At 39.6% G+C, this 72,089-nt stretch overlaps 1 protein-coding gene across 1 annotated transcript; it reads left to right on the top strand.

The window, feature by feature from the left end:
- The first annotated feature begins 41,558 nt into the window (after positions 1-41,558).
- On the top strand, positions 41,559-55,949 carry LOC103231985 (acyl-CoA synthetase medium chain family member 6). Its single transcript, XM_007991735.3, is given in 8 exon segments — positions 41,559-41,842; positions 45,030-45,165; positions 45,772-45,780; positions 46,421-46,455; positions 46,457-46,574; positions 47,719-47,801; positions 49,967-50,090; positions 55,875-55,949. Coding segments are annotated over 8 exon segments (819 nt in total). The 5' UTR covers positions 41,559-41,603.
- Positions 55,950-72,089: the final 16,140 nt, after the last annotated feature.

Genomic DNA, 72,089 nt, shown 5'->3' with positions numbered 1-72,089 from the left:
GCAGAACTGGTCAAGCAGAAGAACAAATCAGTGAGCTTGAAGACAGGCTAAGTGAAAAATACACCGTCAGAGGAAAGAAGGAATTGAAAAGAAACAAATAATGCATATGAGATCAAGAGAATAGCCTCAAAAGAAACAATCTGAGAGTCATAGGCCTCTAAGGGAGAGTTGAGAAAGAGCAAGGGGTAGAAAGCTTATTCAAAGAGATATAACAGAAAACTTTTCAAACAGAGAGAAATGTCGACGAAAAGAGTTAAACTTTGTAAAAATATTTGAAGAGATTTATTCTGAGCCAAATATGAGTTACTTTGGCCGGTGACACAGCCCTCGGGAGGTCCTGAGAACATGTGCCCAAGTTGGTTGGAGTGCAGCTTGCTTTTATACGTTTTAGGAAGGCATGAGACAGCAATCAAATACATTTAAGAAATACCTCGATTTGGTCCGGGGAATGTCTGGGTTGTGATAAGAGGTTGCGGAGACCAAAGTTTTCCATGAAGATGAAGCTTTTAGCTAGCAGGCTTCAGAGGGAATAGGTTGTAAAATGTTTCTTATCAGACTTAAAGTCTGTGTTTATGGTAATGCGGGAGAGGTATAATGAGACATGTTTGACTCCCACGTCCCATCGTGGCCTGAAACAGTCTCTCAGGTTAAATTTTAAGAGCTATGGCTGAGGAGGAAGTCCAATCAGATGGTTGCGGGGCGGGGGGCTTAGAATTTTATTTTTGGTTTACAGAAATATATAAATATCCAGGTACAGGAAGGTTAAGTATCACCAAACAGATTCAGCCAAAGGAAGCCTACCCCAAGGCATATAAGAAGCAAAATCTCAAAGGTCAAGGACAAAGCGAGGATCCTAAAAGCAGCAAGAGAAAACAAGTAAATAACATAAGAATGAGCTTTGATTTATCTGACAGTGAATTTCTCAGCAGAAACCCTGCAGGCTAAGAGTGAGTAGAATTACATACTCAAAATGCTGAAGGAAAAACAACAACAACAACAACTAAAAATACTATACCCAGCAAAGCTACCTTTCAAACATGAAAGAGACAAAGACCTTCCAGGACCAACAAAAGCTGAGGGAATTCATCACCACCAGACCTGTCTTAAAATAAGTGCTAAAGGGAGTCTTCAATTAGCAAGAGAAAGATGCTAATGTGAAAAAAGAAATCATCTGAAACTATAAAACTCAATGATAAAAGTAAGTACACAGGCAAATTTAGAATACTCTAATACTGTAATTGTGATGTGCAAACCACATTATTTTAGTGTGAAGAGTAAAACACGAATCTTTCAAAACTGATGATACCTACTAAATCTATTGCTTAATAGATATAACATAAAAAGAATTGAGGCAACCACAAATATGTGGGTTGATAGAGTTAAAGTGTAGAATTGTTTAGTTGTTGCTGTGTTTTTTTCCTTGTGATCAAAGTTAAGTTATCATCAATTTGAAATAACTTGTAATAAATCTATAGAGATATTTTTGTGAGCCTCATGGTAACCACAAGCAAGAATCTATAACAGATATGCTTAAAAGTTTAAAAAAAAAAAAAAAAAGGAATTAAAACACACCACCAGTGAAAAACACCTAACCATACAGGAAGACAGTTTAAAAAAAAAGACAGAAAGGAAGAGAAGAGTTATAAAACGACCAGAAAACAAGTAATAAAATGGCAGTAGAATGTCCTTACCTATCAATAATTACATTGAATGTAATTGGACTGAGTTATCCGATTAAAAGACAGTGTGAATGAATAGGTAAAACCAGCACCTAATTATATGCTCAATGTTACTTCACCTATAAAGACATACATAGACTTGAAGTGAAGAAACAGAAAAAAAAATTCCATTAAAATAGAAACACAAAAAGAGCAGTAGTAACTATGCTGCTATCAGATAAAATACACATGAAGTCAAAAGCAGTAAAATGTGACAAAGAAGGTTCATTATGTAATGGTGAAGTGGTCAGTTCAGCAATAAGATACATTGATATATATGCACCCAATACCAGAGCACCCAAATATATAAAGTAAATATTGATAGATTGAAATACAATAATAGTAGTGGAATTCAACACCCCATTTTCAGCATTGGACAGATCATCCAGACAGAAAATTGACAAAAAGTTTAGAGTTTAGAGTGTTAAACTACACTCTAAACCAAATGGATCTAACTGACTTTTCCAGAATGTTTCATCTAACTGCTACAGAATTTACATTCTTCTCATGAGCACATGAAATACTCTGAAAGATGGACTATATGTTATTCCAAAAAGTAAGCCTTAATAAGTACAGAAACATTAAAATCATATCAAGTATTTTTTCTTACCACAACACTAGGAAACTAGAAATCAAAAACAGGAGGAATTTGGAAAATTCACAAATACATGAAAATTAAACAAGATGCTCTTAAACAACCAAAGGGTCAATGACAAAACTAAAAAGAACATTTTAAAAATTTCTTGAAACAAATAAAATTGGAAACACAACATACCAAAACCTATAGTAAGCAGCAGAGGCAGCACTAATAGGGATGTTTATAGCAATAAATGCTTGCATCGAAAAAGTAGAAAGACTTCAAATTGACAACCTAATTATGGACCTCAAGGAATTAGAAGGCAAGGACCTGCCAAATCCAAAATTAGTAGAAAGAAAAGAATAATAAAGATTAGAGCAAAAAATAGACAAAATTTGGACTAAAAAATACAAAATATCAATAAAGCAAAAAATTACCTTTTTTGAAAAGATAAACAAAATTGACAAAGTTTTAGATAAAGAAAAAAATTGAGAGTGGTGAAAGCAACATGGCCGAATAGAACCCTCCAGTGATTGTCTCCATGCAGGAACACCAATTACACAACTCTCCATTTAATGTAACACTTTATAAGAACCAAAAACATCAAGTTAGTAATCACAGCACCTGTTTTTAACATAATATCAAGGAATGAGGTTTTAAGAATTTAGGAAACATAGTTTTGCATTGAATATACCACCAGTCCTTAATGCCCCTGCAGTGTCATGCAGAGAGATAATCTGTGCTTTGGAGAAAGAGAGTGAAGTGATTATGGGACTTTGCTTTGGAATTCAGTGCTGTTCTGTCACAGTGGAACACAAAATAAGACATAATTCTGCTGGTGCCCACAGAGAAAGCAATTAGACCAGCCCCAGCCAGAGGCAAATTCTTTGCACTGGGCTCAAAGGCAGTGGACTTGGGGTGCACACCACCCAGTGAGACACCAGCTATGGTGACCACGGGAGTACCTGTGTCTCCCCTCCCCAAACTCCAGGCAGTGCAGCTTGAGACGAGATTGTTTTCTGCTTTGGGAAAGGAGAAAGAAGAGTCCAGAGGATGTTGTCTTGCAACTTGGGTACCAGCTCAGTCACTGTAATGTAAAGTACCAAGCAGCTTCCTGAAGCGCCTGATTCCAGGTTTTAGATCCTAGATGGCATTTCTAGTCCTACTCTGGGCCAGAAGGGAATCTGCTGCCTTGTTGGGACAGACCCAGTCCTGGTAGAATTCACCACCTGCTGACTAAAGAGCCCTTGGGCCTTGAATCAACATCAGTGGTAGCCAGGTAGTAGTTGCCACAGGTCTTGAGTGAGATCCAGTACTATACTGACTTCAGATGTGATTCAGCACAGTGCCAGCAGCGGTGGCCATGGGAGTGCTGTCATCACCCCACCCCCTACTCCAGGGAGCCCAGGATGGAGACAGACTCCTTTTGATGAGAAAAGGGAAGGAGGGAGAGACTTTGATAGCTCAGGGAATTCTCCCTGATCTTACCCAAACCCACCAAGAGGGTGCCTTTAGGAGTCCGGAAGAGTCATAGCGTTACTGGGCTTGAGGAGCCCCCTAGTGCTAACACGACTGCAGTGACTAGAGGCTTACATTACAACACTCAATTCCCTTTGAATACCTGGAAAGTCTTCTCACCAATAATGGGTACAAATAAGCCCAGACTGCTGAGAATGGAATGAATACCTAGATTCAATGCCCAGACATCAACGAATATCCACAAGCATCAAGAATATCTAGGAAAATATGACCTCACAAGACTAATTACATAAGGCTCCAGTGACCCATCCAAGAATGATGGACATATGTAAACTTTCAGACAGACAATTCAAAATTGGTGTCTTGAGGAAGTTCAGTGAATGTTAAAGACCACACAAAGAATGATTTCAGAATTCTAGCAAATAAAATTAGCAAAGAGATTGAAATAATTTGTAAAAATCAAGCAGAAATAAGGCAGCTGAAAATTCAATTGACAAACTGAAAAATGCATTAGACTCTCAACAGCAGAATTGATCAAGCAGAGGAAAGAATTAGTGAGCCTGAAGAAAGGTCATATAAAAACACACTCAGAGGAGAAAGTAATACAAAATAATAAAGCATGTCTCCAATATATAAAACAGTCACAAAACAGTGAATTTAAGAGTCATTGGCCTTAAAGAGGAGGTAGAGAGAGATTGGGGTAAAAAAGTTTATTCAAAGAAATAACAACAGACAAATTTCCTGACTCAGAGCAAGATATCAATATCCAGGTATGAGAAAATCATAGAACGTCAAGCAGATCCAACCCAAATAAGACTAGCTCAAGGTATTTAATAATCACACTCTCAAAAGTCAAAGATCAAGAAGGATTCTAAAAGCAGCAAGACAAAAGAAACAAACTATAAAAGAGCTCTGATGTCTGGCAGTAGACTTCTGAGCTGAAATATTACAGGCCAGCAGAGAGCAGGATGACACGCAAAGTGACGCAGAAAAACAAAAAACAAAAAAACAAAAAAAAAACCTTCCACCCTAGAGTATTATATCCAGCAAAATATCCTTCAAACGTAAAGGAGAAATAAAGACTTTTTCAGACAAACAAAAGCTGAGGGATTTTGTCAACACCAAGCCTATCCTACCAGAAATGCTGAAGGAAGTTCTTACGTCTGAAAGAAAAGGACATTAATGAACAACAAATCATCTGAAAGTATAAAACATACTGCTAATAGTAAGTACACAGACAAATCCAGAATACTCTAACACTGTAATTGCAATGTGGATACCACTTATATTTTGAATAGGAAGACTAAAAGACAAACCTAACAAAAATAATAGCTATGACAACATTTTGGGACTAGAGTCAAAAACTTTACAAGTCTACCTGGGATTCTATTGTATTGCAGCTGAGCTGGCACTCAAACCACAAGACAAAGTCCTTGCCACTCTTCACTACCCTTTTTAAAGGCAGAGTAGCCTCACCCCATAGCCACTGACACCCCTGGCCACGAGTACTACTACTTACTAGACTACCATTGATGTTCTCTTCAGGCCTAAGGTCTCTTAAATCAGCTTGTGTTGAATGCAGCCTGGCCTGGGACTCACCCTTCAGGACAGTGGGCTCCCCTCTAGCCCAGGGCATGTCCAGAAATGCCATACCAGGGTCAAGTCCTGGAATCAGGGACCCCAAGAACCCACTTGGTGCTCTACCCCGCTATGGCTGAGCTGGTACCTAAGGTGCAAGGCAAAGTTCCCTTTACTTTTCCCTCTGCTTGTTTCAAGAAGAAGGAGGTTTGCTCCATAGCCACCATAGCTGGTAATGTGCTGAGTCTCACCTGAAGCCAGCAAGTCTCAGAGGCTCACCTGCGGCCCTTGACGTAGTACTTGGGCGTCACTACTGGTTATTAAGGGCCCAAGGACTCTTCCGTTAGCAGTTGATGAATGCTGACAGGACTGGATCTTTTTATTCAAGGCAGCAATTCCCTTCTGGCCCAGGGTGTGTCTAGAAATGTCATCTGGGAGCTAGGGCCTGGAAGGGGGGCCTCTTGACTGACCAGTGCACTATACTGCTGTGGCTGAGCTGGTATCCAAGATGTATGACAAAGTCCTCCCCACCTTCCCTCTCCTCAAGCAGAAGGAGAGGGTCTCTTTTGGAGTCCCGAGCTGTGCAGCCTGAGTTTAGGGGAGAGGTGATTCCAGCACTTTCTTGGCTGCCCAACCTGTGCCATGCCCCCCGCCCCCAGTCCACTGTCTCTGGGCCTCGTTCAGCCCTAGGACCCACCTATGAGTCTCAGTTCTTATGGCCTGGACTGCCTTTCAACTTTACTTAGAGACTGAGAGCACTTTTGGCCCTCAGTGGTTAGGTCTGCAGGCAGACCGTGATTCCACTCTGGTTAGGACAGATTGAAATGCTCCCTCTGTGATGAGTAGGTGTCAGCTGAGCTTGGTCCAGTTTTTTTTTTTTTTTTTTCTGCTCTAACAGAACAACACTGAGTTCAATGCCTCACAGTTGCTAGTTCTCCCTCCCCCCACACCCAAAGATGCTGTCAACACCACGCTGCTGCTTTTGGGGGTTTAGGGAGGGGTTGCATCAGTGATTCAGGACTGTTTTTTCTATCTCTTCAGTGCCTCTTTCAGTGATATGAAGTTAAAGCCAACGATATGAAATTAAAATTGTGAGTGCTTAAGTGATTTTTGGTTCTTGTAAGGTGTTTTTACTTTGTAGATAGTTGTTAATTTGGTGTCTTCGTTGGGGGGACAATCAGTGGATCTTTCTATTCTGCCATATTGCTCCACCTCCTTCAGTCACAATGGAATATCATTAGCTGTATAAAAAGATGAAATCCTGTCATGTGTAGCAACATGGATGAGCCTGGAAGACAAACAGTATGTTAAGTGAAATAAAACATGCGCAGAAAGACAACTATCGCATGTTCTCACTCAAATGTAGGGGCTAACAAATTAATCTCATGGAAGTAGAGAGTAGAATGGTGATTATCAGAGTTTGGGCAAGGTAGGGGGAAGGGGAATGAAAAGAGGTTGTATTCAGGCACAAAAATGCAGTTAGAAAGAAGGAATAATCTCTAGTGATCAATAGCACATGAGGGTAACTACAGAGCAGTAATTTATTGTATATTTCAAAATAGCTAGAAGAGAAAGTTCCCAGCAGAAAGAAATGATAAATGTTTGAGGCGATGGATATTTCAATTACCCTGATGTGATTATTGCACGTTGCATATATCAAATTGTCACATGTATCCCACAAATATGTACATTATGTCTCAATAAAACATGTGCACAAAGAAGCATGTATAAGAATATTCACAGCAGCTTTGTTTGTAAAAAGCGGAAATTTCTAAACATCCTAGGTGTCTATCAATCAGAGAATAATATGTGGTTGTTTAAAGAATGTGCTATCTCTACACATTGTCTTGAATTATTCTCCAAGACACATTGTTCAGTGAAACAAAGCAAATTGTTCAATGATATGTTGTGTTGGCCTGTGTACTCTGAGAAGAGAATGACAAGATAAGATTAAAGGTCATTTATGCTCCCTGTAGGAGGTCTGTGACACACATTCTCCTGGCCACCACTGTCCACTACTTACACACACAGATCAACTTCTCTACTAAGGTTTGGGGAACATCCTCAGTTCAGGATGACTGTACATGTGCATTCATAGTTACAAGGGGGAAGAGAGTACTAGGAGGCACCAAAGTGAATCATCCGGGCTTCACACATATTTCTCCCTGCCCTCATTGTGTTGTGGTAACCTTATTCCCTCCTGATCAGGAGCCTGCCAGTATGGTGACTCCTCTTCGCACCTGCTAGCTGCTGAGTACCAGTCCCAAATGATGATAGGAGGTATAGGGAAGTTATAACATGTAGTTCAATGGGGGCATTTTCTGTGTTCCCCAAGAAGAGTGAACCAGAAAGTCTCTTTGGAGCCAAGACCTCCAACCGTGCAGAACACAGAGTTGTGAGTACAAAATCCACAATGGGTGATCAGAAGTGATGGTAAGTGGGGCCACTCTTGCCCCTACCGCTAGGTTCCTGGACCCATGCGTCCTCCTTACTGAGGTAAAGTCACCTTATAAGTTTTCTGATTTAATAAATACACTGGTTCCTGAAAGATGGCAGCCCATCCTCCCAGAGTGTTTCCTCTGAATTGTGCTTCAGTTGTGCATTGAGATTATTCCTGCATTCTCTGAGAATGTCTGTCTCTGGATTTTGTAGCATGTGATATGACCAGTGGATCCCATAGTCAATGCTGTACCTACTTTTTCATATAATGGGCCCCCTCATCAGATGCTATGCCATGAGAAATCCCATGCCTGTCTATTGGCGTATTTCATAAGCTCCTGAGTAGTTCTGCTGGGTGAAGTGCTGCAGGCATGGAAGGCAAATCTATAGTTGGGATAGGGATTAATCCCTGTGAACATGAACCACTGGCCCTTCCAGGATAGATGAGGCCCAATGTTTTCAAGTGTCCACAACAAGGAATAGTGTAACATTTGGGACTCAGAGTTGGTCCTAGTTGCTGGCAAGTTGAACACCCAGAGGCAGTAGACTATATATTGGTCTTGGTAAGTGGGGGTCCATACAATTGGACCTGTATGAAGCTTCCATTTCTGCCACCATGCACACTTTATTCATGTGCCCATTGCTGGTTTGGCAGTGGCTGACAAGGGCTAACTAATGTCAACTGGTTGAATCATTTTATTTATTTGGTTTTCAATTCCTTTCCCATGGTGTATACTTTGTGATGGATGTTAATGTATGGTCCAAAAATCTTCATACGTGGTTTCCATTCCAACATGGCAAACCACATGCTTCTATTTCAGACCTCGTTGTCTCTGATTTTTCAATCATTTTCTTTCTAGGCCCCAAGCTAGACAACTAGGGTATTATCCACTCCCCAGAAATCTGTATAAATCATTAATTTTAGATGTCAATTTGACGGGACTAAGAAACACCTAGAAGCATCATGAAAAATTCTTTTGGAGTGTGCCTATTGAAATGGAGGGCATTTCAATAGAAGATTAGAATGTGTGTCTGAGTGGCCTAGCTGGAGAAGACCCATCCTTAACGTGAGTAGGCATCATCCAGTTTGTCAGGGGCCCAGAGAGGGGGAAAAACAAACATGGAAAAGACCAATGTGTCATTCTATCTTCTGGAACTGGTATACACACTTCCTCTTCTGTCCTTGACAACTCCAGACTCTGGGGTCCTTAAATGCTAGGATTGACACCAGTGGAGCCCCAGGGTCTCAGACCTTTGGCCTCAGACTGAGACTAAGAGTTACACCATCAATTTCCCTGGTCCTGAGGCGTTGGCACCTGGAATGAGGCATGCTACCAGCATCCCAGGGTTTCCAGCTTCCCGACAGCCTGTCTCTGGACTTCTCAGCCTACATGATAATGTGATATAATCTTCCTAATAAATTTGCTCTTATATATTGATTGGTAGGGTTAATTCTAGGTGCCAATTATTTGGATTCCAACTATGAACTCAGGAATTGAGCAAATGGCCAGGAAATTAGTATTGGATAAATCTGGATTCACATTGGGTACATTGTGAGCTGACTTTAGCCAGGATTCCATTTATTACCTATTTCCCATGAACTCCTACTTTAAGAAATAGGCATTATATACACTTTGGGTTTCTGGGTATCAGTGTCAACTTTGACCCTGTGTCTAAAATTCCTGGAACTATTTGGTCATTCCATCCAGTGTCCTATACGGCCATAGATCCCTCTGTAAAAGAGAAGAATCATTATAGCATATACTTATCATGGTTTTCAGTGTCCTTACTCCTACAAAGCTAATCACCTCTTCAGTCAGTGGGTTTCAGATCAGAAAGTTGGCTCAGAACTGGAAACTGAGCAAGGAATTATAACTTTTTATTGGAGTGACTGCACTTCGCCCTCTGCTTCCCCATTTTTTCCTTTTTTCTATTATACATGCTAAACACCACCTGTTTATTTTGCCCCTAGGAATACCATTATCTATTAGTCATCTTTACAATTCCCTGCAGATTAAGCCATATTCACTGCCCTTCTTAACTTTTTCATCATTATAGTAATTGTGGTCTCTATATTTTGTGCCTATAGCAGCAAAGTGCCACAACATAGCTCTGTTACTCCAGGTATCCAAAAACACTATCAATACTGAGCTGTGCTCATTAATATGTGACCATTTCTCCCATCATCATCCCTGGCCTACAGGAAAGAGCTACCCTCAAATTTCCTAGTGATTTAAGTGCTCCTCCCACTAGTGCATTCCTCATGGCTTTGGTGAATCAGGTGTTCTCTAGGCCCACTGAAGAAACACAATCCTCTCAAGTGTCTTTTAGCTTTAAATAATGTATCCATTCCAGCATTCTCACCTCCTTCAGCTTCTTTATTCTTTCTTATATCTTCTTTCCAGGGGAACTCAGGCATTTCTATTTCACTGAGATTTGGCCATTTTCTTCAGGGTTTTTAGAACCATCCAGCTGTAAATTTTCACCATTTCCTGGGACTCTTGCTGGTGTATTTACTCCTATACCCTGAGGAAGCACCTCCAAGTCAAAGAATTCTTGCATATTCAGCCTTATATTTTAATCTGCTTAACTAACCCCTCACAAGACACACTTCCAAGGACACTCCTCTGCTTTCTGCCAGTATATGCCAGCTAATCTTTGTAATTTGTGAGGTCTATAGTCTCTTTCTTTCCATATTAGGTCCAGAATGTCACCATTTGCATTATGCTGAGATGCAACCTTAGTTTTCATTCTGGTATCCAAGGTCAGAGGTAAAGGTAGCTTATGAGTGGTCACCTGCTGCCTCATGCGGGTGAAAATCCTGCAGCATTTTCCACAGAGTGGAATTTCTAGTCCTTACAAGGAGAGGATGGGCCACTTCTGCATGCTCAGAGGGTCCAAGGTGGTTACAGAGGCAACTTCCTCCAGGGTGACCATCTTGATGACCTCTTCGGAGTTTTTAGGATCTCAATCTTGCCTTGGATTGGCATTCAAACATTTCTGGAGCTCTATAATCTCATAATTGCATCTTCCGCCTGCCCATTAACAGTGTCTTCTCTTCCAATATAGGTGATAAAGACCTCTTTATATCCTACAATGAGGCTCTCTGGTTCTCACATTTACTATTAACTGACGGTTACCAGCTCTCAGTCTTTCATTTTTCTTTTGCAAGCATCAATACAGCTGAGCAATTACCAGCCAATTACACTTTCTTCATAGACATATTCCTACCAATAGTTTCCAGATATCAGCATCACTGTATCTATCACAGTGTTCCCCCGAATAGGAATATGTGCCCGAGTCACCACAGTCGAAATCTTTAGAACCATTTGTGCTTTGAGGCATCATCTTGTGTTATGTGCCCCACCCATGAATAAAGATGGCATCCTCTTTGCCTGCAGAGAAGTAGATGAGCCAGTTCCAAATCCTATCTTTGCACCTGTTTTCCAAACCAGTCCTTGTACTATTTGAATCTTTCAAGAAGCAGACAAGAAGGCTGTATTAAACATGCAAGTATTTAAAAGGGGAGACGTTTGTATGAGGAAAATATGGAGGGGTTAATGTAAAGCTGAGGAAATCATCAATCATGAAGCAAATCTGAGCCTAAGAGGATAGAGAGAAATTTGAGTGGAAGTGTATTAGACTACCCTGTAGTCTACGAAACGTTTGGAAAAGTCCTCAGGAAGTCTTCAGTCATTAGTTGGTTCTAAGAACTAAGTTCTATGTCTCTCAAGAATAATTATTCCTCAAGAACAAGTTCCAGGATAGGTCCAAGATGGCTTACTAGAAATGTTGGACAACAGTTATCCTCAGAAAGAAGAACCAAAGTCACACGTGAATAATCATAACTTGAATAAACTATCAAGGGGAAAGTATTGTAGCCTAGTGGAAAACTAATGGGAATAAGCTGGGGCACAGAAAAAGAAGGTAGCAAGAGGCTGGCAGGGATTGTCTAGGCATCCCAAGCGACTTGACATTTCATCAAAGTGGTAGGTTGGAATGATCTGGGTCCTCTTGGCTCTGTGGCAGACCCCTGGTATCCAAACTGTAAGAGAGTTCCTTTGCCCATATAGACCCAAACACTAATGTTGGTGGTGATTTAGGGATTGCTTGAGGTCTTTATACCACACTACCAACTCCCTCCCCATTGCTCTCCCTCCCCAGGACCAGAACTGTGGCTGCGGGTGCCATACTACAGGCATAGTCCTCAGGGGAGCATTTTCTGCTCAGGGAACCTCAGCCTCTGTCTGTCCACATTACAGGAACCACCCCCTTCCACAGCCATTCCCCAGGGCCCACACGGATTGCCACAGTTGCACAGGGGTGGCCAGACCCAGGGGAGCTACAGAATTTTCAGTGGTCTAGCCTTTGGACTGGTGCTTATAAGGGAAGGGAGAGTGTAATGCAGCGAGGGAACAATTTTTGGGACAAAGGAAAGCAGCTCATGCATTTTCCAGTGCACCAGAGCTCCTTGCTTGTGAGCTCTCAGGGATGGTGTCACTTCCAGCAGAGACACAGGGGCTGTGCTACACTCTGCAAAGGAGGAGTGTAGTTTCATGGCAGCGGCCAAGTGGCCTCAGTGCTCAAGCCAAGGCAGGGAGAGGGGCACTTCTCCTCTCCTCCCCGCTACTGGTACAGACAGAACCATGGCTGCTTCCATGGGAAATTGACCTGGGCATGCTGGGGGACAGCATTTCTGGGGCTGCTAGGGGCAAATGCTAGGTCCTGCTCCTCCTATGAAAGATACGTGCTCCTACTGGCAGTGTGGCCACCAAGCTGCATGAAAGGTGCCTCCCAACCTCTTACATGTGGTGGCAGCATTCATGCAGGGAGAGCAGGAGAGCTGGTGGCTGTGTGTTTTGGTCTGATGGAATAAGTTCATCACAGCCATTTTGGCAGTGAGCTCTGGGACAGGTATTGTTCATGGCTCTCAACTACACTGCAGCCTAGAGATAGATGGACTTTAAATTAGGAACAGTTACTAAGGAAAACAAAGTTCGTTACGTAATGATAAAGGGATTAATTCAAGAAGAAGATATAACAGTCCTAAATATATATGCACTCAATGCTGGAGTACCCAGATTCATAAAGCAAATGCTACTAGACCTGGAAAAACTATACAAATACATCAAAACTAAACAACCTGCTTCTGCATGATCTTTGGGCCAATGATCAAATTAAGACAGAAATTTGAAATGTTTTGTAATGAATGAAAATGGAGGCACAGTATAACAAAACCTCTGGGATAAAGCAAAAGCAGTGCTGAACATCTACATTAAAATAATAGGAAAGTCACAGCTCAACAATCTGATATCACTCATCCAGAATAATGCTCATCAAGAAAAAAGAAACAAACCATACCCAATGCTAGCAGAAGAAATAAAAAGATCAGAGCAGAATGAAATGAAAATGAAAACAATAAAAATACGAAGTGATATGATTTGGATCTGCATCCCTGCCAAAATCTCATGTCAAATTTTAATCCCCAATGTTGGAGGTGGGGTCTGGTGGGAGGTGATTGGATCATGGGGGAAGATTTCTCTTTTGGTGCTGTTCTGATGATAGTGAGTGAGTTCTTGTGAAATCTGGTTGTTTAAAGTGTGTAGCATCTCCCCTCTCTCCCCTGGTCCTGCTCCTGCCATGTAAGATGCCTGCTCCCACTTTTCCTTTCACCATGAGTAAAAGGCTCCCTGAGGCCTTCCCAGAAGCAGATGCTGCCATGCTTCCTGTACAGCCTGCAGAATCATGAGCCAATTAAATTTCTTTTCTTTATAAATTGCTCAGTCTCAGGTATTTCTTTATAGCAATGTGAAAATGGACTAATGCAGAAAATTGGCACTAAGGAGAAGGGCATTGCTATAAAGATACCTGAAAATGTGGAAGCAGCTTTGTAATTGGGTAATGAGCAGAGATTGGAACAGCTTGGAGGGCTCAGAAGAAGATGATGGAAAGTTTGGTACTTCCTAGAGACTTGTTGAATGGTTATGATGAAAATGCTGATAGTGATATGGACAGTGTCCTGGCTGAGAAGGTCTCAGATGGAAATGAGGAATATATTGGGAACTGGAACAAAAGTCACTTTTGTTGTGTTTTAGCAAAGAATTTGGAGGCATTGTGCCTTTGCCCTAGGGATCTGTGGAACTTTGAACTTGAGAATGATGACTTAGGGTATCTGTTAGAATAAATTTGTAAGCAGCAAAGCATTCAAGGTATGGCCTGGCTGCTACTAACAACCTATGTTCATATGTGTGAGCAAAGAAACGATCTCAAACTTGAACTTACATTTAAAAGGGAAGTAGAGCATAAAAGTTAGAAAAATTGGCAGCCTGGCCATGTTGCAGAAAAGAAAAGCCCACTTTCAGGGCAGGAGCAGGCTGTGGGAATTTGCATAAGTAAAGAGGAGTCAAGTACTGATACCAAAAACAATGGGGAAAAGACCTTGAAGGCAATTCAGAGACCTTCACAGCAGCTTCTCTCATCATAAATCTGGAAGCTCAAGAGTACTGAATGGTTTTGTGGGCCAGGCCCAGGGCCCCACCATCCTGTGCAGCCTTGGGACACTGCTCCTTATGTCCCAGCTGCTCCAGCTCCAGCTCCAGCTCCAGCTGTGACTCAAAGGGGCCCAGGTACACCTCAAGCTGCTACTTCATAGGGTGTACACCATAAGCCTTGACAGCTTCCATGTGGTGTTAAGCCTGTGGGTGCACACAGTGCAAGACATAAGGCTTGGGAGCCTCCGCCTAGATTTCAGAGGATGTATGGAAAAGCTTGGATGTCCAGGGAGAAGCCTGTGGCAGGGGCAGAGCCTTCATGGAGAACCTATGCTAGGGGAGTATGGAGGAAAAATGTATGTGGGGTTGAAGTCACCTCCCCACAAAGTCCCCAGTGGGGCACTGCCTAATGGGCTGTGAGAAGAGGACCACTGTCCTCCACACCCCAGAATGGTACATCCACCAACAGCTTGCACCCTGTACCTGGAAATGTTGTAGGCACTCAAACCAGCCTGTGAAAGCAGCTGTGGGGACTGAATCCTTGGAAGCTCCAAGGGTAGAACTGCCCAAGGCTTTGGGAGTCTACCCCTTGCACCAGGATGCCCTGGATGTGAGACATGGAGTCAATGGAAATTATTCTGGAATTTTAAGATTTAGTGACTTCCCTGCTGAGTTTCAAACTTGCATGGAGCCTGTAGCCCCTTTCTTCTGGCCAATTTCTCCCTTTTGGAATGGGAATATTTACCCAATGATATTGCATTTTGGCAGTAACTAACTTGTTTTTTATTTTACAGGCTCATAAGTGGAAGGTATTAGCTTTGTCTCAGATGAGACTTCGAACTGTGGATTTTTGAGTTAATGCTGGAGTAAGTTAAGACTTTGGGGGACTGTTGGGAAGGCATAATTGTATTTCACAATGTAGAAGGACATGAGATTTGGGAAGGGCTAGAGGTGAGGTGATGTGGTTTGGATCTGTGTCCCTGCCCAAATCTCATGTCAAATTGTTACCCCAATGTTGGAGGTGGGGCCTGGTGGGAGGTGATTGGATCATGGGGGCAGATTTCCCCTTTGGTGCTGTTCTTATAATAGTGGGCATATTCTCATGAGATCTGGTCGTTAAAAAGTATGTAGCACCTCCCCACCCCCTTGGTCCTGTTCCTGCCATGCAAGATGCCAGTTCCTGCTTTGCCTAAAATGCCATGAGTAAAAGCTCCCTGAGGCTTCTCCAAAAGCAGATGCTGCTATGTTTCCCATACAGCCTACAAAATTATGAGCCAATTAAAACTACTTTGTTTGTAAATTACTCAGTCTTAGGTATTCCTTTAGAGCAATGAGATAACCAACTAATATACCAAGGGTCAACAAAATGAGAAATTGGTTGTTTGTAAAGGTAAACAAAATTGATAGGCTAACCAAGAAGAAAGAAGATTCAAATTGGCACAATCAGAAATGTAAAATGAGACATTACCACTCATATCACAGAAATACAAAAGATGATCAAAGAACATCTCTATTCTCACAAACTAGAAAACCTAGAGGAAATGGTTAAGTCCTGGAAACATACAACCTTACAAGATAAAACTAGGAAGAAATATGAATCCTTAACAGACTAATATCTAGTGAGATTGAGATTGAATCAGTCATAAAGAATCTTCCAGCAAAAAATGGTACAGGACCATTTTCTGGAACCATAGCCAAATTCAACCTGACATATGAAGAGTAACTGGTACCAATCCTATGGAAACTGTGCTAAAAATATGAGGAAGAGGAATATCCCTAATCCATTTTATGATTCCAGTATCACCCTGATACCAAAGTGAGACCAGGATGCAACAAAAACAACAAAACTACAGACCAATATCCCTCATGAAGCTAGATGCAAAAATCTTCAACAAAAGACTAGCAAACTGAATCCAATAGCACATTAAAAAGATAATATACAACAACGAAGTGGATTTTATTCCAGAGATGAACAATGCTCAACATATGGAAATCAATAATTGTAATTCATGACTTAAATAAAATTAAAGACAAAAATCATATAAGCATCTCAATGGATGCCAGAAAACATTTGATAAAATTCAACATCCCTTCATAATATACATCCTCAACAAACTAGGCATAGGAGGAACATAGCTCAAAGTAATGAAAGCTGTATATGAAAACCCACAGCAAACACCACATATCACACTGAAGAGGGAAAGGTTGAAAGCATCCTTGCTAAGAACTGGAACAAGGCAAGGATGCCCACTTTCACTTCCCTATTCAACATGGCACTGGAAGTCCTAGCCAACACAATCAGGCAAGAGAAAGAAATAAAAAGTATCCAAATTGGAAAAGATAATGGCAAATTATCTCTGCTTGCTGATGATATAATCTTTTGTTTTCAAATCTTATTTTTATTAGCTTATTGAATTACTTTAAGGTGAACGTTCTTGTGACCAACGTAAGTCAAGAAATTCAAGTTTACCAGCCACCCCAGAAGCCTTTACATGTGCCCCATCCCAATTACAGCACTCTTTTTCCCTTAAAAAATAACAACTATCTTAAATTTTATAAAGTTATCACTTCCGTGTATTTTAAAAGTTTTTATCACCTAAGTGTGCATCATTAAATATTATAGTGTAATTGGCCCATATTAAAATGTATATGTTTCAGTCACTTTTAATCTAAAGCTCCCTCTTTGTGCCTCCTTTTTTTCTTAAAATTTATACCAGCCCATTTGAATTTTAGAATTTCCCAAAGTAGAATCTTATGCCTAGAAAACCCTAAGGACGCCTCCAAAAAACTCCTTGATTTGATTAATGAACTTAGTAAAGTTTTAGGATACAAAATAAACATACAAAAATCTGTAGCATTTCTAAACACCAATAAAAATCAAGCGGAGAACCAAATTAAGAAGTCAATTCCATTTACATTGGCTACAAAAAAATAAAATACCTAGGAATACATTTAACCAAAAAGGTGAAAGATCTCTACAAGGAAAACTATAAAACACTGATGAAAGAAATTGTAGATGACACAAACAAGTGGAAAAATATCCCATGTTCCTGAAATGAAAGAATCAGTATTGTTACAGTGATCATACTTCCTAAAGCAATCTACAGATTCAGTGCAATTCCTATCAAAATACCAATGTCATTTTTCATAGAATTGGAAAAAATTACTCTAAAATGCATATGGGACCAAAACATAGTCTGCATAGCCAGAGCAATCCTAAGCAACAAGGACAAAGCTGGAGGCATCATATTACATGACTTCAAATTATAATACAATGCTATAGTAACAAAAACAGTATGGTACTGATATAAAAATAGATACATTGATCAGTGGAACAGAATGGATAACTCAGAAATAAAACCACATACCCTCAGCCAACTCATCTTTGACAAAGTTGACAAAAACATACACTAGGGAAAGGACACTCTATTCAATAAATGGTGCTGGAAAAGTTAGATTGCCACATGCAGAAGAATAAAACTGGACTTCTATCTCTCAACATATACAAAAATTAACCAAGATGGATTAAAGGCTTAAATGTACAACATGAAACTATGAAAACTCTAGAAGAAAATCTAGGAAAAACTCTTCTGGACATTGGCCTAGGCAAATAATTCATGACTGAGACCCCAGAAGCAAATGAAACCATAAGAAAAATAGACACGTGGGATTTAATTAAGCCAAATAGCTAAACCAAGAAAAAGAAATAATGATCAGAGTGAACAGACAACCTAAAGAATGGGGGAAAATATTTGCAAACCATGCATTTGACAAAGGACTAATATCCATTATCTACAAGGAACTTTGACAATTCAACAATGAAAAAAATCCATTAAAATGTGAGCAGACCTTTTACAAAAGAAGACATACAAGTGGCTAACAAGTATATGAAAAAGCCCAGCATCACTAATTATCAGAGAAACACAAATTAAAACTATAAGATACCATCTGACACTAGTCAGAATGGCTATTATTAAAAAGTCAACAAATAACAGATGTTGGTGAGGATGGGGAGAAGAGGGAACATTTATACACTGTTGGTGGGAATGCAAATTAGTACAGTCTCTAAGGAAAGCAGTATGGCGATTTCTCAAAGAGCTAAAAATAGAACTGCCATTCAATCTAGCAAGCCCACTACTGGATATCTACTCAAAGGAAGATAAGTTATTATATTAAAAAAGACATCTGCACACGTATGTTTTTGACAGCACTATTTACCATAGCAAAGACATGAAATCAACCTAACTTGTCCATCAGTGGACAACTGGATGAAGAAAATGTGATGGAATACCACTCAGGCATGAGAAAACACAAAATTACGTCTTTTGTGTAAACCTGGATGGAAATGGATGCCATTATCTTAAGTGAAATAACTCAGAAAGTCAAATACCAAATGTCCATATATTAGTGGGAGCTAAAAAATGTGTACACATGGACATAAAGCCTGGAACACTAGACACTGGAGACTCAGAAAGATTGGAGGGTGAAAGCAGAGTGTGGTATGATTAATTACCTACTGAGTACAGCATACATTATTCAGATGACGTTTACACTAAAAGTCCATACTTCATCACTATGCAACATATCCATGTAACAAAACTGCACTTGTAACCCCTAAATCTATAAAAGTAAATACATAAAGATGTAAAAAATAAGAAAAAAAGAACAAGTCCCTGCCACACTTGGTCATTGGCTCAGATAAGCCAATGGGACATTTGTCTTCGACACCAACACAGAAATGCATTTATAAGCACAGCAGCTGACGTCTTTTGTCAATTACACTCTCTATAGGCAGAGTTTTGCAAGGAGCATTATTGTGGCCATTACATGTGTACTCCCAAGGATGCTATTACTGTTAAAAATACCCTTCAGAAAAATATGGCTATTTCTAATTATACATCTAAATGTATGTACAGGCATGGGAAAAAAGGTGTGTAGGAGACATACTAAACTAACAAGAGTGGTTACATATGGTTGGAGGGGTGGAAGGTGGCATGCATAATGGATAGTCCAGAAGGATTAACAGATTTAATTGTTCTGTTTAAAATTTAAACATAAAATTATATTGACTCATGTATTAATTGTAGAAGGAAAAATATAAATATTTTTAAAGTAGAAAATCCAAACCTAGGTAACATTTTTGAAACAGTGGAGGAGAAAGATGTGATTATACGAGACCAATGCCTTACCACTTGGCCACCACACCTGATAAAGATGTTCTTATAATGGCATGATCTTGCTTATTGATCTTTGTTATTTATTTAAATGATGAGAGAGAATTGAGCTTCTTTAAGTGCTGATTAGAGGGAACAGGTATAGAAAAGAGACAGAGAATAGTGAAGTGCAAAGAGATGAATGATAGAAGACATTTCCTGATAAGGTAGAGAAAAATGGGATCTGGTACAGAGTTGTAGGCACTGGCCTTTGGTCAGAGTGAGAAATCCTCTTCCATTGCAATGGGAGAGAAGGATAAGAAGATGTTTCAGATGAAGTGTAATTCCTACATCCTAGAGGATGTTAAGAGATTTCCCATACAATGACCTTTACTGATCCTTGAGATATGAGATAGAGTGATCTTTTAAGAGTGAAGAGGCAAACAGAAGCCCATGGTCAAAAGTTTCAGGAGAAATGAACAGGCTCAGAAGAGTTCTTGCATAAATTGAAAAGATTTGCTGACATGTGATCCATATTGTATGATTGTTTAGCATAGTGGAAAATCCACTTGCAATTGGTGATCACAAACCTAGACTGGAACCAGTATGACTGGCTGTGTAATTTTATCCAGGTGGGTGAGAAAGTTTCAGCGAAGGTAAGACAGGATAGATGTTTGGGTTCATTTAAGGTTCTGTGTTGCTGAGTGGGTGTGACAGTGAAGATATGGAGAATAAGGAAGTCTTATGTATTAATGAGAGAGTGAATGAAAAACAGAAGGGTGGAATTCTAGACAAGATTTTTTCAAGACGTTGAGGATAAAGCATCAAAAAATGGTGAAGTAGGCAGCTCCAAGCACCTGTCTCTCCACAGGAACACTGAAAATTAAGCAGAAGTTGTTAAAACAAAGTTTGTCAGACACTGGCAAACAGTCAAAGTTTTATAGCAATAAAAACAAAATGTGGTGAATCAAAAAGTAAGCAAACTTGAAATGGTAGGAAAGCTTTATAGTGTTTACTTCACATTGCCCCACCCTCTCCATGGCTCTGCAGCCATTTTAAAGATGGTAGCCTGTGTTGCTAGTGTGAAATCCTGATTCCAGATTCTAGAAGGAGCAGAACAGATCACACTCACAAATCATTCCATTTGTCTGTCCTAACCTTCTGGGAGCTGCCTTAAGGAGTGACACAGGCACCCATCTCTGTTTCACTAATGTAGAATCCACTAAGTGTGGGAAAGCAGCAGTCGTTGCTGAAAAACATTGTGCAGATAACTAAAACCTGAAGCTTCTTTGGGCAAAATGCTACGGTTGAGACATACAGTAGACTTCCTAAACACTCACAGAAAAAGTCAGGGAGAGCCTGTTTGAAAAGTTAGGGCATTGGATTGAAGAAAAAAAAAGGGGGTTTTATATCCAAAATATATATGAAACTCAATCTACTCATTAACAAGAAAACAAATCATTGAATTGAAAAATGGGCAAGGGACTCGAGTTGACATTTCTCAAAAGAAGACATACAAATGGCCAACAGATATATCAAATAATGTTCAACATCACAAATCATCAGATAAATGCAATTAAAAGTGTAATAAGATATGATCTCATACATGTTAGAATGCCTATCAAAAAATTGAAAGATAAGGGTTGATGAGGATGTGAAGAAAAGGGAAAAATTGTATGCTGCTGGTGGGAATGTAAATTAGCACCGCCATTTTGGGAAATAGTATGGAGGTTCCCCCAAAAATGAAATATAGAATTATTGAATGATCTTGCTATCCCCTTCTGGATCTATAGCCAAGCAAATAAAGTCAGTATGTCAAAGAGATGACTGCACTACCATGTTCGTTGCATTATTATTCACAATAGCCAAGGAAAGGAAACTTCAGTGCCCATCAGCACATGAATAAATTTTTAAAGTGTGGTATGTACATACCATGAAATAGTATTCAGCCATAAAAAAGAAGGAAATCTTGTCAGTTGTAAGAACATGAATGACTCTACAAGATGGTATGCTAAGTGCAATATGTCAGGAGGAGAAAGACAAATATGGCACAGTTTCTTTTATATGTGGAATCTCAAAAAGTCAAACTCATGGAAGTAGAGAGTAGAATGGTAGTTACAAGAGGCTTGAAGTGGGTGTATGGGGAAAGGGAAACGTTGGTCAAAGGGTGCAAAATTTCAGTTAGACATGAGGATTAAGCTCTGGTGATCTATTGCACAGAATGGTAACTATAGTTAATAATAATGTATTGCATACTTGAGAATTATTTAAGGACTGAACTTATATGATCTCATTACGAAGAAATAATAAATATGTGAAGTGATGGATATTTAATTAGATCATTCCACAATATATACCTGCATGGATGGAAGCATCACATTGTACCCCATAAATGTAAGCAATTTTTATTTGAAAATTAAAAATATGAAAAAAAAGTAAAAATGGATTAAGTTCTCTAACCAAAAGAGATTGCCAGAATAATTTTTTAAAAAGCCATGATGAATTATATGCTTCCAACAAAAGACGCACTGTAGATTCCAAAACACAAACAAGTTGAAGGTGAAATGAAGCAAAAAGTGATTCCAAGCAAACAGCAAAGAAAAGAGAGCTGGGGTAGCTACACTAATATCAAGCATTTTGGAACTGAGTAAAAAATTGTCACAAGAGACATGGAGGGACATTATACAGTGATCAAAGGATAAATTTATCTGGAAAATATGCCATTGACAAACATAGGTGTACTTAATAACAAAGATCCATGATATATGAAGCAAAAATTGACCATTTTAAAAGAAAAAAATATAGAGTGTTCTAAAACAATAGTTGAAGGTTTCAAACCTCATGTTCAATTATTAAATGGAAGACACATAACAGCATAAACCGACTAGATATAACAGATATATACAAAATAATCCACCCAATAGCCACACAATGCACATTATTTTCAAGTACATATGCAGTGTTCTCAAGCATAGGACATATATGAAGCCACAAGACCTATGGCATAGGACTATGGTAGACCTCAATGAATTTAAAAAGAATGATCTCATACAAAATGTCTTATCTGACCACAACTGAAAGTAAAAATCAGTAACTAAAGGAAAACTGGAAAAATCACAAATATTTGGAAAGTAAACAACACATGCTGAAACAATAAATGGATTAAATAAGAAATCACAAAGCATATTAGAAAACAGGAAGAAATGAAAATGAGAAAAAATCATGATAAAAAGCATAGGTTGCCATGAAGTCAATGCTCAGAGGGAAATTTATGTGATATGTAATATAAATGTCTACATTACAAAAAAGAAAGATTTCAAGTGAACAACCTAACTTTATACATTGAGAAACTATAAAATGAAGAGAAAACTAAACCTAAAGCTAGTAGAAGGAAAGAAATAACAAAGAATAGAATGGAGAGAAATGAAATAGAAAGTTAAAAAAACAACAGAATTGTAGCTCAACTTACAACTTAAGAAAAGAAAAGACACAAATAACGATAAATTGAAATGAAAGTGAGAACATCACTACAGACATTACAGAAATAAAAATGATTATAAGAGAACACTATGAACAATTGTATGTCAACAAATTAGATAATCTGGATTAGAGAAATCCCTAGAAGCACATAAATTACTTAAGCTGACTCACAGAGAACGAGAAAACCTCAAAAGACCTATAACAAGTATAAACATTGAATCAGTAATCAAAAACCTCTCAAGAAAGAAAACTCTAAGCCAAGATGGCTTCACTCATGAATTCTACCAAATATTTAAAACATAGTTAACACCAATTCTTTAAAAATTTTTCAAAACATTGGAAGATGACAGAACACTTCTTAACTCATTCTATGAGGCCAGCCTGCATTACCCTGACACCAAAAGCAGATACAGGGATCATAAAAAAGAAAACTATAGACCAATATCCCTTATTAATATGGATGAAAAAAAGTCAACAAAAGAGTATCAAATTGAATCCAACAGAGTATTAAAGGAATTGTATACCATGACTAAATTGAATGTGTTCCAGAAATTCAAGGGTATTTCAACATACAAAAATCAATCAACATAATGCACGACATTTATCTAATGAAGAAAAACCACATTGGGAACAGGCCCCCCAAAATCTGGCCATAAACAAAATCTCTGCAGCACTGTGACATGTTCATGATGGCCATAACACCCATGCTGGAAGGTTGTGGGTTTACTGGAATGAGGGCAAGGAATACCTGGCCCACTGAGGGCGTAAAACAGCTTAAAGGCATACTTAAACCATAAGCAATAGCATGAGCAATTTGTGCCTCAAGGACATGCTCCTGCTGCAGATAACTAGCCCAACCCATCCCTTTATTTCGGCCCTTCCCATAAGGGATACTTTTAGTTAATCTAATATCTATAGAAACAATGCTAATGACTAGCTTGCTGTTAATAAATGCATGAGTAAATCTCTGTTTGGGGCTCTCAGCTCTGAAGGCTGTGAGACCCCTGATTTCCCACTTCACACCTCTATATTTCTGTGTGGGTGTCTTTAATTCCTCTAGTGCCACCACTGGGTTAGGGTCTTCCCGACCAAGCTGGTCTTGGCAAAACCACGATCATGTCAATGGATTCAGAAAATGCGTTAAAAATCTATCATGCTTTTATGATAAAAACATGCAGCAAACTAGGAAATAATGGAAGCTTCCTCAATATTATAAAGGGCATTTATGACAAACTCACAGCTAGGATCATGCCCAAGGGTGAAAGATTGTTTCCCCTAAGATTAGGAACAAGACAGGGATACCCACTTTAACCACTTCTATTCAACATACTACTGGAAGTTCCAGGAAGAGCAATCAGGTAAGATACAAGAGTAAGTAATCCAAATTCCAAAAGAGCAAGTAAAATTATCTGTATTCACAGATGATAAGGTCTTATATAGAGAAATTCCTAAGAAAAGTCCACAAAATTGTAAGGCTAATAAATTCAGGAAAGTTGAGGATACGAGAAAAACACACAAAAATCACTTTTGTGTTTGCACACTAGTATCAGAATCTGAAAAGGAAATTAGTAAACCAATTCCATTTAAAATAGCATCCAAAAGAATATAATACTTACAAATAAATTTAATCAGGAGGTGAAAGACTTGCACACTGAAAACTACAGAAGATTACTGAAAACAACAAAAGAAAACCTAAATAAATGGAAAACTATCTCATGTGTATGAACTGGAAGACTTAATATTGTAAAGATGACAATATAGGTCGGGCAGGGTGGCTCATGCCTATAATCCCAACATCTTGGGAGACTGAGGCGGGTGGATCACTTGGGGCCAGAAATTTGAGACCAGCCTGGCTAACATGGTGAAATCCAGTCTCTACCAAAAATACAAAAAATTAGCCGGGCATGGTGGCAGGCACCTATAATCCCAGCTACTCGGGAGGCTGAGGCAGGAGAATCGCTGGAACCCAGAAGGCAGAGGTTGCAGTGAGCCGAGATGGCGCCATTACATTCCAGCCTAGGCAACAAGAGCAAAACTGCATCTCGGGGGGTGGGGTGGGGGGAGCGGAGAAAAACAAAACAAAACAAAACATTACTACCCAAGGCAATCTACAGATTCAATGCAATAGCTACCAAAGTAGCAATAGGATTTTTTATTTTTGCAGAAATGGAAAAGCCAATCCTAAAATTCCCATTGAACTGTAAGGGGATCCCAATTCTCCCAAATATTCTTGAGCAAAAGTAAAATAATTAGAAGACTCATATTTCCTGATTTGGAAACTTAATAGAAATCTACAGTAATCAAAACAGTGTGGTACTGGCATATGCATAGACATATAAATCAACAGAATAGAGTTGAGGTTCCAGAAATAAACACAGACATCTACAGACAACTGATTTTTGACGAGTGTGTCAAGTTCATTCAGTGGAAAAATAATACTCTTTTTAACAAATGGTGCTGATACAACTGGATAACCACATGTAAAAGAATGAAATTGGACCCCTACACCACACTATGTATAAAAGATAACTAAAAAGGGACCAACAGCCTTAATATGAGAGCTAAAGTTATTAAAAATTTCGGAAAGATGGCCGAATAGGAACAGCTCCAGTCTCCAGCTCCCAGCGCCAGCGACACAGCAGACAGGTGATTTCTGCATTATCAACTGAGGTACTGGGTTCATCTCACTGGGCAGTGCCAGACAATTGGTGCTGGTCAGCTGTTGCAGCCTGACCAGCGAGAGCTGAAGCAGGGCGAGGCATCACCTCACCTGGGAAGCGCAAGGGGGAAGGGAATCCCTTTTCCTAGCCAGGGGAACTGAGACACACAACACCTGGAAAATCGGGTAACTCCAACCCCAATACTGCGCTTTAAGCAAACGGGCACACCAGGAGATTATATCCCACACCTGGCCGGGAGGGTCCCACGCCCACGGAGCCTTCCTCATTGCTAGCACAGCAGTTTGCGATCTAACCGCAAGGCAGCAGCGAGGCTGGGGGAGGGGCGCCCGCCATTGCTGAGGCTTAAGTAGGTAAACAAAGCCCTCGGAAGATCGAACTGGGTGGAGATCACAGCACTTCAAGGAGGCCTGCCAAGTCTCAGTAGACTCCACCTCTGGGGACAGGGCACAGCTAAACAACAACAACAAAAAGCAGCAGAAACCTCTGCAGATGCAAGCGACTCTGTCTGACAGCTTTGAAGAGAGCGGTGGATCTCCCAACACGGAGGTTGAGATCTAAGAATGGACAGACTGCCTGCTCAGGTGGGTCCCTGACCCCTGAGTAGCCTAACTGGGAGACATCCTCCACTAGGGGCAGACCGACACCCCACACCTCACACGGTGGAATACACCCCTGAGAGGAAGCTTCCAAAGCAAGAATCAGACAGGTACACTCGCTGTTCAGCAGTATTCTATCTTCTGCAGTCTCTGCTGCTGACACCCAGGTAAACAGGGTCTGGAGTGGACCTCAAACAATCTCCAACAGACCTACAGCTGAGGATCCTGACTGTTAGAAGGAAAACTAACAAAGAGAAAGGACACCCACACCAAAACCCCATCAGTACGTCACCATCATCAAAGACCAGAGGCAGATAAAACCACAAAGATGGGGAAAAAGCAGGGCAGAAAAGCTGGAAATTCAAAAAATAAGAGCACATCTCCCCCTCCAAATGAACGCAGCTCATCGCCAGCAACAGATCAAAGCTGGATGGAGAATGACTTTGACGAGATGAGAGAAGAAGGCTTCAGTCCATCAAACTTCTCAGAGCTAAAGGAGGAATTACGTACCCAGCGCAAAGAAACTAAAAATCTTGAAAAAAGAGTGGAAGAATTGATAGCTAGAGTAATTAATGCAGAGAAGGTCATAAATGAAATGACAGAGATGAAAACCATGACACGAGAAATACGTGACAAATGCACAAGCTTCGGTAACCGACTCGATCAACTGGAAGAAAGAGTATCAGCGATTGAGGATCAAATGAATGAAATGAAGCAAGAAGAGAAACCAAAAGAAAAAAGAAGAAAAAGAAATGAACAAAGCCTGCAAGAAGTATGGGATTATGTAAAAAGACCAAATCTACGTCTGATTGGGGTGCCTGAAAGTGAGGGGGAAAATGGAACCAAGTTGGAAAACACTCTTCAGGATATCATCCAGGAGAACTTCCCCAACCTAGTAGGGCAGGCCAACATTCAAATTCAGGAAATACAGAGGACGCCACAAAGATACTCGTCTAGAAGAGCAACCCCAAGACACATAATTGCCAGATTCACCAAAGTTGAAATGAAGGAAAAAATCTTAAGGGCAGCCAGAGAGAAAGGTCGGGTTACCCACAAAGGGAAGCCCATCAGACTAACAGCAGATCTCTCGGCAGAAACTCTACAAGCGAGAAGAGAGTGGGGGCCAATATTCAACATTCTTAAAGAAAAGAATTTTCAACCCAGAATTTCATATCCAGCCAAACTAAGTTTCATCAGTGAAGGAGAAATAAAATCCTTTACAGACAAGCAAATGCTTAGAGATTTTGTCACCACCAGGCCTGCCTTACAAGAGACCCTGAAGGAGGCACTAAACATGGAAAGGAACAACCGGTACCAGCCATTGCAAAAACATGCCAAAATGTAAAGACCATCGAGGCTAGGAAGAAACTGCATCAACTAACGAGCAAAATAACCAGTTAATATCATAATGGCAGGATCAAGTTCACACATAACAATATTAACCTTAAATGTAAATGGACTAAATGCTCCAATTAAAAGACACAGACTGGCAAACTGGATAAAGAGTCAAGACCCATCAGTCTGCTGTATTCAGGAGACCCATCTCACATGCAGAGACACATATAGGCTCAAAATAAAGGGATGGAGGAAGATCTACCAAGCAAATGGAGAACAAAAAAAAGCAGGGGTTGCAACCCTAGTCTCTGATAAAACAGACTTTAAACCATCAAAGATCAAAAGAGACAAAGAAGGCCATTACATAATGGTAAAGGGATCAATTCAACAGGAAGAGCTAACTATCCTAAATATATATGCACCCAATACAGGAACACCCAGATTCATAAAGCAAGTCCTTAGAGACTTACAAAGAGACTTAGACTCCCATACAATAATAATGGGAGACTTCAACACCCCACTGTCAACATTAGACAGATCTACAAGACAGAAAATTAACAAGGATATTCAGGAATTGAACTCATCTCTGCAGCAAGCAGACCTAATAGACATCTACAGAACTCTCCACCCCAAATCAACAGAATATACATTCTTCTCAGCACCACATCGCACTTATTCCAAAATTGACCACATAATTGGAAGTAAAGCACTCCTCAGCAAATGTACAAGAACAGAAATTATAACAAACTGTCTCTCAGACCACAGTGCAATCAAACTAGAACTCAGGAATAAGAAACTCAATCAAAATGCTCAACTACATGGAAACTGAATAACCTGCTCCTGAATGACTACTGGGTACGCAACGAAATGAAGGCAGAAATAAAGATGTTCTTTGAAACCAATGAGAACAAAGATACAACATACCAGAATCTCTGGGACACATTTAAAGCAGTGTGTAGAGGGAAATTTATAGCACTAAATGCCCACAAGAGAAAGCAGGAAAGATCTAAAATAGACACTCTAACATGACAATTAAAAGAACTAGAGAAGGAAGAGCAAACACAGTCAAAAGCTAGCAGAAGGCAAGAAATAACTAAGATCAGAGCTGAACTGAAGGCGATAGAGACACAAAAAACTCTCCAAAAAAATCAATGAATCCAGGAGTTGGTTTTTTGAAAAGATCAACAAAATTGATAGACTGCTAGCAAGACTAATAAAGAAGAAAAGAGAGAAGAATCAAATAGATGCAATAAAAAATGATAAAGGGGATATCACCACTGACCCCACAGAAATACAAACTACCATCAGAGAATACTATAAACACCTATATGCAAATAAACTAGAAAATCTAGAAGAAATGGATAATTTCCTGGACACTTACACTCTCCCAAGACTAAACCAAGAAGAAGCTGAATCCCTGAATAGACCAATAGCAGGCTCTGAAATTGAGGCAATAATTAATAGCCCACCAACCAAAAAATGTCCAGGACCAGATGGATTCACAGCTGAATTCTACCAGAGGTACAAGGAGGAGCTGGTACCATTCCTTCTGAAACTATTCCAATCAATAGGAAAAGAGGGAATCCTCCCTAACTCATTTTATGAGGCCAACATCATCCTGATACCAAAGCCTGGCAGAGACACAACAAAAAAAAGAGAATTTTAGACCAATATCCCTGATGAACATTGATGCAAAAATCCTCAATAAAATACTGGCAAACCGGATCCAGCAGCATATCAAAAAGCTTATCCACCATGATCAAGGAGGCTTCATTCCTGGGATGCAAGGCTGGTTCAACATATGCAAATCAATAAACATAATCCAGCATATAAACAGAACCAAAGACAAAAACCACATGACCATCTCAATAGATGCAGAAAAGGCCTTTGACAAAATTCAACAGCCCTTCATGCTAAAACTCTCAATAAATTCGGTATTGATGGAACGTATCTCAAAATCATAAGAGCTATTTATGACAAACCCACAGCCAATATCATACTGAATGGGCAAAAACTGGAAAAATTCCCTTTGAAAACTGGCACAAGACAGGGATGCCCTCTCTCACCACTACTATTCAACATAGTGTTGGAAGTTCTGGCTAAGGCAATCAGGCAAAAGAAAGAAATAAAGGGTATTCAGTTAGGAAAAGAAGAAGTCAAATTGTCCCTGTTTGCAGATGACATGATTGTTTATTTAGAAAACCCCATTGTCTCAGCCCAAAATCTCCTTAAGGTGATAAGCAACTTCAGCAAAGTCTCAGGATACAAAATTAATGTGCAAAAATCACAAGCATTCTTATACACCAGTAACAGACAAACAGAGAGCCAAATCATGAATGAACTTCCATTCACAATTGCCTCAAAGAGAATAAAATACCTAGGAATCCAACTTACAAGGGATGTCAAGGACCTCTTCAAGGAGAACTACAAACCACTGCTCAGTGAAATAAAAGAGGACACAAACAAATGGAAGAACATACCATGCTCATGGATAGGAAGAATCAATATCATGAAAATGGCTATACTGCCCAAGGTAATTTATAGATTCAATGCCATCCCCATCAAGCTACCAATGAGTTTCTTCACAGAATTGGAAAAAACTGCTTTAAAGTTCATATGGAACCAAAAAAGAGCCCGCATCTCCAAGACAATCCTAAGTCAAAAGAACAAAGCTGGAGGCATCATGCTACCTGACTTCAAACTATACTACAAGGCTACAGTAACCAAAACAGCATGGTACTGGTGCCAAAACAGAGATATAGACCAATGGAACAGAACAGAGTCCTCAGAAATAATACCACACATCTACAGCCATCTGATCTTTGACAAACCTGAGAAAAACAAGAACTGGGGAAAGGATTCCCTATTTAATAAATGGTGCTGGGAAAATTGGCTAGCCATAAGTAGGAAGCTGAAACTGGATCCTTTCCTTACTCCTTATACGAAAATTAATTCAAGATGGATTAGAGACTTAAATGTTAGACCTAATACCATAAAAACCCTAGAAGAAAACCTAGGTAATACCATTCAGGACATAGGCATGGGCAAGGACTTCATGTCTAAAACACCAAAAACAACGGCAACAAAAGCCAGAATTGACAAATGGGATCTAATTCAACTAAAGAGCTTCTGCACAGCAAAAGAAACTACCATCAGAGTGAACAGGCAACCTACAGAATGGGAGAAAATTTTTGCAATCTACTCATCTGACAAAGGGCTAATATCCAGAACCTACAAAGAACTCAAACAAATTTACAAGAAAAAAACAAACAACCCCATCAAAAAGTGGGCAAAGGATATGAATAGACATTTCTCAAAAGAGGACATTCATACAGCCAACAGACACATGAAAAAATGTTCATCATCACTGGCCATCAGAGAAATGCAAATCAAAACCACAATGAGATACCATCTCACACCAGTGAGAATGGCAATCATTAAAAAGTCAGGAAACAACAGGTGCTGGAGAGGATGTGGAGAAATAGGAACACTTTTACACTGTTGGTGGGATTGTAAACTAGTTCAACCTTTATGGAAAACAGTATGACGATTCCTCAAGGATCTAGAACTAGAAGTACCATATGACCCAGCCATCCCATTACTGGGTATATACCCAAAGGATTATAAATCATGCTGCTATAAAGACACATGCACATGTATGTTTATTACAGCACTATTCACAACAGCAAAGACTTGGAATCAACCCAAATGTCCATCAGTGACAGACTGGATTAAGAAAATGTGGCACATATACACCATGGAATACTATGCAGCCATAAAAAAGGATGAGTATGGGTCCTTTGTAGGGACATGGATGTAGCTGGAAACCATCATTCTCAGCAAACTATCGCAAGAACAGAAAATCAAACACCGCATGTTCTCACTCATAGGTGGGAACTGAACAACGAGATCACTTGGACTCGGGAAGGGGAACATCACACACCGGGGCCTATCACGGGGAGGCGGGAGGGGGGAGGGATTGTATTGGGAGTTATACGTGATGTAAATGACGAGTTGATGGGTGCTGATGAGTTGATGGGTGCAGCACACCAACATGGCACAAGTATACATATGTAACAAACCTGCACGTTATGCACATGTACCCTAGAACTTAAAGTATTAAAAAAAAAAAAAAATTTCGAAGGAAACATATGGGTAAATATTCATGGCCTAGGATTCAGCAAAGGCTTCTTAGACATGACACAAAAAGAATGAACAACAAAAGAAAAACAGATATATTGTACTTCATTAAAATTAAAACTTTTGTGCATCAAAGGTTATTATCAAGAAAGTGAAAAGTAAATCTGTTAAATGGGAGAAAATATTTGCAAATCATACATTTCATACAAGCATTTATTATCCAGAAGATGTAAAGGACTCCTGCAACTCAACAACAAACAAGCAACCCGATTTTTAAAAATGACATAGGACTTCAATAGACATTTTTCAAGGCAGATACAGAAATGACTCATATGCACATGATAAAACCTCAACATCATTAATCATTAGTGAAATGCAAGCTGAAACCAAAGGTGCAGGGATATCACTGCACCTTCTAGGATGTCCACAATTTAAAAAAAAAAAAAAAAAACTGAAAATAAGCAGTGTTGGTGAGGATTTGGAGAAATTGGAATGCTCATTCAGTGCTGGTGGGTGTGTAAAATGGTGCAGACACTGTGGAAAAAGATTGGGTGGTTCCTCAAATAGGTAAGCGTAGAGCTACATGATCTAACAATTTCACTCCCAGGTAATTAGTGGAAAAAAAAAAGGTAAACAGTAACTTGAACAGATACTTATATGTCCGTGTTCATTATAACATTATTCCAAAAAGTCAAATGGTAGAAACCCATGTTCATCAACGAATGAATGCATAACAAAATGTAGCATACACATACAATGGAATAGAATTCAACCATAAAAAGGAATGCATTTCTGATTGATACATGTCACAACATGGATGAAGCTTAAAAACAATTTCCTAAGTGAAATAAGTCAGACACAAAAGGACAAATATTTTATGATTCTACTGCTATGAATTCTCTAGAATGGGCAAATTGATAGAGACAGAAAGTAAATTTGTGGTTTTCAAGGGCTAGGGAGAGAAGGCAACGGGGTGTTACTAATTAATGGGTATGGAGTTTCTGCTTGGAATGATGGAAAAGTTTTGAAAATAAATAGTAGTGATGGTTGTACAGCATTGTGAATATTAGTAATGCTACAGAATGTTACACTTAAAAATTATAGCCCAAATGCCTTTCAAATGTTATTGGATAAGCAAATTGTGGCACATCCATAGAATGGAATACTACTCAACAGTAATAGTAAACTATTTGATACACGCAACACTTAGAACAATCTCAAAGGCATTACGCCGAGTGAGAGAAGTCCATCTCAAGTGATCACACTCTGTGTTATTCCATTTTTGTAATTATTCTTGAAGTGACAAAATTATACTGATTAAAAAGATATTGCTAGGTTCCAAAGGTTAGTGTTGGAGGGAGGGTTTGGCTATAAAAGAGGAGCAACCAGAATAGTCTTTGTTGTGATAAAACACTTCTATATCATGACTGTGATGATGGTTACACAAATATGTACAAATGACATCTCATACACATATATACCATAAGAAAGTAAATACAGGAATGTGAAATCAGAATAAGGCTTGTAAGTGAATTGATGGTATGGTGCCATTATAGATTTTCTGACTTTTGTAATACACCAAGATTATCTGTCATGGTTATGTTATATTTTGGGGAAGTTGGGTGAAGGGTGAAAGGTACAAGTGAATTCTCTGTATTATTTTTGCAAATTCCTGTGAGTCTTACATTTTTTCAAGATAAATAACATATAAACATAAGAAAGGAAGCAAGATTGCAAAATATTTGATAAAATATACTTGATGATGCTCTTCAGTAAAGAGGAGGTAATGTCTTTATCAAGGAAAACAGCAATAACTTGGACCTATAAATACCTATACAAGTTATTGCAACACTGTTTACTTCAGGAAATGAAGCTCTAATTCCATTGTGACTACATTGTACATGCAATAATCTTTGGAATGCATAGTACTACCTGATAGGGAGAGTGATAAAAAAAAAATCTGGTCTAACATAACTAAATTTCATTTTGGGTTTCATATGAACAATTATTAGTCAAAATTCAGAATCCATCTAGTTTTTACATTTTGTTTTCAGGAGATGACTATTAACAAAAAAATCTACAGTAGGCAGTTTGGAAAATGACAGCAACATCAGAAGCCCCTTTGAGACTAGATGGATGTCTTACCCATTGGGAAGGGTTTTGACACTTGGCCGGCCTCCCTTCCTATCTCCCTTTCATTGGCGTCTATTCCTGAAAAAGAGCTGCCAATCAGAACCAGCTATTACCTGGCATATGGGAGGCAAAAGGCCTGTCTCAGAGACTCACACAACTGACATCAGAGCAAGGGTGTTGCATTCATTGTTTTCTCCATGGGGAGGCGCCAGTAAATTACTAAGAGACTTCTAAAAACATTTCCTCGGGTATTGTCTCCTGATCAATGTTCACATGATATTTAGTTGATTTTTATGACACAGAAACAACCAAGGAGGGCTATTTTCAATGTAGGCAGTAGTCTGAAGCAGCTCTATGACTCAGATCCAACCTCTCTTACCTGCAGACCAAAGCCAGTACTGTTTGCCTGGGGCCCACACAGTGACCTAGCTGGAGCCCTCCCACAGACCTGAAGGAAGCCACCCCTGTGTGTAACCAGGCTACAGACTTCCAGTGTATGGGTCCTGAAGTGGACCCTAGTCCCAGCACCAGCCCTACTGACTAGATCTTAAAAGCAGTCAAGTTCACCTAGACACCAAACTGGATTCAGGCCCTCTTGAATTAACAAGCCCACCAACCATAGACCCTGCTTGCAGAACCTGTAGCAGCTACATGTCGTGGCTCCCTCCCCACTCAACTGTGATCCTGGAGGCAATCTCATCAGACTGAGGACCCAAGAGGAGATGGTCTTTGTCAGTCAAAACCAGTCCATAAAGACTGAAAGAGGGGTTGGCTCCTTCAAATGACAGACACCAATAAATGTCTATAGGGATCACAAAGAATGAGGCAAATACCACAGCACCAATAAATGTCTATAGGGATCACAAAGAATGAGGCAAATATCACAGCACCAAAGGAAACAAATGAAATTTCAGTAAACTACTAAAAGAATTTGAAGTCTATAAATTGCCTAAAAAAGAACTCAAAATAATCATCTTAAACATAATTGTAATTCATGACTTTTAAACAGAATAAAAAACGAAAAAAAGATAATCTAAATAGATGCAAAAAAAGCATTTGATAAAATTCAACACCCTTCATGATATGTAATACATCATGCCATTCTCTTTTCCAATTTGAATACCTTTTCTTTCTTTCTCTTGTCCAATTGTGCTGGCTAAGACTTCCAGTGCCATGTTGAATAGGAGAGGTGAAAGTGGGCATCCTTGGCTTGTTCCAGTACTTAGGAACTGCTTTAAACTTTTCCCTGTTTGGTGTGATGTTGGCTGTGGGTTTTAATATATGGCTTTCATTATTTTGAAGTATGTTCCTCCTCCACCTAATTTTTGAGGACGTACATCATTAGCTTCTTTCTATTACTAGATATCGGCAATGTTTTACTTTAAATGCAGTTTGAGTTTTTTCATACACTTTGCTATGCTGTATAATTTGCTATACTTGAGTTTTATCAAACACTTTGCTATGCTGTATGATTAAATGTATTGAGGTAATCAAATGATTTCCATGCTTTATTCTAATAATATAGTGGAGTGTACAAATTTATTTCTTAATAGAGCTATCTTGGTCTTGATATATTCTTTCGTGTATTGATTGTTGAATTAATTTACCAATGTTTTCTTGAGGATTTTCCATTTATTTTAATCAGTGTGATTGATCTCTTATTGCCCTTTATTTATGTGTCCATTGTCATATTTATTATCAAAATTATCATTATCACGTGATATAAATCAGGAAATGTTCTTTCTTTCATATGTTCCTTAGGAGACTTTGTATAAAATTGAGATTATTTTCTTCTGTAATATTTGGTGAGCCTAGTGTATTTTATTATTGCTTTTGCTGTTTGGGGGAAGTATTTTAAATTGCCCACTCATTTATTTTAATGGCTATAGGTCTATTCACAATTTCTGTGTCTTCATGAGTCAAGTTTGTTGAGTTACATTTTTCTAATATTTGTTAATTCACTACATTAAAATTTTCAAATGTGTTGTTATCCCTCTGATATATCACTCATACACAAAATGTGAATGAAATATAAATATGCGTGTAAAAATGAGCACCTATAGATCATTACCAAGGTCAAGAACTAGAACACTGCTAGCATTCTCAAAGTTCCCCATGTGCCTCTTCCTGGCATCTTCCACCCTCACTCCTTGAGGTGACCTCTATTCTTTTTTAGTAATTACTTCTTTGCTATGCTGTATAATTTTCCAACTACACATGCATCTCTGAAGAAATAGAGTTTCATTTTTCCACGTTTCTTAGATATATATGAAAGCTATCAGAAGGTATGCATAATTCTGTGTCTGGCTTCACCTACCCATTATTATAGTTGTAAAAATCATTTTCATTATTGCTCCTCAGCATTCCATTATGATAATAGGCCAAAAATGCATCTATTTATGCCTCTGTTGGTAGACATTTAATATTCAAATTGGACAGTCAATTTCCCGTGGTCTGCAATGCCGAATTATCATTAATGAAGTATTTCATATGCAAATGAGTCCATGTCAGCACCATGCCAACTTCACACCTGATTCTTTCTAAAATGAATCTTCTTTTTCATGAACATTTGAATATTTTATAAATTTTAGAATCGGATTAATTTCCACACACTAAAATATAGAGTTTTTGGATTGCATTGAGTATATGGATCAATTTTGGGAGACTGTGCATTTCAAAGCTATAGAAATTTCCAGGCCATTTACATGGACTAGCTCTCCATTTATTTGTTCTCTCTCACTAAAGCAAAATTCCATGGCAGCTATGGTGGTCTGCACTCTGGCAATCCTTCTGTATCAACAGGATCTGTGGACCTCCAAACAAAATGTCCTGAATACCCAGCAATACAAAAATGATCAGCATGAAGTCCACTCTGACAGGATGAGGGAACCACCCATGGGAGCCAGAAAAACCTAGGAACCTGATTGGTACTGGATCTAAAGTTATGCTCATCTCCCAGGAACTTGAGCTGCATAGTCACTGAGGTCATCAGTCACAGGGTTTTGCCCCTCTATTTACCCACCTCATGCAGCTGTACACTTTCTCCCTTGCTCCTTGCTGCTCATGGCCTTCCTCGGCTGTCTGTCACTTCTCACCCCTCCACCCACCACATATCCCTAACCCCAGAGGAGGGAGATACACTGTAGATAAGAAAGACCTGGCCATTGCCAGTAATAAATAGCTCCCTGTACTGGTATGCTGGACCATCGGGAGATACAAAAGATGTTGTTTCCCAGAATCCTAGAGAGTGGCAGTGACTGGGTGATCTTGGTGTTTATGACTGGATGTTTTTGTTCCTCACAAACCCATATGTTGATACCTAGCCCCGTAGTATGAGGATATTAGCTGGTGAGGCCTTTGAGAGCTAGTTAGGATTAGATGAGGTCATAATTGTGGAGCCCTCATGGATGGGATTCGTGTCCTTATGGGAGTCAAGACAGCTTGCTTCCTCTCTCTGCTCTCTGCCATGTGGCGGTACAAGGAGAAGTAAGAAGTCAGCTGTCTGCAGCCCAGAAGAGGGCCCTCACCAGAACCCGGCCACGCTGGCATCCTGATCTCAGACTTCCAGCTTCCAGAACTGTGAGAAGTACATTTGTTGTTGATAAGCCACTCAGTCGATGGTGTTTTGTTATAAGCCCAAGCTTATAAAAACAAGGGTGTTCTTAGAAAGGGCGAGGTGTCCGGCCTTCCTCTGGTTCTTTCAGCCAGCAGACCTCCCACTCACCTTGCAGCAACCAGCAGGTACTGATGAGTCCGAGATGCCCTGAGTCTGCTCAGGTAACTTTTCTAGACACTCATGGAAGAGTCCTCACCTTCTCTCACTATGGTTTCTTGTCCACCTGATAGGGCCCACTAGATCCAGAATCCTGAATTTAATGGAATAGTTGCTAACAAAGTAACATAAGGACAAAATTATGTGAACATTGAAAGTAATCAGTTTTAAATGCCTCATTATTTTATTATTTCAAACACATGGACATTATACAAAAATTGAAAATACAGATGAACACAAAACAAAATCACAGATTATGCATTAATTTAATGTTTGTTTTCTGTTCACTTTGTACAGTATGCATGGATTCTGTTTCTAGTCATAAAAACATTAAAAATGCTGATTCTATTTGTGTTTTGGTTCATGTTGAGCACCGCAGTGCGTCTTTGCTTTTCTGGTTTTTGTAATCATGAATTCAAATTGCTGAAGCCATAGGGCCCACTGCTCCGGCATTAACGTGCTTTATAGTTGTCTCGAGTTTTCCCAGGCTGTGACATTTGGAACTTGACAAGTCAGTGTGCCAGACAACAAAGATGACTTATTTGATGAGACTAGTGTTCTTTTCCAAGTAGCTGATATAGAGTCGACTTCATTTAAAAAGCAGGTGCAACGGGAACTGTCCCTTGAAAATGTAGATCCCATCCCAGTATTAGAGGTAGCAATCTCTATGATAAAGGGATAGGTGAAGCAGAAGATGAGGCCACAGAGAAGGGTCTCTAAGGGACCCTAAAAGCTGCCTGATGAATCCAGAGTCCATTCAAAGCTCTCCCTCCTATTTCTTGAAAAGATTGGCCACCAGGGTGTTGAGTTTAGAGAAATAGTTATGAGCCTCATAATCTCAACCCCATGCCACTCCCAACAGATCTGACATTTACTGTTTGGGCTTGCCTGTGGGGATTGTGCTTACCATGCCTGGCACCCTCTCCACTCACCAGGTGGTGAAGTGCAGCTGAGGCTTGGGATGGGTCATATGTATAAGGGGTGGGGGCAGGTACATTCTGAATAAGGGAACTGTGAGACAACATGCCTCCCCTCAAACACCTCGATAGGTATTTACATAACCTGAGGACATGGGAAGACGTTTTTCTTTTGGAAGTTTTATTGGTGATCCACATTTTTAAAAGGAGTATAATTGTCATCAGAAAATACTGTTGACCTTTTGTTCTCTAACAATGACCAAACAACCAGACCAAAATTAAACAAAACAAGCACCTTTCACTATTGTTATTGCACTCAACAGCAGCTTCTCAAACTGGGTCCTCTCAGCCAAAACTGTACACTTGAATCTTCCTTGGAACAATAGCTGTATTTTTGAAAAGTTATATAAATCACATTTTTTTCTTTGGCTATATATTCATTAAACAAATATATATTTATCTCCTACTATGTCCCAGGTCAAATTCTAAACAAAATGTAATTGTGCTAAAATGTTCTATTAGAAAGAATTCTTGTTTTGGGAAACAAAGTGGACAAAGTCCCCTTTACCTGTAATATTTTACGATTCTAGTTAAAGTCACCCAGACTGATCCCTTTGGTAAAACACAGCCCCTCAAAATTTGTTTTTTTGAAAAACTTACATTTTATATATTTTGCTTAATTATGAGATAAATGTCTGTCTAGGTGTTTGTGTACAGTTAGAATAAAATCTTTTTTTTTTTTTTTTTTTTTTTTTTTTTTTTGACGGAGTCTCGCTCTGTCACCCAGGCTGGAGTGCGGTGGCCGGATCTCAGCTTACTGCAAGCTCCGCCTGCCGGGTTTACGCCATTCTCTCGGCCTCCCAAAGTGCTGGGATTACAAGCTTGAGCCACCACGCCCGGCCAGAATAAAATCTTAAGAGGCAGACGGGACTTTAGAGGTCCCCTATGTGATCCCACCCAGTGAGTGCTTCCTTCCTACAACTTCCCTGGGAACGGGCATTTAACTTCTGCTGGAACATCACTGGTGATGAGAAGCTCACTACCTCACAAAACATTTTGTTCTAGGATCATTCTCCTCCTTTAAAAAGGTCCTTGCAAATTACAATGATGGTGAAATTACTAGTGTGCTGTCAGTCATCTGGGTTTATGTGGAAAAATAGTAAAAGTAGTAGTAGCTCACATGGCCTGAGACAAACATGGTACAGGAGAGCTTCAAGAAAGGAAAGCGGGTATTGGGGAAGAAGACCCTGAAGGTCATAGAAAGATCTAGTCTGAGTCCATGGTGGAGCCTGCTAGAGACCAGAGGAGGTTCCCTTGGTGTCAGGAATCCAGCTGGCAATCAGGGAAGCCTGTGTGACTGGAGCAGAATGAGAGAGGAAGCAGGAAGAGGCAGCTGAGGGCAGAGAGGGAGGCAGGGGCTGGATTTGCGTTTTCTTCTCTAAGTTTGGAGGAAAACATTTGTGTATTTTTCAGCAGGTGGTGATTTTTTTTGACTTTTTGCTTTTAAAATACCATGATTCTATTTGGTCAAATCTCTCAGCATTCCCCCTGCCCTGTCACTTTGTACCTCACTCCAGAAAACCTGGCCTACTCATAGTCTCCTGAATGTACCAGGCGGAAGAAGCCTATCATGGTTCCTTATACTTACCTGCCCATCCGCTTCCCTGTTCCTGTCATTCCTTCCTTCCCCTCCTTGTCTACCTGACAAAACTCTCACTTTGCTGCCAAGTTGGGCTCTACCATCACCTGCTCTGGAAGACTTCCTTTACTCTCTCAAGCCAGTCTGGGTGCTTTGTATCTCCAATACCTCAGGTAGTTACAATTGGTGATTTATGTGAAGTCCTCAAGGGCCAGGGCAGTATTTGCTTCACCTCTGAGTCCCCAGCATCTAACACTGTGTCTGGATCAACTAATTAATCCACTTACAAATCGTCAAACTCTTCTAAAACAATAAAATAAAAATTTGGGAGCAGATATATTCTAAAATATAACTAGTTCATGTTCGGTGATACCATATAGTACATTTTCATTTCTTTTCTGGGTATCTTTTGTAACTATTTTTTCCTAGTAAGATCGTATGAAAATAGCATAGCTCATATTAGCTGTTTCCTGAGTGCATTATAAAGTCTTTTCAGGATCTGTACTAGATGACCACTGACAACTTCTTTAAAAAGTTCCAAGTCAAAACCATCTATGCCATGCTGTAAGGTGTAGAATTTGGGGTCCTGGACAATTGTTTGCTCCAATAGCAATAGCTACAAAATGTAGGACTTACAAGAATAACTAAGGAAAGTTACCAGGGCAAGGAGCTGGAGGCCAATAGCAATGTTTATCAATTCGTCAGTCAATAGATATTTTAGATTGTTTAGATTGTTTCCACATTTGGGCTACTATGAACAATGACTTTTTTATGGTGCCCAAGAATTTCCATTTGAGAAGCAGAAGTTAAGGTAGGGTATGTGGGAAACGCCTGCATTGGTTAACTAGATCCTTTTCCAAAATCAGTATGTCTATATTAGGATGTATAAGCATTGAAAGACAAGCAACGTCATCATCAGTTTCTCCTAGAAGTATTCTAGTTCTCTAAGCTTGAAAAATGAAGAGAAGCCTCTGTTAGAACAGCCTCTGGCACACAGATGCACCCAGCATGTCCCAGTCTCATAGGAGGCCCCTAGTAGGTGTTAGACGGATGCAAAAGAATCTACAGAAACAGCCAAAGGCTGGAAGTTGTTTTTGTTGTTGTTTTTCATCTCCAATGCAAATCCAGAAATCCATAGCACAAGCCATTCTCAAGCCAGGAGGAAACAACAAAGAGGAAGTTTCCACAACCCCCTTGCATCACAGTTTCAAAATCAGGCTAATTTCAAGTAACTAGTGGTCTGAAGCCTAACCATATAAATTTAGGACTGCTCCAGGGGAAAGGATAACAGCAGCAGAGCCACTGATCACTGGATTGTTTCAATGAGCTCAGTCTCCTGCATGTCTCAGTTCTTCCCCAGCCACCGTCACATTGCTGCCCCAATACAGAGGACAAACTCCCAAGAGAGGGGGTATTCCAGAGACCTCATCTGTACATTTCAGGATGTTTGAGGAAATATTCTCTGCTCAAAAGATATGTATGAAGCCTTATTTGTGACTTTTTCAGGAATCATCTTTGTGCCTGGGAGTCTCCAGCTGACTGCCAAGGAAATTTGCTATCAATTACACATGTCTAAAGCCCAACACTTTGTGGCCAGTGAGGCTATGTTCCCACTCATGCACTCTGCCATGTTCGACTGCCCTACCTTGAAGACCAAGCTCCTAGTGTCAGATAAGTGCTATGATGGGTGGTTGGATTTCAAGGAGATGATTCAGTAAGTGGACACTGAAAAAGAGAAACTTAAATCAAGAGAATGTCTGATTTTGGAAGACAAAATGTTGTATGAGAAGGTGGTGTGAGTGGTTGTAATGAAAAGCTTAATGGTAATTTCTAGTCCTGAAAAAAAAAAAAAAAAAAAAACCCAGAGTAACTCCCCAACACCACCAACAGAAGAATCCCTGATCTGGCCTACAAATTCTCAGTCTGAGTGAAAGTCTCATCTTCTGATTCATACTTGAGCATTCATTCTGAGAGGGTAAAAAAATAGGTGATAAAAATATAAACACATATCAAAACATAATAAAAAGCTTATATATACAAATATATATAATTATATAATGGAATACCATTCAGCCATTAAAAGGAAAGAAATTATGTCTTTTGCAGCAAGCTGAATGGAACTGGAGGCCATTATCTTCAGTGAAATAACAGAAATACAAAGTCAAATACTGCATGTTCTCACTTATAAGTGGGAACTAAATAATGTGTACACACAAATATAGAGTGTAGAATAATAGACACTGGAGACTCGCAAAGGTGGAAGGTTTTGAGAGGGTGAATAATGGAAAATTACTTAATGGGTACAATGTACACTATTTTGGTGATGGTTACACTAAAAGCCCAGATTTCACCATTATGTAACAAAACTACACTTGTATCCCTTAAATTTAAACAAATAATAGTAAAAAAAAACTCACTGGCACTGGGATATGAGAAAATACATATTAAAACAACAAAGCAATGCCATGTTTATCCTCAGGTTAGCCAAATACAGTAGTCTCCCCTTATCTGTGGTTTTGTTTTCTGTGGTTTCAGTTACCTGTGGTCAACCATGGTCAAATAGTTGACTACAGTACAATAAGATATTTTGAGAGAGAGAGAGATCACATTCACACAACTTTTATTACAGTATATTGTTGTAATTGCTCTATTTTATTAATTATTGTTTTTAATTTCTTACTGTACCTAATTTATAAATAAAACTTTATCATAAGTATGCATGTTTAGGAAAAAAGATAGTGTATATAGGGTTCAGGACTATTTGTGGTTTCAGGCACTTACTGGGAGTCTTGGAACATATCCCCCAGGTATAAGGTGGGACTACTGTATTAAGTTTGATAATTATAAGTGCGGTCTTTAGAGAGTAATATTTTAGTGTTCAGAGATGTAAAAAAAACAAACAAACAGTGAACAAGACAGACAAAGCCCCTACCCTCATGAATTTTATATTCTAGACAACAAAATGGACAACAAGAAAACACATAAATAATCAAGGTAATACAGTTTCCAAAAGAAACTCCCAACCAAAACAGGCAAATTAAATAGAGTGATCTTATGTGGAGATAGGGGAATTATTTTAGATTTGGTGGCTTCTTAGGAGAGGACAAGCTGAGACTTGAACACTATAGAGCCAGCCTTTTGAATATCTAGGAATAATATCAGAGAGAATACTAAGGTAAAGGACCTGAGGTGGGAAGGAGCTTGACTTGTTTGAGGAACAGAAAGAATACCAGGGTGCCTGAAGTGTGGTGAGTGGAAAAGAGAGTGGGAGGAGAGGAGGTTGAATAGCAAGGGAGAGCGAGATTACAGCGGGTCTTGTAGGTCATGTAGGAGTGGTCTGTGGAACGTGGAGGGGAAGGACTTGATCTAAGTGACATTTAAAAAACTCCTTCAACTGCTGTCTGAACAATGAGAGACAAGACAGGTAGTAAAGGGAGCTGGTAGAAAGCTATTGCAGTCGTCCAAGTGAGAAGCCGTGTTGTTGTGGACCATGATGGTGGCAGTGGAGACAGGACTGGGAATTTGCAAGGCAAATGAGGAACTTGCCTCAGGCACAAAATATAAAGGGGCACTGAAAAATCCAGTGATCAAGATAAATAATATTTTAATTTTCAAATACATTTTAAAAATCAAATTATAAAATAATTTTCATAATTGAAGTTAAAAAATTTGTATATAATTTTACATATTTATTTTATATATGTATATCATCTGTTTATAATTTTATAAATTTTATGTTTTTAATACAGTAATTTAATTTTTTAATTAAAAAAATCATATTGGCAAACTTCTGCTGACAGATCACCTGCTTCTATTTTTATAAATACAATTTTATTGGAAGTAGAGACAAGATTAGGGTGACCAAGTAAGGTGAGTCATGCAACTGCCTGGTTGGATTACAGGCTGTGTGAGAACTATACTTTGAAGCCGGCTTGATTGAATCTCATTCCTAAACCATATGGGGAATACTTGACCACTTTGGGAGCATTCGTTGTCATGTACTTATTTTAAATTTTGTGGCCAGGCACGGTGGCTCACACCTGTAATCCCAGCACTTTGGGAGGTCACGGCAGGCGGATCACTTGAGGTCAGAGTTCAAGATCAGCCTGGCCAACATGGTGAAACCTCATCTCTACTAAAATTATAAAAATTAGCTGGGCGTGGTGGCAGGCCCCTGTAGTCCCAGCTACTTGGGAGGCTGAGGCAGAAGAATCGCTTGAACTCGGGAGGCAGAGGTTACAGTGAGCTGAGATCACACCATTGCACTCCAGCCTGGATGACAGAGCAAGACTCCATCTCAAAAATAAATAAATTAATTTAATTAAATTTGGATATTTTATTATTAATTTTTGACATTAGTTTTGATTATTTTAAAAATATTTTGATAAAATATTATTTATCTTGTCTACTGAATTTGCTGGTATCCCCTTAAATATCATGTCTGTCACAAATGTTTCACTTGCTCCACCTTAGTCCCAGCCCTGAGTACAGATAATGAAGAGACACAGACTTGTGACATGTTGTAGAGGTAAAGTTGTCAGAGCTTGCCAATGGTTAGGATGTGGCATAGATAGCTGGGTAGATAAGTAGATAGATAAAGAAGGACTGATAATAAGGATTATTACAGATTTTTGCCTTGAGCAATTAAGTAAATAGAGGGTATTTTACTGAGAAAAATAAGGCTGAAACATAAAGGCATCATATATTACTTATCCAACAGAAATTAATGCAAAAAAATTAAGGGAAAAAATGGCAGCTGCACCTCTAACAAATCATCCCCCAATATACCAAGATACTAGCTGTTATTTTAAAAAATCAAAGATTACCAAACCAGGAGCCTAGACTCTAGGTCAGAGAACCTAAATTTAGAACCTTGCTGTTGCATCTTTTGTAATTTATAGAGTTGTACCTCCAAAGCAGACCTTCATGGGGACCAAAAGTCAACATCCAATGGCTATATTCTTCACCAACGGGACAATGGGAGCTTCTAAACTGGCCGAGTATTCCCAGTATGATTTGGGAATGGAATTCAGCCAGGTTTCCAGATATAGTCCTCACACACTCTGTTCAGGCTTGAAAGCTCTTCTCTGGGGTGGTAAAGGGAGAGTTTCGTGAGACTAAAGCTAAGAAAAGAGTTCGTTACTCAAGATTGCAGAAAACATCAATATTGAGAGAAGGAACAGGGCTGAAAGCAGGGTGGGAGGGTGTACACCAAAGGATCAAAAGCAGATGACTATAGATAAAAAATCTAAGAGTATGTGGAAAAAAGAGGAAGAGCAGTAAATCCATGCAGCTGAGGAGGGATCCAGGATGATTCCCCCAAAGACGCACCGTTGGATGTTACTTGTTCTTCAGTGCTACCAACATCGGGCTGTATAATTGTGTTGACCACTATATGTAGTAATAAACACAGAGATAGAGTCACAATTTATGAGGGTTTGGGGTTCTAGAGTCAGATTCTAAGATGAGAATCACATGTCATCACACTACCCCTTTAAAAACATTATTTAAGTAGTTCACGAATACTTTTGGGCATGAGTCACTGGGCCAACGTGAATGCCTCTTTCTACCATCAGTAAAATTGCCACAATTTTACTGGCAATATCCAGGCTTATTACTCAAAGCAACAATGATCAAAACAAGGCTTCTAGAGTTCAGAAGTAAATGCCTCTCTTGGTAAATTCAAGGGATGCTGAAACTCATTTCAATCTCTTTGGTCGAATACTCAATTAAGTAATTAATTGGGTGGCATTTGTTTTAGTTTGGCTTGTCTGTGGTTAAGTTTCCCGAACTTACATTCAATTCTGCGTAAGATAAATGATTGTGTGTTGTGACTCCACACTCAAGTTCTCTTAACAAAGTCTACCCAAAGGTCCCTTAGGGGAAATAGGTGTATGTGATGTTCATACTCACCTCAAAGGTTTTGACTCTCACAAGCTATAATGGCCAGTGGATATCAGGTAGAGAATTAGAATGGGAGAAACTATTCTAACTCATTTATTAAAATGGTTTAGGAGATCATTCATTTATTCAAATCATTAATTAATTTTATTAATTACACTTCAGAGACCCCTGAAAGCCATGAATCCTGGAAGGCAGTATCATACCAATTAAGTGATGCCCACAGAATTTAAGGAGACTCCATTAGCCTCCTGGCCTCATAACCTTTGTTTGTTTCCATTTGGGTGGTCCTTGTTTCTCTTCACAGGTTAGTGCTTGATAATAGCAAGAATTATTATTGTTGCTAGTACTAACATGAGAAAATCCAAATGGCTTTCCTATTCCTCTTTAGATGGTGGATGGACTCCAACCAACAAGTATTTTGTGGTCTAAGTGATGCCTTTGATGGATCTTTATCTCTAAGTACTGCCTTGGGAGCTCAGCTCCAAGGAGCCCATGTGTTTCTGTGTCACATGCCAATTTTCTGTCCTGAGACTGTTCTAAATGTGAGACCAGGTCCTTGTTGTGGGACATGGGGCAAAGGCCAGAAAGAGGTATTAGCAATGGCCCAGTGGCTCATGCCCCAAATGGGGCAAATCAAGAATTAAATCTGGAGTGTGATCTTGACTTAAAGATGCCTTCCCTACTTCTGAGAGCAATGCCCTCTCACTTCTCCAGGGCCTTTGGAATTGGGAGGACTTGGCTACTTCAGTTGTATCACTCAAAAGGAAACCTTTTTTTTTTTTTTTTTTTTTTTTTTTTTTTTTGAGACAGAGTCTTGCTCTGTCGCCCAGGCTGGAGTGCAATGGCGTGATCTCGGCTCACTGCAACCTCCCGCTTCCTGGGTTCAAGTGATTCTCCTGTCTCAGCCTCCCAAGTAGCTAGGATTGCAGGTGCCCGCCACCATGCCCAGCTAATTTTCATATTTTTACTAGAGACAGAGTTTCATCATGTTGGCCAGGCTGGTCTCGAACTCCTGACCTCAGGTCATCCACCCACCTTGGCCTCCCAAAGTGCTGGGGTTACAGGTGTGAGCCACTGTTCCTGGCCTGAAAACTTTTAAAAGACAATAATGATATTGAAGAAGACAATATTAATATCAGTTACTATTCATTGACTACTCACCGGTACTTCATATGCATTATTTCATTTCATCTCCCCAACAACCCTGTAAGGGAAAAACTGGGTAAACTGAGTCTCATAGAGGATAAGTACCTAGCCCAGGGAATCACAGAGGTGGAATTAGACATTAAGCAATCATGGTCTATTGGACTCCACAGCACAATCTCTAAACTCTTGTGCTAACCTCTTAAGTGCCTCCACAATCCACAATTTTACTGACAATATCCAGGCTTATTATTCACAGCAACAAAGATAAAAACAAGGCTTCTAGGATCCAGAAGTAAATGCCTCATTGTGTATCTATTCAGATATCAGTGAATAACATGATAGCTGCTAGGTTCACACAGCTAAAGCTAAATTCTCTCCCAAGGTCTGGAGGGTGAAGAATCACTAAATCTCCAAGACAAAGGGTATGCCCCAGCTGAGTCTCAAAGTTAGTGGCCATCTTCCCTGAACCTTCCCCACCACGGTCTCACTGTCTTTCCAACTTAACATATAGATTTGGTTTTTTCTTCCTTGTGGTCCCAGGCTCTGCTCAGGTCTTCCACCACCACTCTATCTGCAAATCCACTGATGTACCAGGAACTGCTTCAGCACAAGTGTTTCACCAGGTAAGAGAGGATCTTTCAGGAGAGAGTCCATTTCCACTCAAGGTATCATAAATAAGATTAGAAACCCTCAGTTTGTTGAAGTAGATCCAATCCTATCTTGCATTAACACACCTATCTTGTTGCCATTTATGACAATAACTTTGTTAGAGTGTGGAATTTTTTTTATTATCTTGTGACTATTCAAGGCCATATCTTCTGGCTCCACAGGAGTCCAGAATATAAAACTAAATTATAACCGTAAGGTTGAGTTTGCTTAATCAATTTGTGAATTACACCTCCCTTTAAAAAGATAAACATTAAAGACAAATGCATTACCTGTAAATAAGGTAAATATTAAAAATGAAGACCACCTTCCTTATTGGATGTAAATCCTTTTAGATGTTTTAAAAATAAATTTATACCTATATTTATCTACCTATTTTCATTGCAATATACTGAAATATTGGGATCAGATTATATAGATGGTATCATACTATATATATCATAGTAAAACCTGCATTTTCACTCCACACTGTTCCTTAGAGCTCTATTTATGATAATATGTGCAATATATTTTAATCATTGCATAGTATTCCTTAGTATGATTTATATATTAATGAGCCCCAAGTACCTATCAAAGATACTTGGATCTTTTCCAAGCTGCTGAAATAAGAATCTTTGCACATATCCTAGAATTCTCTAGAGTACCCAGTGAGAAGTGGAATTGCCAATGTTTTGTGGAGTCTGTGCCCAGATTAATCATCACTAAAGATTAATGAGAAATCACAGGTTCCAAAGCATTGTGTCATGCCTTAGAGTTTGCTAAATAATAATTTAACTCTAAATTTTACTTTAGCTGTGTGAGCAAGGACATATACTCTATGAAGGGAGCATTTGTGGTAGCAAACAATAGCAACATATTAAATTACGATGACATAAACAAATGTCTAGTTTATTGGCATTTTATGGAGCAATTAAAAAAAGTTAAAATACAGTATATCTTTATACATCAACATGCCATCCCATATAAAATATTCAGATTCTTTCTTTTCTTTCTTTCTTTCTTTTCTTTTCTTTTTTTTTTTTTTTTTTTTTGAGACAGGGACTTGCTCTGTTGCCTGGGCTGCTGAGGTGCTCAAGGGATCCTCCCATCTCAGCCTCCCAAGTAACTGGGACTACAGGTGCATGCCACCACACCTGGATTATTTTTTCATTTTTTCTAGAGACCTGGTCTCACTATGTTGCCTGGTCTTGAACTCCTGGGCTCAAGCAAGTCTCCTACCTCTGCTTCCCAAAATGCTGGGATAACAGGCATGAACCACTGTGCCCAGACAGATTATTTCTTATACTCTTGAAAGAAAAGGACTTAAAATTTTACAAATAGTCAACTCTCACTTGTATCCTAAAATTAACAATAAAAAGGCAATGATAAGATGGTGCCTTTGGAATTAATTCAGAAACAGTTCTCCAGTTCTGATCTTTCTTAGTCTCAAGACCTAACTGGGTGGGCAGGTATTATCTAATACAGATGAGCTACCACATAACAATTAATTGACACTATTGTGTTCAAAATACATAGTCATTCTATCTCTATCTGAGACCATGAAGAGTTTTGCTCTAATCATCTTCCCACACTGGAACCTTCCACCATTACCAAAATAAAATACACATAAAATGAATTGTGGGTTCATAAAAAGTGTTCACTACTATTCTATGTCTGGGGCCCTATGGAAACTTCTTATAATATCCAGAAACTTTCAGCTCAGTTTGTAAAATTGGTGGCTGTCTCTCCATCCCCAGACTTCAGAAAATTAGTTCTTTCTTTACCTTACCATTGCTAACACATTCTTTATACACAGGCAAGGCTTTTGGGGTGGTAATAGAACTCAGAAGGGTTTCTACCAAAGGCTGGCTTCCTGCCATCAGTTAATACTTATTGATTTACTTTTAACATGAATACTACTTGTCCAGAAGAGTAAATGAGTCTTCATAGAGATTGATGTAACTGGGGTGTCTGAATAGATAATCTAAAAGACTAGTAATAAGAACATAAACTATCACTTAATGAGTACCTCCTACATATTTGGCAATATCTGTATCATTTTTGCAAGTTTCTTTCTCACAACAGACCTGCTATTGGTAGAAATACTCACTAAGGCTAAGAACAACTTTTGATGCCTCTGCAGCTACAGATTTAAGAGTCTGAAGCTTTGTGTGGCTGTAGGAGGAGCCATCAGCCCTGGGGTGACTGAGGACTGGAAACACATCACTAAATTGAACATCTATGAAGGCTATGGCAAGACAGCAACTGTAGGTTGATGCTGATTCACCATTCAGCCAGAAACCAAACTTGTCCATTCACTATGTAGACACATTCTCAGAGCACTAGCACACACTAGAAATGCAGAACTGGATCTGAAGCACGGGAAAAGGAATTGTTTTAATCTAAAGGGACCCCTCCCCGCCTTTCATTGCAAGACAAAGAATTACAAGTACAGATAACTTATAAACTTACAGTTTTCACAGCAGGTAGTTGAGCTAGTTTCCACCTGACAATTCCTGTTTACTCTGTGAAGTATGAGGCAATGTCACCTGATGAGAATGAGAAAATGATGTGATAGAATTCTGATTGGAGGATGTTTAAAATGATCATTGCTGAATACAGAAGAAAGAGCAGATTGTGAAAATAAAGGAGAAATGGGTAATTATAAGAGCACATTTGAGGTTGCTGAGCATTAATCTTCAAAGTCACTAATCTATGTAGTTGCGTGATTTTCTCCAATATCACTCTAAAACACAGATATAAGCATTGTGAAAGTGAACAGTTGGATTGAAGCAGGATTAAAGTTGTGCCAAGAAGATCCAATAAAAGGGCAATGGGCAAGGGATCTAGTGATATTGGAAAGAAAATAGTTAAGATGAAAGACTAAGAAACTAAGCTGACTGGGGAAGGAAAAGAATTCAAGAAAAGGCAGATAAGTTTTGTGAAGGCAAAGCACTTAAGAGTTAGGGTCTTGCCTTATTGCCTAAACTGGAGTGCAGTGATGCAGTCATAGCTCCCTACAGCCTCAAACTCCTGGGCTCAAGTGATTCTCCAACCTCAGCCTCCCAAACAGCTGGGACTACAGGTACACGCCATCACACTTGGCTAATTATTTATATTTTTTAGTAGAGACAGAGTCTTACTATGTTGCCCAGGCTGGTCTCAAACTCCTGGCCTCAAGTGATCTTCCTGCCTCAGCCTCCCAGAGTATTTAGGACAGGCACGAGCCCCCACGTTCAGTGTCTCTTCTTATGAGGGAAGGAATCCCATCATGAGGGCATCACTCTCATGACCTCATCTAAAGCCAATTACCTCCCAAAAGCCCCATCTCAAAATACCATCACAGTGAGGAGAAGGGCTTTAGCACACGGATTTGGGAGAGATACAATTTAGTCCATAGCAATAGTGGTCAAAAAGTGAGATACATAGACTTAAGATTTCAGAGGTAGAACATTTGCAGGTGATGCCAACACAAGGGTATAACCACAGGTGGATTAAGTGTCATGACACTCCCTAGAGATCAGGGTCAATAAATGAAGAGACCAGAGGGTAGGACTGGTCATTCATATACATGTAGGAGGCACTCAGGATGATGGTGGCACATGGAGTAAAGGAAAGATCGTGAACCTCATGATGAAGGTTTTAATGAATAAGGAATGACTGGGAGATTGGGAAATTATAGCAACCAGGAGTAGTAGAGGGTAGTAAAGGTAAGTGGTGTGAGTCTTAGAAAGACAGGGGCATTGTACATAGGGTCAGAAAAGTAATCGCTAGGAGTGATCATCTCTTATGTTTTAAAATATCAGACAAAATGTGAGTCTGGTGATATTTTGACTAGAAGTCACATGACCTAGATTCTAATACAACTATGCTATAGAACAACTGAAAGAGTCGTAAGAGGGCCCTCTGTCTTTCTCTGTGCCTGATTTCTGATTCATTCATTCACTCACCCATTCCATGAACACTTATGGAAAGCCCACACTCTCCTAAGCATGGGGACATTGTGATAAGCCAAGCCACAACAACCTTCACGGGGATGCAGAGTAGCAGAGCAGATTTAATCAAAGAATTGTGCAGTAGAAGTATAGCCAAAACCAGAAATAATTGCTCTGAAGTGAAGACCAGAACTCAGTGAAGGTATATTACAAATAATCTAACTTCTTTTAGGGAATTAAGAAAACCTTCCCTAAGAAATTCCTGTTCTGAGAGCTGAAGGACAAATAAGAGTTCACCAGGTGGGGAGGTGGCATCGTGGGTGGAAGGGATCAGGTTGCACCAGAGAAACCCTCCGAGGGTTCATGCACAGACTACAGAGGGTCAGGCGGCTGGGATGCAGGAGTCACTGGAGAGGTGGGGACGATCCAGACCTTCCAAGGCCTTTAGAGCCAATACAGCTCATGGTCACCCAATGTTCATCCTGCCTTCTCTCTCATGGTAAGACAATAAGCTGAATGTGCAATGAATCAGTCAAGGTAGAAAAGCTAAACAAGTTGCCAAGGTCACACAGCTACTTGCTTTAAAATGTTTTAAGTGAGATATTATTCATATACTGTAAAATTCACCATTTTAAATATATACCTGAGTGGCTTTTAGTATATTTATAAGGTTCCAAAACCATCAGTAGAAGCCCTTGTTTTTAAGACCTACCTACTTTGGTCTCTTTCAACCTTCAGAAGAGATCATTTAAGTATATATATACATATATATGCATATATATATAATTTTATATTTATAAATATATAATATATTGTTTAATATTTTGTCTATTAAGTATATTATACATTGTTTAACATTTCATATTTATTAAATATATATAATACATGTTTATGTGTTTAAGTGTGACTTTTTTTCCTTCAACTTTTAAGTTCAGAGGTACATGTGCAGGATGTGCAGGTTTGTTACATAGGTAAACTTGTGCCATGGTGATTTGCTGCACGGATCATCCCTTCACCTAGGTATTAAGCCCAGCACCCATTAGCTATTCTTCCTGATGCTCTCCCGCCTGCCACGTCTTCCTCCGACAGCCTCGACTGTGTGTTGTTCCCCCCGATGTGTCCATGTTTTCTCATCACTCAGCTCCCACTTATAAGTGAGAGTATGTGGTGGTTGGTTTTCTGTTCTTTCATTTGTTTGTTGAGGATAATGTCTTCCAACTCCATCCATATCCCTGCAAAGGACATGATCTCATTCCTTTTAATGGCTACATGGTGTACATATACCACATTTTCTTTATCCAGTCTGTCATTGATGGGTGCTTAGGTTGATTCCATGTCTTTGCCATTGTGAATAGTGCTGCAATGAACATACATATGCATGTATCTTTATAATAGAATGATTTAAATTCCTTTGGGTATATACCCAGTAATGGGATTGCTGGATCAAATGGTATTTCTGTCTCTAGGTCTTTGAGGAATTGTCACACTGTCTTCCACAATGGTTGAACTAACTTATACTCCCACCAACAATGTAAAAGAGGACCTAAACTATACCCTACAACAAATGGACTTAACAGATATTTACAGAACATTCTGCCCAACAGCTGCAGAATATACATTCTGTTCATCAGAACATGGAACATTCTCCAAGATAGACCATATAATAGTGTTGCAGGAAGTCAGGGACCCTGAATGGAGGGACCAGCTGGAGCTGCAGCAGAGGAACATAAATTGTGAAGATTTCATGGACATTTACCAGTTCCCAAATAATACTTTCATAATTTCTTATGCCTGTCTTACTTTAATCTCTTAATCCTGTTATCTTCGTAAACCAAGGATGTACATCACCTCAGGGCCACTATGATAATTGTATTAACTGTACAAATTGATTGTAAAACATTTGCTTGAACAATATGAAACCAGCGCAACTTGAAAAAGAACAGAATAACAGCGATTTTAGGGAACAAGGGAAGACAACCATAAGGTCTGACTGCCTGTGGGGTCAGGCAAAATAGAGCCATATTTTTCTTCTTGCAGAGAGCCTATAAACAGACGTGCAAGTAGGGATGATATCACTAAATTCTTTTCCTAGCAAGGAATATTAATAATTAACACCCTGGGGAAGGAATGCATTCCTGGGGGGAGGTCTATAAATGGCCACTCGGGGGGTGTCTGTGTTATGTGGTTGAGATAAGGACTGAAATACGCCCTGGTCTCCTGCAGTACCCTCAGGCTTACTAGGATTGGGAAACTCCACCCTGGTAAATTTGAGGTCAGACCAGTTCTCTGCTCTCAAACCCTGTTTTCTGTTGTTTAAGATGTTTATCAAGACAATACGTGCACCACTGAACATAGACCCTTATCAGTAATTCTGCTTTTGCCCTTTGCCTTCCGATCTTTGCTGGGCCCTTATCAGGAGTTTCTGGTTTTGCCCTTGTCCTGTTTCCTCAGAAGCATGTGATCTTTGTTCTCCTTTTTGCCCTTTGAAGCATGTGATTTTTGTGACCTACTCCCTGTTCTTGCACCCCGTCCCCTTTTGAAATCCTCAATAAAACTTGCTGGCTTTAAGGCTCAGGTGGGCATCATGGTCCTACTGATATGTGGTGTCACCCCTGGAGGCCCAACTGTAAAATTCCTCTGTTTGTACTCTTTCTCTTTATTTCTCAACTGGCCAACACTTACAGAAAATAGAAAGAACTTACGTTGAAATATTGGGGGTGGGTTCCGCCAATACAATAGGCCATAAAACAAGTCTCAGTAAATTTAAGAAAATCGAAATTATATAAAATACTCTCTCAGACCACAGTGGAATAAAATTAGAAATCAACTACAAAAGGAACCCTCAAAAGCATAGAAATACATGGAAATTAAATAACCTGCTCCTGAATGATCATTGAGTCAACAATGAAATCAAGATGAAAATTAAAAAATTCTTTGAACTGAACAATAATAGTGATACAACCTATCCCCTCACCTGGGCCTTTGTTCTCAGTTCTCTCTTTCTCTGCTTCTCTCTGCTCTGTTTCCCCTCCTTTCTCTCTCTCTTTCTCCTTCTTTCTCTCTGTCCTTCCCCCTACCCCCTTTTTCTTCCCCCACTCTCATTCTTTCTCTGTGTGTCCCTTTCTCTTACAAATCTCACCCCCCATGCTCTGTGCTCCTCTCCAGTCCTGTTCAGAGGGAGCCTCTCATCATCAACCTCTGCACATCCCACAATTTAAAAATTACAGAAAGATGGTGGGGGGACACAAAACTTATTGAGAAATATCTGCTCCCAGCTCAGCTTCTGTCAGACCCACCTGCATTTGGTACTACTAGGGGCAGCTGGTTCAGTGGGGATAGGGCTCTGACAAACCCGGAGCTTCTGCAGGGTCTCATCACTGGCTCCACAGCCACTGCTGGTCCCTCTTCTATTCCATATTGAGATAAATCAGCCACCTCATGGGGATACATTCCTGTCTATCTTATCACAAGGAACCCCTGTGACTGGCAGCCACCAGGTGCCCAATGACCATTTCTAAAATGAATGAGCACAATCTCCACTCATGGCTTGATACAGGATGTTCCCCAACCCCAGAAGGCCGCCCTGGGGCCCTCCTAGTCAACACTACCCAAAGGGCAACCCTACTTCTGCAGCCAGCATTGCAATATCTGCCCGGGTTTGAACAGTGTATGAGGAATCACACCTGGTATACTGGAGGGTCATCTGGTCCTAAGGAAGCAGATGCCCAGACAGATAGGACTGCAAACCTTTATTAGGAGAAACACTACGGAAGATTAGAGACAGACAAGGCAGCACTGGGCAGGGAGCATAAAATGTATTGGATACTTTTTCCAAATTATGTAGGAGCCACAGCATGGCTGTCACAGCTCAGGGGCCTCTTCAATTTTCAGCTTGTCCTGTAAGGCAAAAAAAAAAAAAAATTTCCATGTGATCTTCTTTTGCCTTATATACACTTTGTCCTTTATAAAATTTCAGTGCCCCCGATAAATACTTCTGTGTGTGGCTGCATCTGTGTCTATATGCCATGGAAAGCAATTATCTACAGGTCTCAGGTATAGGTCTTACAATTTAACTGTGTACATATTCTTATAATTATCTTTTCTTTTGTCTGGTAGAATCTGAATTTTAATCGTGGAGACAGGGGCTATGCCTTATCTTTTGAAACAGGGATTGGAAATCTCTGGGCCTGAGCTGTTACAGCCTGTGGTTTATCTAATGAACTTCAATGAACATCTTTTGATGATCTTCTGAGTGGGAATATTTTCATTTAAACAGTGAGGGGGTGAGTGTCTAACACCTGTAAGCTATTTTGCAAGATGCTCTCTTTATGGGCTTGGTCTCTTCGTCCTCACAATGACCTCATCAACCACATCATCCCCAGCTCATCTATAAGAAAGCTGAGGCTCTGAGCTCCACTGAAAGTTGGTGTCTGGGCTCAGACAGCAGCGACAGAGGGAAGGGTGACAATTTTGCATGACAGTGTTGGAGATGCAAAGCTGGGAGTCAGAGGTGAGAAGCAGAGGGTGCCAGGAATGAGCTGAGACCCAACCTGCCAGGCCTTCAATTCCCCACCAGAGTTAGAAGGCCAAGGCCGCAGCTCTACTGAACCACTGTTAGTCTCCTTGAGTCATAGTAAACTCAGGCAGACAGGGTCCCCTCATAGAACCAAATTACATTTCCCAGACCTCTAGGCATTCATTCACCCTGATCCAGAGCCTTCACACATCCGGGGAAAGAATCATCCTTCCTGCAGATAATGGACTAAAGGCTTTAGGGTAACAAGGAACTTCTTGGGAGGAAAATTCCCTTGTCTACACTGTGCCATCTGAGCTCTCCCATAATGGCTCTGCTGTGGCCCTCACGCAGCCGCTACGCTCCTGCTCACACTGCTTGTAGTTGCCAGAAGCGGCCTTCCAGCTCCACCTAAGTGAGTTCAACAACCCCCCATGTGACATCTCCTCACTCTAGCTCTCTTCCACACCCTCCTCTTTATTCTCAGAAGAATCTGTCTTCCTCTTTTGCACTCTGGGGCCCTTCACTCGTGCTTCCATTATGGATGGTCACAGGATCCCTGCCCTTTGCTGTGTGTCTCTCTGCTGCAGGACATAGGAAGCACTGCAAGTCAAGGGTGCATCTCATCCCTCACAGAGCTGGCCACTTTGTCAAGGTTCCATACATGCCTGCAAAATTGGTATTTATGGCTTCTATAAGCAATCTCTTTCCTCATCTACAAGAGATACCTGCTGCCTTACTCGTGTTGGAGATGAGGCAACCCACTGTGAGTCCTCAGAAACTTGAGAAATGTAACCACGTCACCGGGCACGGTGGCTCATGTCTGTAATCTCAGCACTTTGGGAGGCTGAGGCTGGTGGATCATCTGAGGTCAGGAGTTCGAGACCAGCCTGACCAACATGGATAAACCCTGTCTCTACTAAAAATACAAAAAAATTAGCCCGGCATGGTGGCACATGCCTGTAATCCCAGCTACTTGGGAGGCTGAGGCAGGAGAGTTACTTGAACCCGGAAGGTGGAGATTGCGGTGAGCCGAGATTGCGCCATTGCGCTCCAGCCTGGGCAACAAGAGTGAAACTCTGTCTCCAAAAAAAAAAAAAAAAAAAAAAAAAAAAGTAACCACGTCCCCAGCCAGTGTTACCCTTGCTTGTACTGCAAAGTCCTGCAGTACCATCTGTGACATTTCTTTCTATTCACTCAATGAGGAAAAAAAAAAAAAAAAAAAAAGATGAATCTGCTTTAAAAGTCAGTCCATACTGTTCAGATCAACATACCAAGTGGTGTGCATGGAGGCAGTGGTTGTGTTCCCAGAGGCCACCCAGGCAGAGGAGGTGTCTGGCAGCCCACGAATGGTCCTGAAGGGCCAGCCATGCAGTAGAGTAGGGCAATCCGGAGAAAGGGGCCCTTCTGACGCCATATTGACCTGCAGAGCAGAAGGAAGAAAAGTTTCAAAATGCATTAATATGATGGACAAAAACACCAACACCGATGCAAGCTGCACCCCATGTAACAGGTGACAGTCCCTGGCACAATTCCTTGCCTCAGGTTTCAAAATAGCAGTGTCAGTGCCAAAAAATCTCCCTTCTACTGAGTCCTGAGGACAGCTGGGGTGTGAAGGGAAGCCATGAGGATAACCTGCTGTCACCACATGCCACTGTGTCTGTCTGTAAATGCAGGCACTCTAGGTCCTGTTCTAGGGAAGACAGAGTCATTACACAGTAATAAAAAAGCATTAGTCCAGACACATGAGTGTCTAGCCCAGGTGTACTCACATCCCTCCCTCACCACCATCACTGAAGTTGGTTCCTGGCAAGTGATAAACAGAGAGAAAAGGAGGAATGAAAAGCCCATTATTTATACACAAATCACAGCTACTCTTGGGAGAACTTTTTACAGGCCTTTTATGTCCTATCTCTGATTCTCAGAATGCTGCAAGGTCAGTGTGGCCACTCTGCACTAGATCACAGGAAAGAAGATCCCAGAAGAAGGAGAAAATTCACCAAGGGTCACATAGATTGCAAGAGGCAGAGTGGAAGTTGATCCCATCTCTACCTGCAAGGCCCTCCTGTCCCCCTCTGCCTCCCTTCCTGACAAAGGGTCTTCTCCTCTCTGGAGGTACAACCTGTGGGCACAAAGAGCTCTGGGGAGATGTGAATTACTGACGTCCTGCAGGGGAACTGGGAAAGGGCTTTCTGATAGAACAATCTAATCTATAGAAGTTAGTTAGGCACAGCTATAATATTTATTTTAATTCACAGGTATTACCAAATTTTAAATACACTATGACATAAAGAACAATTTTGTCCATGGAAAAAATGAGATGGGAGTTCTAAATAACAGAATTAAAACAACTGTGATTTAATTTCAAGTGCAGAAATCCTGTCATGTGTGATCGGAGGACTCACCAGCTGTGAAAGTTCCAGGGACCACATGAGAAACAGCTTAGCTGACCATAATTTAAGGCCTTTGTTGGGAATTGTCCTTGTAGGTAATTAGTGACTTTCACTCTTCACTATCTCACATCCAGTGTACATTTTCTATTACAAATATAAAACCTCTGACAACTAGAGTACTCGATCAAAGGCACCACTGGATGGGGAGGGGGGCATTTTTGCATAGCAAAGTTGTCAACAGACAGGGGACAGTGATGAATTATGGAATTTGCTTTGTCAAAGAGCATTCAGAATTGCACAAAGCACATATTAATACTGGATGAATGAGTTTTCATATTTTTCACTTTTGGGGATTACAGCAGATATTCTAAAAGTTAGTCACCTACCCCATAGGAATTAAATAACAGCAACAAAAAATCCCCACGTATGTGGGGCGGGGACTCAGCAACATCTTGAGTAAAAAGGATCAGTCAGGGTCTATTGGGCCATGAGATCTACAGCACTGGAGTTAAGTGGCATCTTCTCATGTTATTTCTGGAAGCAGAACAGTTAAAGCTCTTCAGTCCTTGGCCCTTAAGCATTTATGGTTTCTGGAAGTGCCACCAAAGATGACCAGCTTGGTATGGAGAAGACTGAAGCCTCGTGGGGGAATATTTTGATTTTTGAAAAGTAAAGAGACAGAGAAGATACCACAGAACACACGAACTAGAGACAAGGCCAGGAGAGGGTGCTGTATGAAAAGACAAAAGTGTCCTGAAGTAGGCACAGTGAAAATGACCACAGCATTTACCTTTATCTTCTCTGTGTTCTCAGTTGGGATGCAGCTGCTGTTCCTCATGGGAACTAAATGAGGTCCTGAATCTGCTAAGGGCCAGAGAAGGGATCGGGGCTTATTCTGGCTTGCATGCTCTTTGCAGAATAAGAAACCCTCCATGTCCACCTCTGCCATGTCACTCTCTTTGCCACAGACAGGTCCGTTACCAGAGTTACAGAGTTTGTTAACCAGATGCCACAGAGGACCCTGGAATTCTCTGGACCCTTGTCCTTGAGAAGGACACCACAGAGCCCTGGTCTTAACAAATCAACTAACTGCGAACAAGTAGGGCTCAAACTAGCTGGAAATCAACTCTAAATCAGAAGTTCCCAGTACATATCAGAGGGAACTACTTATAAATTAAGCACAGACTAAAAATTAAAATAGCATTCATGGATAAAAAGAGTATCAATAAACCCTTGACAAGAATAGCCCTGCTCCTTTTTTTCAAGCCATAGGGACATTCACAATTGTCTGGATTCATATTTAATCTAACTTTCATATCAGATCAGGTATTATAAATATTAATGAACATAAATGATTTAAAGAGACTAATAATAGCAATGAGAAAAGGTAAGAGCTATGGGAATTAACTGTGAAGTTTTAGGGTTACACTTAAAATGTTAGAGGAGTAAAATTGCAGAGAAATTTATTACTAATGGAATTGTATAGTTCACAATAAACAATTTAAACAAACAAAAATAATAAAGGAAGATCCAAAAATAGTAAATAAATGCCTCTTTTCCTAAAACATATCTTATTGTACAATATTGATTCACAAAGACATAGCAATAAAATTTCCTCTCTCATTAGGACATACAGTTCCAATTCTAAAATGTTATTGGTGTTGCTTTTCTCAAATGAAAGAAAAATAAAGTCTTCACACTGACTCAAGGTGGGAAGTGGAGCAGGCCCATTTCCCTTCTAGGCTCATCACCTCAGTTAAAAGTAACCAAAAGTTCAGGGTGGGGTGGTATCCACAGTCAGTGGAGGGGCCTGAGCTCCACCTTCACAGGGGACTGGACGAGGGCCATTTGGCTGGGGCATTTGAGGAAAATTGTGTCCTGACACCCAGTGAGACAACTGTTCTCTTTAGTAAGTGCTGAAAACTCTTTCCAGGCAACATAACAATTACCCTCCACCCTTACCTCTCACCCCCAAAAGGAGAAGCAGAGTGTGTGGATTGTACAGCAGAAGTTACATGGCTGCCTTCACAGTGAGCTCCTACCTCTTAGGGGAAGATTCTCCAGGCCTGGTTGTCCACTAGCTGACTTCTGACTAATGCGTCTCTCCAGCACTCTCTGTTTTTCAATCATTTCCTGTCTTGGAGACAGAGAAAGAATGAACTTGAATAAGTTCTTTACTAGACACTCAAAGCTTTGTCTTAAAAACATCCTTAAAAATGTCCATCACAATTACCTACTTGTGCTGCTTGTAGGCAGCCTTCTCTTCTCCCATCTCCCTCCGCAAGGCTTAAACACAAAGATGTGGGGAGAAAAATACATCCACGTCCTGACCTGGCAGATTATGTCCAAAAGCAAGGAAAGAAAGAAAAAAATAAAACTTACCCAGTTGTCGTGAGCCTTTCTTTCAGAAGTGGCGATCTGAAAAAGCCAGCACATGCGAAACCGTATGTTTAAGGAGTCTAAGGGCCATGAGATCATTTGCATCAGTGCTGAAGGATTCTGCAACTGCTAGGAAGAAGGCTCCTTACCTGGCATCTGTAGTAGTTTTCTACCCACCTCTGCTGCTCTTCTGTGTCTTCCATTATTTTCCTATGGTTTAGAATCACTTTTATCAGGTAAAGCACCATTTTAAGTATGATTTTAAATAACCTGTCATGTTCCTGTTATCCTCACAACCGTACCCTTACACAATCTATCCATAGATAGAAAACGCATTTCACATGGTTATAAAAATACAGTATGATAAAAAAACTGTTGCTATATTGATTCCTCATCTATTATTTAATGCCTGCTGGGTTCTGAGCTGGCAATTTCCTTACCTACTCTCAGTATGTCCTTAATTTATCCTTCATTGAGCATCACTTATCATAAATGTCTATTCTCCTTGTACTAATATCCTTACTATATTTCACAGGGAAGAACAACTGGGCTTATAAACAGGCATAGTCCTTTTTAAGGATGTGATTGATCCTACAACAATGCAGTTTCCTAAGGATGATGACAATCATCCTAGAAAAGTTTGTGTAAACTGAGTTTCAACACAATCTGCCAGCAGTGGAGTCAGGAAATGTTTTATTACTTCACAGTTGTTGGTCATTGGTAAATCTTATTTATTTATTATTTATTTATTTATTTATTTATTTATTTGAGACGGAGTCTCACTCTGTCGCCCAGGCTGGAGTGCAGTGGCGCGATCTTGACTCACTGCAAGCTCTGCCTCCCGGGTTCACGCCATTCTCCTGCCTCAGCCTCCCGATTAGCTGGGACTACAGGCGCCCGCCACCATGCCTGGCTAATTTTTTGTATTTTTATTAGAGATGAGGTTTCACCGTGTTAGCCAGGATGGTCTGGATCTCCTGACCTCGGGATCCACCCGCCTCGGCCTCCCAAAGTGCTGGGATTACAGGCGTGAACCACTGCGCTCGGTGGGTGATTGGTAAATCTTAAAGTACTTTGTTTTCTCTTGCGTGAGTTTTCTCTCTCTCTAAATATGTCTTCTGACCATTTGTTTATCTTTCTGTGTTAATCAGGTATAAACATTGTACAAAGGTTAAAAACAAAATACTCCAACATGGGTTTCCCAAGAGGTTGGTGTTCAGTCTCTGAAGTCACTTGTAGGTGTGTATTTCCTCAACTACCAATTTCAAGCTTCCCTTCGCCTCTGACAGCTGCCTCTCCTTTGCTGCTTGCTCACGTTCTTTCATCTCAGCTTCCTGAGATGAGAAGGGAAAGAAATGAATGCACATGATCCAGTAGCCAGTGTGGGATTCCTCTTCCCTTCCAGCATCTGAAGGCTGTGATTGAAAGGTCCCCTGCCAACCTTCCCATGTATATACCAACAGATCTTCACAATGAGAGGGAGAATGCAAGCCTCCCATTGAGGGACAAAAATAAAATCAAACTCTGGCCTGCTGGCAAGTCCTCTGTAATTTCCAGTTCCTCTTCATAGCTCTATACTCCTACTCACTAGTAAATAAATCAAGGACTATAAAAAGCTTCTATGAGATGCACTATGTATCCTTCTGGGGTCAGTCTTGTGCTTGACATAGTGAAAGCTTATTTTAGTTCAATGTGGAAAACCAGACCTGACCAACTCATCACAACTAAATCAATCAGGATGGAGCAGGGGACCATTCCTTGTCTGACTCCTCCCATGGGGAAACCTGACTCTCAGTCAGAGGCTGATGCCAGAACCCAGACAATCAGTCTTAGAGAGTTCCTTCCAGGACATGATGTCATTAATCCTGCAGCTCACTACTGCACGTTTCCATGATTCAGGATTAGAACTCTTGTCATCGACTTCAAAGATTCTGGTTGACAGAAAAGGTAAATCTGAGTGCTGGGCACATCTACTAAATCAAAAATAATCTGAATGGCTCCTTAGTCAGGGTGTTATGTCCTGGAAATAGGTGACAACTGCAAACCATCAACCCCGGTGTTGATCGAGTTTAACAAGGTTTAGTTCGTTGATAGTGGAGGCAGAAAATGGCAATAGCCTAAAAAGATAGGTTTGCTGTGTTGCCCTCACACTACTTTATTCATGATTCTGATTCAAAGGATCTCATTTGATAATTGATTTCATACGAAGGACACGTAAAATTCAAATAACTTTAGGAAACAGGGACAAAAACACTTCAAAGAGAAAGTGAATGCACTTGTTCCTGAACACCTAAGCCATCCTTCAGCACATGCTGTCTGGAGTGACCCAAAGCAAGGAGTTTGTTGTGAGGTACTGAGGATGCAAGGGGAGCAGGGACCTGTTCCCACCCTAAAGAAGCTCACAGTTTAATGCAAATGAGAAGCCAGTGAGAACATCATTACCCCTGCTGTGCACTTGAGAACTAGGAACACAAAACATGAATCTTAAGAAAAGCAAAGGAGGAGTTCTGCTTTTGAGTGGGGATGAGTGCATCTGAAGCTTCTGATCTCCCATGAGAACAATGGAGAACACCAGACAGAATATAAAACACATGATTGAATGCATCCAATTGCTAACATGGCACTAAAGGACATGAGGCCAAGATGGATAAGAAGAAAACCTAGGACAAAGGTCAGCCTAGCATTTGGGGCCCATTCCCCTGAGTTTCACTGCTTAATTCCAGAGGGCACTACTGAGATGTAAAGAAGCACAGCAGCCTTTGCACACTGCATGGGATTGGATGGAAAACAAGTGGAGTTGAGGGTCTTCCAATGAAGGTGATCCCTACTAAAGTCCAGTAGCTTTTGTTGGGACCCAGAAGAGTCACACACTAGGAATAAAGGTGGACAGGAAATACATTGACCTTTATAAGGACTGAGCCTTCACTGATGCCCTCAATTGCTGACTGGATGGAGGGAGTCCAGGTCTGCTAGTACCCCTGACCATTCACCAGAAGTAGACTCCCATTTTTTCTGCAAGATAACATCCAACTAGGCCTCAGTTTGTTTCTGAATATTTTTTACAGTGTCTCACATTTAATAAAAAATGATTAGCCATATGGCAGGAAAAATGCAATGTAATATGACCAAAACCTAAACGACTGTGAAAATAGATCTAAAGGTGACTCAGGTATTCAATGTAAAGACGCCAGTACCAGTTCCTCCTCTTCTACCTAATCAATTACAAACAAGAATGTATGAAGGGAAAGGAAATATGCAGATTACAGAAATCGTGGCAGGAAGGACAAGCACAATTTTCTAAAGACTTAATTTGCCACAAATATTGCATAAAATATTTTAAAGAAAATTATAATTGTCTCCTTTGGTTGACACATGGTTCATACAACAGCATTTGTGTCAATGAACACATTGACATCTTACTCTTTCTCAGTAGTCATTCTTTGTTGAATCTGTAAAGACTATCTACTTTCATCTTCATCTTTTTTATTTCAGCTTTCACTTCTGCTTCCACAGACCTTTCTGAAACAAAGAGGCCTTTCAGGTCATTTTTCATTCCTGGAAAGAATAAAACCATTTTCTTTGTGTGCATGCATATGTACCTGAGACCTTGGTTAGGGTGGGGAGAGGAGAAGGTGAGAAATCTGAAGGCAGGAAGTTGTTCTTCATCATCCCAGGGCAAACTCATTTCCATGCTATGGGGACTCCAACAAATAGTAAACCTTCCAGGTTATGATTATTGGACCTCCAGGGTCTCAGCTGTAAATCTTTGAATCTCTCATTTACATTTTGTGACTTTAAGACAGGTTTGAAAAAAGACATTTAGGAAATAATAATTGTACAACACATGAATATACTTAACACAACTGAACTCTACATTAAAACACAGTTAAGATGGTAATTATTATGTTATGAATATTTTACCACAGGTAAAAATGTTTAACAATTTGAAAAGCAAGTAATTATATTTAGCTGAGTTCTATAATTTGTAACATTTCACCACCTGCTCCTTCTTGATCTTCAGCGGAGTACCTCCCTTCTGTCGCTGCCCTACTTCAGATTCCACTTTCCCTTCCTTGACACCAGCCTCATTAAGGCCAGTTTGAACCTAACGCAAAATATTCTCACTAATGACTTAATATCCACAAACAAAGAATTCCATGTGGATATCATATGATTTTAATCTTCTAAGACATGAAATATTTGTTCTCATAGCTAAGATGCAATGAAAGTCTTATCGCAGATGTGGGTCATTTACCTCTGAAATTCCTGAGGTATTCGTTGAAATAACATCTTTCAAGTTCTTTGTAGAATTTTGCTTCCAACTTTTGCACATAGGATAGAAATAAAACATGTACCAGGATTTCAATAGAGGCACCGAGTGGTCTGCTAAAAAGATGAAACAGCAACCATGCCTATCCCACAGTTACTGCTATATTTCATAGGGAAGTAGCTAGTCCAGTATGAGGATAGGAGAAATGTTGAGCACATGCATAAATGAAGAGCAAAGAAACACCATGAAGCATGAACATTTTGTGGCACCCGTGATATTCCTGCTTACAACATAATGGGATAAGTGAGTAGATGACAAAGAGAAAGTAGAGACAATGCAAAATTGTTCAAGTCAAACAGCTCAACTGAACTTTTCTTAATGGAATATTTAAAAGTGGTACATAAAGAAAAACCCCCAATTCACATTGAAATATTCTCTGTTCAGCACTAAGTGGGGTAGGGACTGTTCAATGTGCCTAGATATCTTCATCACTCATATGCTTTCTGTTTTCTGTATATCTTGAAGGGCAGTGCCAAATGATGTGACAATTACCTATATTGTAAAAATAAAACACACTTCCTATTCCCTTGAATATAAAAAGTCATTGTGATATTAGTACTTTTATTCCAGATAATTGTTCAGAAGAAGGTTCAGCCCCGAGACACCCACACTTTTACTGTGGTGGGCAGCAAGATAAAATGTAGAGCTCAATTCACCCAATGGACAAAAACGTTCAAAAGCCAAATCGAATCATGGTACAATTTAGCAGCCAAATTCCTATCAAGTTCAGAGGTTTGACATACTGATCCCTCTCAAATTGCAACCAGGAACATGTACTTTGAATGACATCATTTAAAATGTTATTATTTCCTTCAAAGTTTTTGATGTTATCCTTCAATAAAACATATTAAAACATTAACAATTATTCAGTACTTTTCTCTCTGTTTTTAGAGTGTAATACAGGCAAAAAAAAGGGATTTTACCTTATACTTAAGCATTTCATCAGAGAGAATCTTGTGTTGCGTCTTACTTTCTTGAAGATGTTTCTTTGATCCACTGATCTATATAAATATGTAATAAAAACCACAATTTAAAAATACTAATTACAGTGCTAGAAAAACCTATCTTGAACTGTGTAACTCCTAACACAAATGAAAACAACAGTATTTTACATATATGAAGCTTACTATGAATGTGGACAGTTTATAGACCATATGAACTAGGACACTAGGTGAAAGTGGAAGGACGAAAATAACAGAATTGTGGGAGGTGGGAGATATTTAAAGTGAAACCATGAAAAATTAAAAAATTGAAAAGACAATGATAACTTCTGTTCCCAAATGTACATTTCTTCTACAAGTTCTGACTTTTCCTTCTTGACATTAATCTTCTCAGAAACTGGTTGTAAATTAACTAAAAGGAGATAAAAACAATCTCTAAGATTAGGAAAACCTCATAAAATTGAATTACCCTAATGTATTAGCTGCAATCACACACTATCTGGCACCATGATCATAAAATAACTTTTTAGCTTTATTATTGCACTTGAAGATAGCAAGTTAGTTAATTGCTTTTTGAGTCTAAGAAAAGAAATACGAAAATAACAACCCTATTTCAATGAGAATCCTATTTGAAAAATTTCCAAATATTGGGAAATATTTAGTCTCTGCCTAATTGCTCTCCATCAATAGCCACTATTCTTCTTGGAAAATTCCATCAGTTCAAACAGTTTTACCATCAACAGAGATGAAACACATTGAAAATCAAATATCTTATCTATAACTCTTCTGTCCTCTAATTATCAAGGCAAATAAATAGGTCCCTTCAAAAAAGCCCCTCATTTTAGCAAGCTTGATTCACTTCCAGTCACTCTTTGCAATTCCATAGAAGGAACATTCAAAGTATCAACTGATTGGCTACTCAAAAGCCTCCAGTGTTCTCTGCTGCCCAGCAGGCTGCCCTTCTTGAGAACCAGTGCAGGGGCTTCTGTGACGGGGTGTATGAAATCCAACAAGCTTAGGTACAATCTCAGGTTTACCACTTAGTCTCTCCAGGATCTGGATAACTCACAAGCCCTCTAAGACAAGCCTTTCATGCCCAAGATGAGAATGTCACCACCCACCATAGACATGAACAGCATGCAGGAAGCTCCCATCCTATAGTTGGAAGATAAAACACTTAGAACACAGCCCACAATTCCGGACCCCACTGCCAGGCATTAATCCTCTCATCTGACCCCAAAGTGCAATCTTCTTTTCTATTTGCCCATTGTAAGAGCTTTGCTGCCCTGAGGTCACTCTTCTCAGTACTACCAATGTTGTAATCACTGTAACCAACCCTGGTCTCTGAGGGCCTACTATGTGCCAGATAGCACAGCTCTCAACAGACAGCCACAGGTAATCTTCACAGTCTATGAAGAATGTGCAGAATTCATTCTCCACATTGTACATCAAATTCATTTCCACACATTCTACACTGGCATTAATGGCCCTCTTCACTTAACACTCAAAACATATGTTATAAACCTCTAATATGATACACATTTTGCCCAGCAGTATCTGGGTTGTTCTCTAGGCTCAGGTAGTGTCTTTATCATCTGTCCATTTCTCCAAGACCCAGGTCACGCAAAAGTATTCCTGCCACCCTTCAAATTCATATCAGCACTTGCTTCCTAAATATTGCTGTGATAACCTAAACTTATCCTATTCTCTCTTCTCTTATGATCCCTTCCTCCTCCTACTCTCTTATCTCAATAAATGGTAACTCCATCTATGTTGTCATTTAGACTTTAACCCAGGAAGAGTAAAATTTTCAAGAAGTAAGAAGTCAACCAGATATAAGGATTCATTGTATTCACTCCCAGTTGAATTTGACCCACATGAAATACTAGTGTGAGAAAATATTGAAAAGAAAATAGACACTTAAAAATCTTACCTTGATATACTGAAGGCCTTATCTGGAACAGGAAGAAAGAAAATCAAATTTTATATCAAATCATATTAAGAAATATTTATAGTTCATGGTAAAATAGCAAAACTTGTAATCCAAGGAAATTAAAATAATCATTTAGTTCAACATAATAACTTCATAGTGTTGACTCTCAGAAGACAATACTCCAGAATATGATGCTTTGGCATACTCACTGCTTCGAATTAGTGGAGATTGTAAGGCCTCAGAAAAAAGCCTTAGAACCCGAGGTCTCCTTCTGACCTTCTCCCACCCACTATATTGCTGATCCGTCTTGGAATCTCTGAGAGGGGCTTTTTATGAAGTTTCTTTAATTAATGGAAGTTCCTCCAGAAGAAATATAATTGTCTTAAAATCCCCTCCTAGGAATTTCATGAAATAACCATGAAAGATTAATCACTGGAGAAGAGAAAAAATTAAAAGTCATTATCTTGCCTAGACATACTTTTCATTTATTCTTCTGAGAGCAGTTCCAACAGATTACCTGGGCCTTTATCTTCATCATAAGACAACTTTTGTTCAAAGTGCAGTTCTGCCCCTCACCTTCCTGCAACTTGTCACCACCTCCTTCACATCTCAGAGGAACTTTGTCCCAGGCAACTTGTTTGTTGCTTGGGCTGTTTCATTTCCCCTAAAAATCATTTACTACCTCTCTAAATTGCCTACATCTCCAACTCCCTTTCCCCAGTGAAGAGGGTGCTGTTTAAGCTTCAACCTTCTGGCCCTTCTTGCAGTCTCACATTTTGGATGGCTCTCATGTTTTTGTCCATTCATAAGTTTGTATGGTTTTCTTATCCTCTTAAGCTGTGTATTGTCAGTTCATTTCTGCAGTGAACCTTTAGAGAGGAGAGTGGAAGCTTTCCTTTCCTTCCACCCATACAATAGAAATATAAATCAGAAAGGTTTAGAAAGGATTTCCTATTTAAGTGGTGATACTTCATAATCTATTTCTGATAAAGAGCACAAAGGTAAAAAACTTATTTTTGACCAAAAGATCTGTTTGCATTCTCTTAAACAAACACCAATCTATTTAATTTTTAGAATGTAAATGGTTGATATTGTCATAATTATCATGCTAATAAATCATTTACCATTTCATAATAATTATTTAATAATAAATATTTAATATTAAATAATTATAAATTAAAAATAATCAAATAATTATTAATATTTAAATAATTAAATACAAATAAATAATTATCATGCTAATAAATCATTATTACCATTATGAAACTCAATATTCATAATGAAGTCCAAAACCATGAATTGTTTTAAATAATTTCTTTTTATTTATGATTAAGAGTGTATCTCTACAGTAAGTTCATATACTCACACCAAGGATAGTTCTCCAAAAGAAAATGGCAAATGTAGAAATCCTCAGGAAGGCAACAATAATGATCAGTTTCCCAGCTTAGATCCAGCTGGGAACAAGCTACTTAAGCAAAAACTCCATGGCTCAAACAGTTACACAATTTGCAGCCACCAAAGAAAAAAGTGATTATACTGTCCTCAGTCAGTTGCTATGAGTAACACGTCTGCATAGCATATCAGAAGGATAGAACAGAGCAAGAGCACCCACACACAGTCTCACATATGCATCCTCCGCAGATGTTAAAAAATCTCCATGGATTAGATGCACATATTAGTAAGAATTTGAGAAACAGCAGAAATGAAGGACCATGGCAAAAAAAAGGAAGATTAAAACAAGCAAGCAGATTTCTTCCTTCTAACCTTTTATCAACTTAACACATAAAATTTAACATACTATCTTACTTTGCACAATGAAAATTAGAACATAATCCCCAATTTCACAATTATCAGTTATAAAGAAATAGACATTAAATATTTCTGAAAGTAGCTGAATAAAATGTCAACTATTAGATCACATTTGCAAAGTAATCCACTAAAATTTAAAATATGTACACCCTTCATCCAGCAATTCCACTCCTAGGAATCTATACCATAGAGATGAAAGTATAGACATATAAGGACATATGGACAAGGATGTCGGGTGAATAATTGTTCATGGTTACCAAAATCTGAAACAAAGTGAATGCCCATTAACAGGGAATGGGCTTGGATTCATACCTATTCATTCACTCAAGTGAGTTAGAGCTATGTCTGATGGCTTGTAGGAGTTTCTACAAACTATCACTGAGTTGGAAAAGATACAGAAGTCCACATAATATGATCCTTTTACTAAAGCTTTTATATGTATATATGAGTACAGAAAAACATGAAAATGTTTGCACTGAGTCCATGGCTCTCAAACTTTAGCACACAGCTGAATCAATTGAAAGTTTTATTAAAACACAGGTTGCTGAGTCCTGCCCACAGAGTGTCAGATTCAGCAGGTCCAGGGTGAGGTCTGAAAATCTGCATTTCTAGCAAGTTTCCAGGGATGCTGATGCTGCTGAGAATCCCTGCAGGAGATGACTCTAAGGGTTAGCTCAGAGTACAGGAAGGGAAAGTATAAAGCGGGGGCGAGGGGGAATGGGGTCCTGTCCATTATAATAAAAACAGCACTTCCATATAATTCCTTTTAAAAAATGATAGGCTTCCAAGGAATTCCAAAAAAGGCAGGCCCAAAATAAAAATAGTCATGCAGAAAATTGACTACCTGGAACAATATGATATTTGAAATAATGAGAAGGCTCAATGAGAATTACAATATTTCAGTCACAAAGAATCATCCTTAGAAACCCTAAACCTCCCCTAAGAGGCAACCACATCCCCTCAGATATCACCAGGGGATTCCACTGCTTCAAGAAAGATTGGAAGTTACGAGTTTCGTGTTTCTTGCATGGTTGGTAGTTTTGTTAGACATCGTGAATGTGGGATGTCTTTGTAATTATTTATCTTTTCTTCAACGTTTGCTTATTTTTAAATTGACATACAATATTGTACGTTATCATGTACCACTTGATGTTCTGAAATATACATATGTGGTAAAATGTTTAAATCTAGCTAATCAGCAAAAGCATTACCTAACATCCTAATTACGTGTCTTGAAGTAGGATACAGTTTCTAGCTCACTATGAGCCCTACCCTCTCCTGTGTCTAATGCTGTGCAAAAATCCCTCTGAATCACACTTTTTTCTGGGATTAAGTGGATCTTTACCTTTTAAAAATCAGCATAAGTCAAAAAAATACAGTAAAGAGATAACTTCATTCAGAAATAAGTATCAAATTTTAGTGCTTAAAAATAACTAGGCCGGGCGCGGTGGCTCAAGCCTGTAATCCCAGCACTTTGGGAGGCCGAGACGGGTGGATCACGAGGTCAGGAGATCGAGACCATCCTGGCTAACACGATGAAACCCCGTCTCTACTAAAAAATACAAAAAACTAGCCGGGTGATGTGGCGGACGCCTGTAGTCCCAGCTACTCGGGAGGCTGAGGCGGGAGAATGGCGCGAACCCGGGAGGCGGAGCTTGCAGTGAGCTGAGATCCGGCCACTGCACTCCAGCCTGGGCGACACAGCAAGACTCCGTCTCAAAAAAAAAAAAAAAAAAAAAAAAAAAAAAAAAAAAAAAATAACTAAGGTGGAGATCATAAAAATGGCACATATAGTGTGGGATTTCTCTAAGATTCTTGATGTTAATTCCATTAGAGTCTTATGTGAATGAAAACAAAGATTTCCCCTGAGTAAGTTCAGACTGTTTCTGATAACTGTCCTATACACATTATTCAGAACTCAACTGCATGTTCTTGAAAACTCAACATCTTAATTTTAAATGTTTCTTTCAAAATGGTGAATTAACTAGAGAGAGACATTCAACAGGTTGGACTCAACATATTCTGAGTCAGAA

This window comes from Chlorocebus sabaeus, chromosome X (genome assembly GCF_047675955.1).
Source record: "Chlorocebus sabaeus isolate Y175 chromosome X, mChlSab1.0.hap1, whole genome shotgun sequence".
Classification (NCBI taxonomy): Eukaryota; Metazoa; Chordata; class Mammalia; order Primates; family Cercopithecidae; genus Chlorocebus; species Chlorocebus sabaeus.
Note: the sequence above shows the minus strand (reverse complement) of the source record. Positions and strands in the feature narration are given on the sequence as shown.